This window comes from Manis pentadactyla, chromosome 2 (genome assembly GCF_030020395.1).
Source record: "Manis pentadactyla isolate mManPen7 chromosome 2, mManPen7.hap1, whole genome shotgun sequence".
Classification (NCBI taxonomy): domain Eukaryota; kingdom Metazoa; phylum Chordata; class Mammalia; order Pholidota; family Manidae; genus Manis; species Manis pentadactyla.
In genome coordinates this window covers 25,280,311-25,352,399 of record NC_080020.1, presented here as the reverse complement: position 1 = coordinate 25,352,399, position 72,089 = coordinate 25,280,311, and positions in this window count along the sequence as shown.

The following is a 72,089-nucleotide window of genomic DNA, read 5'->3' as shown; positions in this document are numbered from 1 at the left end:
GTATTATAGGACTAAGCCTGCTTATTGCATAAATAATCGAGAGCTGGTATCTGTCCGGAAGAACTCAAAACGAATACACTGCTACTTGACCTTATATGTAGTCCCAAGTAGTATGCCCAGCCTCAGGGAAAGCATCCGAGCAAAATAAACCTTCTAAGAACCATTTTTGAAATTACTTTACACTTCTTTTTAGGGAGAGAATGCCTTCGGTGTGAAGGTTAAGAAAAATGATAAAATACCTCTTTTTCCTTAAAAGAATCTTAAAGAAGAATGCAGCCTGTACCTCTCTGATCACTTCTGTAGCGAGAGGCAGCAGTCGCGACTGCCCTTTATGCTGAGGCGCCAGGCTCGGAATCATGGCGAAAGACCGCCTCCCACAGTCGTTGCCATGGATACAAGCTGTGCTCTTGCTCGCATCTCGGATGACAGTTACTCCCGACAATGCAAGCGCCGTGCTCTTTACGAGGCATTTTGTATGTAATGTTTACTTCAATCCTCACAATCTTTACACCGAGGAAGGAGGGTTTTACTCTCCCTATATTCCCAGTGAGGGAGTCACACACCCAGTGAGCTTAATTCGTTTCCCGAGGTGCCCTGGCTTTAAGGAACGGAAGCGTGTGATGTGAACCCAGTACTGTCTTTCGCTGAAAGCTGTGGTCTTAGCCCCTTCATGTACTTTACTCTGACTTAAAAGAAACTTTTACACTTGGTACTGTTCACACTATTCCGGCCAGAAAGCCGAGTCAAGATGACGTTATGCAGGGTTATGGAAAAAGCCATTGCATGTCCCCAGAGTCCACATGTCAAAAAAATTTTCCATACTAAATATTTTCCGTATTTCCCATCTTAAATATGAATTCTGAGAAGAGAACTTTTGCTAAGATGTCAAATGCATTCAGAAGGAACAGCAGTTGTACAAACTGCGTTTTTACACCCTAAAACACTAAGAAGGAATCGGGCAAAACCGTTTTATGCTCCCCTGCATGGGTCGCTTTTGATTAAATTTCACGGATTCAGTCAATTAAGCTTTTTTTTTAACAGGTATAATTTTGACAGAGTTAAGATTTATTCATATAGGAAAATGTTCGTTTGTCAAAAAAGGAAAAGATTATTTTGCTTTCCAGAATTGGCCTGACAAAGTCATTGTTTGCATTTTTGTTTTTGGCATTAAAAATATAATACTTTCTAAGAGCGTTCCGTGTATTGGAATCTCTTCTGACTCCAGGATTTCATAGAATGAGAAAAGGATTGTCAGGGAAATCAGAAACTTAAATTAAAAGTTTAATTCCCTGAACAGTCGAAACAATTGTGGGTGAGGAAAAGAAAGAATATTTTCCTCAATAAAGGTTTCCTTAGAAAAAGGAAATACAATTTGTATCATTTGATCCCTAACCACTTTGTCTTTCGGAAGTTATGCATAAAAAGATTTTGTTATTTTCCTCTTAATTTCTAAGGCTTACAGACTAAATGGTTTCAGAAAATAATCTTTCTTGCGATTTAAAAGTAAAAGAAGGGGAAAATGATGAATAAGAAGAGAGACATGGTGACAGAGCAAGCCTTTGATACCATTATAATCCTCCTTTCTACACTTACTAGTTTTAATCGTTAGCAGTAACTCATTCATTTCTATAAATACTAAAGTGTGAGTAGGGAAAAAGTGGTTTCTGGAAACACTTACGCCAGCATAAAGCTAGTGTATTATAGGACTAAGCCTGCTTATTGCATAAATAATCGAGAGCTGGTATCTGTCCGGAAGAACTCAAAACGAATACACTGCTACTTGACCTTATATGTAGTCCCAAGTAGTATGCCCAGCCTCAGGGAAAGCATCCGAGCAAAATAAACCTTCTAAGAACCATTTTTGAAATTACTTTACACTTCTTTTTAGGGAGAGAATGCCTTCGGTGTGAAGGTTAAGAAAAATGATAAAATACCTCTTTTTCCTTAAAAGAATCTTAAAGAAGAATGCAGCCTGTACCTCTCTGATCACTTCTGTAGCGAGAGGCAGCAGTCGCGACTGCCCTTTATGCTGAGGCGCCAGGCTCGGAATCATGGCGAAAGACCGCCTCCCACAGTCGTTGCCATGGATACAAGCTGTGCTCTTGCTCGCATCTCGGATGACAGTTACTCCCGACAATGCAAGCGCCGTGCTCTTTACGAGGCATTTTGTATGTAATGTTTACTTCAATCCTCACAATCTTTACACCGAGGAAGGAGGGTTTTACTCTCCCTATATTCCCAGTGAGGGAGTCACACACCCAGTGAGCTTAATTCGTTTCCCGAGGTGCCCTGGCTTTAAGGAACGGAAGCGTGTGATGTGAACCCAGTACTGTCTTTCGCTGAAAGCTGTGGTCTTAGCCCCTTCATGTACTTTACTCTGACTTAAAAGAAACTTTTACACTTGGTACTGTTCACACTATTCCGGCCAGAAAGCCGAGTCAAGATGACGTTATGCAGGGTTATGGAAAAAGCCATTGCATGTCCCCAGAGTCCACATGTCAAAAAAATTTTCCATACTAAATATTTTCCGTATTTCCCATCTTAAATATGAATTCTGAGAAGAGAACTTTTGCTAAGATGTCAAATGCATTCAGAAGGAACAGCAGTTGTACAAACTGCGTTTTTACACCCTAAAACACTAAGAAGGAATCGGGCAAAACCGTTTTATGCTCCCCTGCATGGGTCGCTTTTGATTAAATTTCACGGATTCAGTCAATTAAGCTTTTTTTTTAACAGGTATAATTTTGACAGAGTTAAGATTTATTCATATAGGAAAATGTTCGTTTGTCAAAAAAGGAAAAGATTATTTTGCTTTCCAGAATTGGCCTGACAAAGTCATTGTTTGCATTTTTGTTTTTGGCATTAAAAATATAATACTTTCTAAGAGCGTTCCGTGTATTGGAATCTCTTCTGACTCCAGGATTTCATAGAATGAGAAAAGGATTGTCAGGGAAATCAGAAACTTAAATTAAAAGTTTAATTCCCTGAACAGTCGAAACAATTGTGGGTGAGGAAAAGAAAGAATATTTTCCTCAATAAAGGTTTCCTTAGAAAAAGGAAATACAATTTGTATCATTTGATCCCTAACCACTTTGTCTTTCGGAAGTTATGCATAAAAAGATTTTGTTATTTTCCTCTTAATTTCTAAGGCTTACAGACTAAATGGTTTCAGAAAATAATCTTTCTTGCGATTTAAAAGTAAAAGAAGGGGAAAATGATGAATAAGAAGAGAGACATGGTGACAGAGCAAGCCTTTGATACCATTATAATCCTCCTTTCTACACTTACTAGTTTTAATCGTTAGCAGTAACTCATTCATTTCTATAAATACTAAAGTGTGAGTAGGGAAAAAGTGGTTTCTGGAAACACTTACGCCAGCATAAAGCTAGTGTATTATAGGACTAAGCCTGCTTATTGCATAAATAATCGAGAGCTGGTATCTGTCCGGAAGAACTCAAAACGAATACACTGCTACTTGACCTTATATGTAGTCCCAAGTAGTATGCCCAGCCTCAGGGAAAGCATCCGAGCAAAATAAACCTTCTAAGAACCATTTTTGAAATTACTTTACACTTCTTTTTAGGGAGAGAATGCCTTCGGTGTGAAGGTTAAGAAAAATGATAAAATACCTCTTTTTCCTTAAAAGAATCTTAAAGAAGAATGCAGCCTGTACCTCTCTGATCACTTCTGTAGCGAGAGGCAGCAGTCGCGACTGCCCTTTATGCTGAGGCGCCAGGCTCGGAATCATGGCGAAAGACCGCCTCCCACAGTCGTTGCCATGGATACAAGCTGTGCTCTTGCTCGCATCTCGGATGACAGTTACTCCCGACAATGCAAGCGCCGTGCTCTTTACGAGGCATTTTGTATGTAATGTTTACTTCAATCCTCACAATCTTTACACCGAGGAAGGAGGGTTTTACTCTCCCTATATTCCCAGTGAGGGAGTCACACACCCAGTGAGCTTAATTCGTTTCCCGAGGTGCCCTGGCTTTAAGGAACGGAAGCGTGTGATGTGAACCCAGTACTGTCTTTCGCTGAAAGCTGTGGTCTTAGCCACTTCATGTACTTTACTCTGACTTAAAAGAAACTTTTACACTTGGTACTGTTCACACTATTCCGGCCAGAAAGCCGAGTCAAGATGACGTTATGCAGGGTTATGGAAAAAGCCATTGCATGTCCCCAGAGTCCACATGTCAAAAAAATTTTCCATACTAAATATTTTCCGTATTTCCCATCTTAAATATGAATTCTGAGAAGAGAACTTTTGCTAAGATGTCAAATGCATTCAGAAGGAACAGCAGTTGTACAAACTGCGTTTTTACACCCTAAAACACTAAGAAGGAATCGGGCAAAACCGTTTTATGCTCCCCTGCATGGGTCGCTTTTGATTAAATTTCACGGATTCAGTCAATTAAGCTTTTTTTTTAACAGGTATAATTTTGACAGAGTTAAGATTTATTCGTATAGGAAAATGTTCGTTTGTCAAAAAAGGAAAAGATTATTTTGCTTTCCAGAATTGGCCTGACAAAGTCATTGTTTGCATTTTTGTTTTTGGCATTAAAAATATAATACTTTCTAAGAGCGTTCCGTGTATTGGAATCTCTTCTGACTCCAGGATTTCATAGAATGAGAAAAGGATTGTCAGGGAAATCGGAAACTTAAATTAAAAGTTTAATTCCCTGAACAGTCGAAACAATTGTGGGTGAGGAAAAGAAAGAATATTTTCCTCAATAAAGGTTTCCTTAGAAAAAGGAAATACAATTTGTATCATTTGATCCCTAACCACTTTGTCTTTCGGAAGTTATGCATAAAAAGATTTTGTTATTTTCCTCTTAATTTCTAAGGCTTACAGACTAAATGGTTTCAGAAAATAATCTTTCTTGCGATTTAAAAGTAAAAGAAGGGGAAAATGATGAATAAGAAGAGAGACATGGTGACAGAGCAAGCCTTTGATACCATTATAATCCTCCTTTCTACACTTACTAGTTTTAATCGTTAGCAGTAACTCATTCATTTCTATAAATACTAAAGTGTGAGTAGGGAAAAAGTGGTTTCTGGAAACACTTACGCCAGCATAAAGCTAGTGTATTATAGGACTAAGCCTGCTTATTGCATAAATAATCGAGAGCTGGTATCTGTCCGGAAGAACTCAAAACGAATACACTGCTACTTGACCTTATATGTAGTCCCAAGTAGTATGCCCAGCCTCAGGGAAAGCATCCGAGCAAAATAAACCTTCTAAGAACCATTTTTGAAATTACTTTACACTTCTTTTTAGGGAGAGAATGCCTTCGGTGTGAAGGTTAAGAAAAATGATAAAATACCTCTTTTTCCTTAAAAGAATCTTAAAGAAGAATGCAGCCTGTACCTCTCTGATCACTTCTGTAGCGAGAGGCAGCAGTCGCGACTGCCCTTTATGCTGAGGCGCCAGGCTCGGAATCATGGCGAAAGACCGCCTCCCACAGTCGTTGCCATGGATACAAGCTCTGCTCTTGCTCGCATCTCGGATGACAGTTACTCCCGACAATGCAAGCGCCGTGCTCTTTACGAGGCATTTTGTATGTAATGTTTACTTCAATCCTCACAATCTTTACACCGAGGAAGGAGGGTTTTACTCTCCCTATATTCCCAGTGAGGGAGTCACACACCCAGTGAGCTTAATTCGTTTCCCGAGGTGCCCTGGCTTTAAGGAACGGAAGCGTGTGATGTGAACCCAGTACTGTCTTTCGCTGAAAGCTGTGGTCTTAGCCCCTTCATGTACTTTACTCTGACTTAAAAGAAACTTTTACACTTGGTACTGTTCACACTATTCCGGCCAGAAAGCCGAGTCAAGATGACGTTATGCAGGGTTATGGAAAAAGCCATTGCATGTCCCCAGAGTCCACATGTCAAAAAAATTTTCCATACTAAATATTTTCCGTATTTCCCATCTTAAATATGAATTCTGAGAAGAGAACTTTTGCTAAGATGTCAAATGCATTCAGAAGGAACAGCAGTTGTACAAACTGCGTTTTTACACCCTAAAACACTAAGAAGGAATCGGGCAAAACCGTTTTATGCTCCCCTGCATGGGTCGCTTTTGATTAAATTTCACGGATTCAGTCAATTAAGCTTTTTTTTTAACAGGTATAATTTTGACAGAGTTAAGATTTATTCGTATAGGAAAATGTTCGTTTGTCAAAAAAGGAAAAGATTATTTTGCTTTCCAGAATTGGCCTGACAAAGTCATTGTTTGCATTTTTGTTTTTGGCATTAAAAATATAATACTTTCTAAGAGCGTTCCGTGTATTGGAATCTCTTCTGACTCCAGGATTTCATAGAATGAGAAAAGGATTGTCAGGGAAATCGGAAACTTAAATTAAAAGTTTAATTCCCTGAACAGTCGAAACAATTGTGGATGAGGAAAAGAAAGAATATTTTCCTCAATAAAGGTTTCCTTAGAAAAAGGAAATACAATTTGTATCATTTGATCCCTAACCACTTTGTCTTTCGGAAGTTATGCATAAAAAGATTTTGTTATTTTCCTCTTAATTTCTAAGGCTTACAGACTAAATGGTTTCAGAAAATAATCTTTCTTGCGATTTAAAAGTAAAAGAAGGGGAAAATGATGAATAAGAAGAGAGACATGGTGACAGAGCAAGCCTTTGATACCATTATAATCCTCCTTTCTACACTTACTAGTTTTAATCGTTAGCAGTAACTCATTCATTTCTATAAATACTAAAGTGTGAGTAGGGAAAAAGTGGTTTCTGGAAACACTTACGCCAGCATAAAGCTAGTGTATTATAGGACTAAGCCTGCTTATTGCATAAATAATCGAGAGCTGGTATCTGTCCGGAAGAACTCAAAACGAATACACTGCTACTTGACCTTATATGTAGTCCCAAGTAGTATGCCCAGCCTCAGGGAAAGCATCCGAGCAAAATAAACCTTCTAAGAACCATTTTTGAAATTACTTTACACTTCTTTTTAGGGAGAGAATGCCTTCGGTGTGAAGGTTAAGAAAAATGATAAAATACCTCTTTTTCCTTAAAAGAATCTTAAAGAAGAATGCAGCCTGTACCTCTCTGATCACTTCTGTAGCGAGAGGCAGCAGTCGCGACTGCCCTTTATGCTGAGGCGCCAGGCTCGGAATCATGGCGAAAGACCGCCTCCCACAGTCGTTGCCATGGATACAAGCTGTGCTCTTGCTCGCATCTCGGATGACAGTTACTCCCGACAATGCAAGCGCCGTGCTCTTTACGAGGCATTTTGTATGTAATGTTTACTTCAATCCTCACAATCTTTACACCGAGGAAGGAGGGTTTTACTCTCCCTATATTCCCAGTGAGGGAGTCACACACCCAGTGAGCTTAATTCGTTTCCCGAGGTGCCCTGGCTTTAAGGAACGGAAGCGTGTGATGTGAACCCAGTACTGTCTTTCGCTGAAAGCTGTGGTCTTAGCCCCTTCATGTACTTTACTCTGACTTAAAAGAAACTTTTACACTTGGTACTGTTCACACTATTCCGGCCAGAAAGCCGAGTCAAGATGACGTTATGCAGGGTTATGGAAAAAGCCATTGCATGTCCCCAGAGTCCACATGTCAGTCAATTAAGCTTTTTTTTTAACAGGTATAATTTTGACAGAGTTAAGATTTATTCATATAGGAAAATGTTCGTTTGTCAAAAAAGGAAAAGATTATTTTGCTTTCCAGAATTGGCCTGACAAAGTCATTGTTTGCATTTTTGTTTTTGGCATTAAAAATATAATACTTTCTAAGAGCGTTCCGTGTATTGGAATCTCTTCTGACTCCAGGATTTCATAGAATGAGAAAAGGATTGTCAGGGAAATCAGAAACTTAAATTAAAAGTTTAATTCCCTGAACAGTCGAAACAATTGTGGGTGAGGAAAAGAAAGAATATTTTCCTCAATAAAGGTTTCCTTAGAAAAAGGAAATACAATTTGTATCATTTGATCCCTAACCACTTTGTCTTTCGGAAGTTATGCATAAAAAGATTTTGTTATTTTCCTCTTAATTTCTAAGGCTTACAGACTAAATGGTTTCAGAAAATAATCTTTCTTGCGATTTAAAAGTAAAAGAAGGGGAAAATGATGAATAAGAAGAGAGACATGGTGACAGAGCAAGCCTTTGATACCATTATAATCCTCCTTTCTACACTTACTAGTTTTAATCGTTAGCAGTAACTCATTCATTTCTATAAATACTAAAGTGTGAGTAGGGAAAAAGTGGTTTCTGGAAACACTTACGCCAGCATAAAGCTAGTGTATTATAGGACTAAGCCTGCTTATTGCATAAATAATCGAGAGCTGGTATCTGTCCGGAAGAACTCAAAACGAATACACTGCTACTTGACCTTATATGTAGTCCCAAGTAGTATGCCCAGCCTCAGGGAAAGCATCCGAGCAAAATAAACCTTCTAAGAACCATTTTTGAAATTACTTTACACTTCTTTTTAGGGAGAGAATGCCTTCGGTGTGAAGGTTAAGAAAAATGATAAAATACCTCTTTTTCCTTAAAAGAATCTTAAAGAAGAATGCAGCCTGTACCTCTCTGATCACTTCTGTAGCGAGAGGCAGCAGTCGCGACTGCCCTTTATGCTGAGGCGCCAGGCTCGGAATCATGGCGAAAGACCGCCTCCCACAGTCGTTGCCATGGATACAAGCTGTGCTCTTGCTCGCATCTCGGATGACAGTTACTCCCGACAATGCAAGCGCCGTGCTCTTTACGAGGCATTTTGTATGTAATGTTTACTTCAATCCTCACAATCTTTACACCGAGGAAGGAGGGTTTTACTCTCCCTATATTCCCAGTGAGGGAGTCACACACCCAGTGAGCTTAATTCGTTTCCCGAGGTGCCCTGGCTTTAAGGAACGGAAGCGTGTGATGTGAACCCAGTACTGTCTTTCGCTGAAAGCTGTGGTCTTAGCTACTTCATGTACTTTACTCTGACTTAAAAGAAACTTTTACACTTGGTACTGTTCACACTATTCCGGCCAGAAAGCCGAGTCAAGATGACGTTATGCAGGGTTATGGAAAAAGCCATTGCATGTCCCCAGAGTCCACATGTCAAAAAAATTTTCCATACTAAATATTTTCCGTATTTCCCATCTTAAATATGAATTCTGAGAAGAGAACTTTTGCTAAGATGTCAAATGCATTCAGAAGGAACAGCAGTTGTACAAACTGCGTTTTTACACCCTAAAACACTAAGAAGGAATCGGGCAAAACCGTTTTATGCTCCCCTGCATGGGTCGCTTTTGATTAAATTTCACGGATTCAGTCAATTAAGCTTTTTTTTTAACAGGTATAATTTTGACAGAGTTAAGATTTATTCGTATAGGAAAATGTTCGTTTGTCAAAAAAGGAAAAGATTATTTTGCTTTCCAGAATTGGCCTGACAAAGTCATTGTTTGCATTTTTGTTTTTGGCATTAAAAATATAATACTTTCTAAGAGCGTTCCGTGTATTGGAATCTCTTCTGACTCCAGGATTTCATAGAATGAGAAAAGGATTGTCAGGGAAATCGGAAACTTAAATTAAAAGTTTAATTCCCTGAACAGTCGAAACAATTGTGGGTGAGGAAAAGAAAGAATATTTTCCTCAATAAAGGTTTCCTTAGAAAAAGGAAATACAATTTGTATCATTTGATCCCTAACCACTTTGTCTTTCGGAAGTTATGCATAAAAAGATTTTGTTATTTTCCTCTTAATTTCTAAGGCTTACAGACTAAATGGTTTCAGAAAATAATCTTTCTTGCGATTTAAAAGTAAAAGAAGGGGAAAATGATGAATAAGAAGAGAGACATGGTGACAGAGCAAGCCTTTGATACCATTATAATCCTCCTTTCTACACTTACTAGTTTTAATCGTTAGCAGTAACTCATTCATTTCTATAAATACTAAAGTGTGAGTAGGGAAAAAGTGGTTTCTGGAAACACTTACGCCAGCATAAAGCTAGTGTATTATAGGACTAAGCCTGCTTATTGCATAAATAATCGAGAGCTGGTATCTGTCCGGAAGAACTCAAAACGAATACACTGCTACTTGACCTTATATGTAGTCCCAAGTAGTATGCCCAGCCTCAGGGAAAGCATCCGAGCAAAATAAACCTTCTAAGAACCATTTTTGAAATTACTTTACACTTCTTTTTAGGGAGAGAATGCCTTCGGTGTGAAGGTTAAGAAAAATGATAAAATACCTCTTTTTCCTTAAAAGAATCTTAAAGAAGAATGCAGCCTGTACCTCTCTGATCACTTCTGTAGCGAGAGGCAGCAGTCGCGACTGCCCTTTATGCTGAGGCGCCAGGCTCGGAATCATGGCGAAAGACCGCCTCCCACAGTCGTTGCCATGGATACAAGCTCTGCTCTTGCTCGCATCTCGGATGACAGTTACTCCCGACAATGCAAGCGCCGTGCTCTTTACGAGGCATTTTGTATGTAATGTTTACTTCAATCCTCACAATCTTTACACCGAGGAAGGAGGGTTTTACTCTCCCTATATTCCCAGTGAGGGAGTCACACACCCAGTGAGCTTAATTCGTTTCCCGAGGTGCCCTGGCTTTAAGGAACGGAAGCGTGTGATGTGAACCCAGTACTGTCTTTCGCTGAAAGCTGTGGTCTTAGCCCCTTCATGTACTTTACTCTGACTTAAAAGAAACTTTTACACTTGGTACTGTTCACACTATTCCGGCCAGAAAGCCGAGTCAAGATGACGTTATGCAGGGTTATGGAAAAAGCCATTGCATGTCCCCAGAGTCCACATGTCAAAAAAATTTTCCATACTAAATATTTTCCGTATTTCCCATCTTAAATATGAATTCTGAGAAGAGAACTTTTGCTAAGATGTCAAATGCATTCAGAAGGAACAGCAGTTGTACAAACTGCGTTTTTACACCCTAAAACACTAAGAAGGAATCGGGCAAAACCGTTTTATGCTCCCCTGCATGGGTCGCTTTTGATTAAATTTCACGGATTCAGTCAATTAAGCTTTTTTTTTAACAGGTATAATTTTGACAGAGTTAAGATTTATTCGTATAGGAAAATGTTCGTTTGTCAAAAAAGGAAAAGATTATTTTGCTTTCCAGAATTGGCCTGACAAAGTCATTGTTTGCATTTTTGTTTTTGGCATTAAAAATATAATACTTTCTAAGAGCGTTCCGTGTATTGGAATCTCTTCTGACTCCAGGATTTCATAGAATGAGAAAAGGATTGTCAGGGAAATCGGAAACTTAAATTAAAAGTTTAATTCCCTGAACAGTCGAAACAATTGTGGATGAGGAAAAGAAAGAATATTTTCCTCAATAAAGGTTTCCTTAGAAAAAGGAAATACAATTTGTATCATTTGATCCCTAACCACTTTGTCTTTCGGAAGTTATGCATAAAAAGATTTTGTTATTTTCCTCTTAATTTCTAAGGCTTACAGACTAAATGGTTTCAGAAAATAATCTTCCTTGCGATTTAAAAGTAAAAGAAGGGGAAAATGATGAATAAGAAGAGAGACATGGTGACAGAGCAAGCCTTTGATACCATTATAATCCTCCTTTCTACACTTACTAGTTTTAATCGTTAGCAGTAACTCATTCATTTCTATAAATACTAAAGTGTGAGTAGGGAAAAAGTGGTTTCTGGAAACACTTACGCCAGCATAAAGCTAGTGTATTATAGGACTAAGCCTGCTTATTGCATAAATAATCGAGAGCTGGTATCTGTCCGGAAGAACTCAAAACGAATACACTGCTACTTGACCTTATATGTAGTCCCAAGTAGTATGCCCAGCCTCAGGGAAAGCATCCGAGCAAAATAAACCTTCTAAGAACCATTTTTGAAATTACTTTACACTTCTTTTTAGGGAGAGAATGCCTTCGGTGTGAAGGTTAAGAAAAATGATAAAATACCTCTTTTTCCTTAAAAGAATCTTAAAGAAGAATGCAGCCTGTACCTCTCTGATCACTTCTGTAGCGAGAGGCAGCAGTCGCGACTGCCCTTTATGCTGAGGCGCCAGGCTCGGAATCATGGCGAAAGACCGCCTCCCACAGTCGTTGCCATGGATACAAGCTGTGCTCTTGCTCGCATCTCGGATGACAGTTACTCCCGACAATGCAAGCGCCGTGCTCTTTACGAGGCATTTTGTATGTAATGTTTACTTCAATCCTCACAATCTTTACACCGAGGAAGGAGGGTTTTACTCTCCCTATATTCCCAGTGAGGGAGTCACACACCCAGTGAGCTTAATTCGTTTCCCGAGGTGCCCTGGCTTTAAGGAACGGAAGCGTGTGATGTGAACCCAGTACTGTCTTTCGCTGAAAGCTGTGGTCTTAGCCCCTTCATGTACTTTACTCTGACTTAAAAGAAACTTTTACACTTGGTACTGTTCACACTATTCCGGCCAGAAAGCCGAGTCAAGATGACGTTATGCAGGGTTATGGAAAAAGCCATTGCATGTCCCCAGAGTCCACATGTCAGTCAATTAAGCTTTTTTTTTAACAGGTATAATTTTGACAGAGTTAAGATTTATTCATATAGGAAAATGTTCGTTTGTCAAAAAAGGAAAAGATTATTTTGCTTTCCAGAATTGGCCTGACAAAGTCATTGTTTGCATTTTTGTTTTTGGCATTAAAAATATAATACTTTCTAAGAGCGTTCCGTGTATTGGAATCTCTTCTGACTCCAGGATTTCATAGAATGAGAAAAGGATTGTCAGGGAAATCAGAAACTTAAATTAAAAGTTTAATTCCCTGAACAGTCGAAACAATTGTGGGTGAGGAAAAGAAAGAATATTTTCCTCAATAAAGGTTTCCTTAGAAAAAGGAAATACAATTTGTATCATTTGATCCCTAACCACTTTGTCTTTCGGAAGTTATGCATAAAAAGATTTTGTTATTTTCCTCTTAATTTCTAAGGCTTACAGACTAAATGGTTTCAGAAAATAATCTTTCTTGCGATTTAAAAGTAAAAGAAGGGGAAAATGATGAATAAGAAGAGAGACATGGTGACAGAGCAAGCCTTTGATACCATTATAATCCTCCTTTCTACACTTACTAGTTTTAATCGTTAGCAGTAACTCATTCATTTCTATAAATACTAAAGTGTGAGTAGGGAAAAAGTGGTTTCTGGAAACACTTACGCCAGCATAAAGCTAGTGTATTATAGGACTAAGCCTGCTTATTGCATAAATAATCGAGAGCTGGTATCTGTCCGGAAGAACTCAAAACGAATACACTGCTACTTGACCTTATATGTAGTCCCAAGTAGTATGCCCAGCCTCAGGGAAAGCATCCGAGCAAAATAAACCTTCTAAGAACCATTTTTGAAATTACTTTACACTTCTTTTTAGGGAGAGAATGCCTTCGGTGTGAAGGTTAAGAAAAATGATAAAATACCTCTTTTTCCTTAAAAGAATCTTAAAGAAGAATGCAGCCTGTACCTCTCTGATCACTTCTGTAGCGAGAGGCAGCAGTCGCGACTGCCCTTTATGCTGAGGCGCCAGGCTCGGAATCATGGCGAAAGACCGCCTCCCACAGTCGTTGCCATGGATACAAGCTGTGCTCTTGCTCGCATCTCGGATGACAGTTACTCCCGACAATGCAAGCGCCGTGCTCTTTACGAGGCATTTTGTATGTAATGTTTACTTCAATCCTCACAATCTTTACACCGAGGAAGGAGGGTTTTACTCTCCCTATATTCCCAGTGAGGGAGTCACACACCCAGTGAGCTTAATTCGTTTCCCGAGGTGCCCTGGCTTTAAGGAACGGAAGCGTGTGATGTGAACCCAGTACTGTCTTTCGCTGAAAGCTGTGGTCTTAGCCACTTCATGTACTTTACTCTGACTTAAAAGAAACTTTTACACTTGGTACTGTTCACACTATTCCGGCCAGAAAGCCGAGTCAAGATGACGTTATGCAGGGTTATGGAAAAAGCCATTGCATGTCCCCAGAGTCCACATGTCAAAAAAATTTTCCATACTAAATATTTTCCGTATTTCCCATCTTAAATATGAATTCTGAGAAGAGAACTTTTGCTAAGATGTCAAATGCATTCAGAAGGAACAGCAGTTGTACAAACTGCGTTTTTACACCCTAAAACACTAAGAAGGAATCGGGCAAAACCGTTTTATGCTCCCCTGCATGGGTCGCTTTTGATTAAATTTCACGGATTCAGTCAATTAAGCTTTTTTTTTAACAGGTATAATTTTGACAGAGTTAAGATTTATTCGTATAGGAAAATGTTCGTTTGTCAAAAAAGGAAAAGATTATTTTGCTTTCCAGAATTGGCCTGACAAAGTCATTGTTTGCATTTTTGTTTTTGGCATTAAAAATATAATACTTTCTAAGAGCGTTCCGTGTATTGGAATCTCTTCTGACTCCAGGATTTCATAGAATGAGAAAAGGATTGTCAGGGAAATCGGAAACTTAAATTAAAAGTTTAATTCCCTGAACAGTCGAAACAATTGTGGGTGAGGAAAAGAAAGAATATTTTCCTCAATAAAGGTTTCCTTAGAAAAAGGAAATACAATTTGTATCATTTGATCCCTAACCACTTTGTCTTTCGGAAGTTATGCATAAAAAGATTTTGTTATTTTCCTCTTAATTTCTAAGGCTTACAGACTAAATGGTTTCAGAAAATAATCTTTCTTGCGATTTAAAAGTAAAAGAAGGGGAAAATGATGAATAAGAAGAGAGACATGGTGACAGAGCAAGCCTTTGATACCATTATAATCCTCCTTTCTACACTTACTAGTTTTAATCGTTAGCAGTAACTCATTCATTTCTATAAATACTAAAGTGTGAGTAGGGAAAAAGTGGTTTCTGGAAACACTTACGCCAGCATAAAGCTAGTGTATTATAGGACTAAGCCTGCTTATTGCATAAATAATCGAGAGCTGGTATCTGTCCGGAAGAACTCAAAACGAATACACTGCTACTTGACCTTATATGTAGTCCCAAGTAGTATGCCCAGCCTCAGGGAAAGCATCCGAGCAAAATAAACCTTCTAAGAACCATTTTTGAAATTACTTTACACTTCTTTTTAGGGAGAGAATGCCTTCGGTGTGAAGGTTAAGAAAAATGATAAAATACCTCTTTTTCCTTAAAAGAATCTTAAAGAAGAATGCAGCCTGTACCTCTCTGATCACTTCTGTAGCGAGAGGCAGCAGTCGCGACTGCCCTTTATGCTGAGGCGCCAGGCTCGGAATCATGGCGAAAGACCGCCTCCCACAGTCGTTGCCATGGATACAAGCTCTGCTCTTGCTCGCATCTCGGATGACAGTTACTCCCGACAATGCAAGCGCCGTGCTCTTTACGAGGCATTTTGTATGTAATGTTTACTTCAATCCTCACAATCTTTACACCGAGGAAGGAGGGTTTTACTCTCCCTATATTCCCAGTGAGGGAGTCACACACCCAGTGAGCTTAATTCGTTTCCCGAGGTGCCCTGGCTTTAAGGAACGGAAGCGTGTGATGTGAACCCAGTACTGTCTTTCGCTGAAAGCTGTGGTCTTAGCCCCTTCATGTACTTTACTCTGACTTAAAAGAAACTTTTACACTTGGTACTGTTCACACTATTCCGGCCAGAAAGCCGAGTCAAGATGACGTTATGCAGGGTTATGGAAAAAGCCATTGCATGTCCCCAGAGTCCACATGTCAAAAAAATTTTCCATACTAAATATTTTCCGTATTTCCCATCTTAAATATGAATTCTGAGAAGAGAACTTTTGCTAAGATGTCAAATGCATTCAGAAGGAACAGCAGTTGTACAAACTGCGTTTTTACACCCTAAAACACTAAGAAGGAATCGGGCAAAACCGTTTTATGCTCCCCTGCATGGGTCGCTTTTGATTAAATTTCACGGATTCAGTCAATTAAGCTTTTTTTTTAACAGGTATAATTTTGACAGAGTTAAGATTTATTCATATAGGAAAATGTTCGTTTGTCAAAAAAGGAAAAGATTATTTTGCTTTCCAGAATTGGCCTGACAAAGTCATTGTTTGCATTTTTGTTTTTGGCATTAAAAATATAATACTTTCTAAGAGCGTTCCGTGTATTGGAATCTCTTCTGACTCCAGGATTTCATAGAATGAGAAAAGGATTGTCAGGGAAATCGGAAACTTAAATTAAAAGTTTAATTCCCTGAACAGTCGAAACAATTGTGGGTGAGGAAAAGAAAGAATATTTTCCTCAATAAAGGTTTCCTTAGAAAAAGGAAATACAATTTGTATCATTTGATCCCTAACCACTTTGTCTTTCGGAAGTTATGCATAAAAAGATTTTGTTATTTTCCTCTTAATTTCTAAGGCTTACAGACTAAATGGTTTCAGAAAATAATCTTTCTTGCGATTTAAAAGTAAAAGAAGGGGAAAATGATGAATAAGAAGAGAGACATGGTGACAGAGCAAGCCTTTGATACCATTATAATCCTCCTTTCTACACTTACTAGTTTTAATCGTTAGCAGTAACTCATTCATTTCTATAAATACTAAAGTGTGAGTAGGGAAAAAGTGGTTTCTGGAAACACTTACGCCAGCATAAAGCTAGTGTATTATAGGACTAAGCCTGCTTATTGCATAAATAATCGAGAGCTGGTATCTGTCCGGAAGAACTCAAAACGAATACACTGCTACTTGACCTTATATGTAGTCCCAAGTAGTATGCCCAGCCTCAGGGAAAGCATCCGAGCAAAATAAACCTTCTAAGAACCATTTTTGAAATTACTTTACACTTCTTTTTAGGGAGAGAATGCCTTCGGTGTGAAGGTTAAGAAAAATGATAAAATACCTCTTTTTCCTTAAAAGAATCTTAAAGAAGAATGCAGCCTGTACCTCTCTGATCACTTCTGTAGCGAGAGGCAGCAGTCGCGACTGCCCTTTATGCTGAGGCGCCAGGCTCGGAATCATGGCGAAAGACCGCCTCCCACAGTCGTTGCCATGGATACAAGCTCTGCTCTTGCTCGCATCTCGGATGACAGTTACTCCCGACAATGCAAGCGCCGTGCTCTTTACGAGGCATTTTGTATGTAATGTTTACTTCAATCCTCACAATCTTTACACCGAGGAAGGAGGGTTTTACTCTCCCTATATTCCCAGTGAGGGAGTCACACACCCAGTGAGCTTAATTCGTTTCCCGAGGTGCCCTGGCTTTAAGGAACGGAAGCGTGTGATGTGAACCCAGTACTGTCTTTCGCTGAAAGCTGTGGTCTTAGCCCCTTCATGTACTTTACTCTGACTTAAAAGAAACTTTTACACTTGGTACTGTTCACACTATTCCGGCCAGAAAGCCGAGTCAAGATGACGTTATGCAGGGTTATGGAAAAAGCCATTGCATGTCCCCAGAGTCCACATGTCAAAAAAATTTTCCATACTAAATATTTTCCGTATTTCCCATCTTAAATATGAATTCTGAGAAGAGAACTTTTGCTAAGATGTCAAATGCATTCAGAAGGAACAGCAGTTGTACAAACTGCGTTTTTACACCCTAAAACACTAAGAAGGAATCGGGCAAAACCGTTTTATGCTCCCCTGCATGGGTCGCTTTTGATTAAATTTCACGGATTCAGTCAATTAAGCTTTTTTTTTAACAGGTATAATTTTGACAGAGTTAAGATTTATTCATATAGGAAAATGTTCGTTTGTCAAAAAAGGAAAAGATTATTTTGCTTTCCAGAATTGGCCTGACAAAGTCATTGTTTGCATTTTTGTTTTTGGCATTAAAAATATAATACTTTCTAAGAGCGTTCCGTGTATTGGAATCTCTTCTGACTCCAGGATTTCATAGAATGAGAAAAGGATTGTCAGGGAAATCGGAAACTTAAATTAAAAGTTTAATTCCCTGAACAGTCGAAACAATTGTGGGTGAGGAAAAGAAAGAATATTTTCCTCAATAAAGGTTTCCTTAGAAAAAGGAAATACAATTTGTATCATTTGATCCCTAACCACTTTGTCTTTCGGAAGTTATGCATAAAAAGATTTTGTTATTTTCCTCTTAATTTCTAAGGCTTACAGACTAAATGGTTTCAGAAAATAATCTTTCTTGCGATTTAAAAGTAAAAAAAGGGGAAAATGATGAATAAGAAGAGAGACATGGTGACAGAGCAAGCCTTTGATACCATTATAATCCTCCTTTCTACACTTACTAGTTTTAATCGTTAGCAGTAACTCATTCATTTCTATAAATACTAAAGTGTGAGTAGGGAAAAAGTGGTTTCTGGAAACACTTACGCCAGCATAAAGCTAGTGTATTATAGGACTAAGCCTGCTTATTGCATAAATAATCGAGAGCTGGTATCTGTCCGGAAGAACTCAAAACGAATACACTGCTACTTGACCTTATATGTAGTCCCAAGTAGTATGCCCAGCCTCAGGGAAAGCATCCGAGCAAAATAAACCTTCTAAGAACCATTTTTGAAATTACTTTACACTTCTTTTTAGGGAGAGAATGCCTTCGGTGTGAAGGTTAAGAAAAATGATAAAATACCTCTTTTTCCTTAAAAGAATCTTAAAGAAGAATGCAGCCTGTACCTCTCTGATCACTTCTGTAGCGAGAGGCAGCAGTCGCGACTGCCCTTTATGCTGAGGCGCCAGGCTCGGAATCATGGCGAAAGACCGCCTCCCACAGTCGTTGCCATGGATACAAGCTCTGCTCTTGCTCGCATCTCGGATGACAGTTACTCCCGACAATGCAAGCGCCGTGCTCTTTACGAGGCATTTTGTATGTAATGTTTACTTCAATCCTCACAATCTTTACACCGAGGAAGGAGGGTTTTACTCTCCCTATATTCCCAGTGAGGGAGTCACACACCCAGTGAGCTTAATTCGTTTCCCGAGGTGCCCTGGCTTTAAGGAACGGAAGCGTGTGATGTGAACCCAGTACTGTCTTTCGCTGAAAGCTGTGGTCTTAGCCACTTCATGTACTTTACTCTGACTTAAAAGAAACTTTTACACTTGGTACTGTTCACACTATTCCGGCCAGAAAGCCGAGTCAAGATGACGTTATGCAGGGTTATGGAAAAAGCCATTGCATGTCCCCAGAGTCCACATGTCAAAAAAATTTTCCATACTAAATATTTTCCGTATTTCCCATCTTAAATATGAATTCTGAGAAGAGAACTTTTGCTAAGATGTCAAATGCATTCAGAAGGAACAGCAGTTGTACAAACTGCGTTTTTACACCCTAAAACACTAAGAAGGAATCGGGCAAAACCGTTTTATGCTCCCCTGCATGGGTCGCTTTTGATTAAATTTCACGGATTCAGTCAATTAAGCTTTTTTTTTAACAGGTATAATTTTGACAGAGTTAAGATTTATTCGTATAGGAAAATGTTCGTTTGTCAAAAAAGGAAAAGATTATTTTGCTTTCCAGAATTGGCCTGACAAAGTCATTGTTTGCATTTTTGTTTTTGGCATTAAAAATATAATACTTTCTAAGAGCGTTCCGTGTATTGGAATCTCTTCTGACTCCAGGATTTCATAGAATGAGAAAAGGATTGTCAGGGAAATCGGAAACTTAAATTAAAAGTTTAATTCCCTGAACAGTCGAAACAATTGTGGGTGAGGAAAAGAAAGAATATTTTCCTCAATAAAGGTTTCCTTAGAAAAAGGAAATACAATTTGTATCATTTGATCCCTAACCACTTTGTCTTTCGGAAGTTATGCATAAAAAGATTTTGTTATTTTCCTCTTAATTTCTAAGGCTTACAGACTAAATGGTTTCAGAAAATAATCTTCCTTGCGATTTAAAAGTAAAAGAAGGGGAAAATGATGAATAAGAAGAGAGACATGGTGACAGAGCAAGCCTTTGATACCATTATAATCCTCCTTTCTACACTTACTAGTTTTAATCGTTAGCAGTAACTCATTCATTTCTATAAATACTAAAGTGTGAGTAGGGAAAAAGTGGTTTCTGGAAACACTTACGCCAGCATAAAGCTAGTGTATTATAGGACTAAGCCTGCTTATTGCATAAATAATCGAGAGCTGGTATCTGTCCGGAAGAACTCAAAACGAATACACTGCTACTTGACCTTATATGTAGTCCCAAGTAGTATGCCCAGCCTCAGGGAAAGCATCCGAGCAAAATAAACCTTCTAAGAACCATTTTTGAAATTACTTTACACTTCTTTTTAGGGAGAGAATGCCTTCGGTGTGAAGGTTAAGAAAAATGATAAAATACCTCTTTTTCCTTAAAAGAATCTTAAAGAAGAATGCAGCCTGTACCTCTCTGATCACTTCTGTAGCGAGAGGCAGCAGTCGCGACTGCCCTTTATGCTGAGGCGCCAGGCTCGGAATCATGGCGAAAGACCGCCTCCCACAGTCGTTGCCATGGATACAAGCTGTGCTCTTGCTCGCATCTCGGATGACAGTTACTCCCGACAATGCAAGCGCCGTGCTCTTTACGAGGCATTTTGTATGTAATGTTTACTTCAATCCTCACAATCTTTACACCGAGGAAGGAGGGTTTTACTCTCCCTATATTCCCAGTGAGGGAGTCACACACCCAGTGAGCTTAATTCGTTTCCCGAGGTGCCCTGGCTTTAAGGAACGGAAGCGTGTGATGTGAACCCAGTACTGTCTTTCGCTGAAAGCTGTGGTCTTAGCCACTTCATGTACTTTACTCTGACTTAAAAGAAACTTTTACACTTGGTACTGTTCACACTATTCCGGCCAGAAAGCCGAGTCAAGATGACGTTATGCAGGGTTATGGAAAAAGCCATTGCATGTCCCCAGAGTCCACATGTCAAAAAAATTTTCCATACTAAATATTTTCCGTATTTCCCATCTTAAATATGAATTCTGAGAAGAGAACTTTTGCTAAGATGTCAAATGCATTCAGAAGGAACAGCAGTTGTACAAACTGCGTTTTTACACCCTAAAACACTAAGAAGGAATCGGGCAAAACCGTTTTATGCTCCCCTGCATGGGTCGCTTTTGATTAAATTTCACGGATTCAGTCAATTAAGCTTTTTTTTTAACAGGTATAATTTTGACAGAGTTAAGATTTATTCGTATAGGAAAATGTTCGTTTGTCAAAAAAGGAAAAGATTATTTTGCTTTCCAGAATTGGCCTGACAAAGTCATTGTTTGCATTTTTGTTTTTGGCATTAAAAATATAATACTTTCTAAGAGCGTTCCGTGTATTGGAATCTCTTCTGACTCCAGGATTTCATAGAATGAGAAAAGGATTGTCAGGGAAATCGGAAACTTAAATTAAAAGTTTAATTCCCTGAACAGTCGAAACAATTGTGGGTGAGGAAAAGAAAGAATATTTTCCTCAATAAAGGTTTCCTTAGAAAAAGGAAATACAATTTGTATCATTTGATCCCTAACCACTTTGTCTTTCGGAAGTTATGCATAAAAAGATTTTGTTATTTTCCTCTTAATTTCTAAGGCTTACAGACTAAATGGTTTCAGAAAATAATCTTCCTTGCGATTTAAAAGTAAAAGAAGGGGAAAATGATGAATAAGAAGAGAGACATGGTGACAGAGCAAGCCTTTGATACCATTATAATCCTCCTTTCTACACTTACTAGTTTTAATCGTTAGCAGTAACTCATTCATTTCTATAAATACTAAAGTGTGAGTAGGGAAAAAGTGGTTTCTGGAAACACTTACGCCAGCATAAAGCTAGTGTATTATAGGACTAAGCCTGCTTATTGCATAAATAATCGAGAGCTGGTATCTGTCCGGAAGAACTCAAAACGAATACACTGCTACTTGACCTTATATGTAGTCCCAAGTAGTATGCCCAGCCTCAGGGAAAGCATCCGAGCAAAATAAACCTTCTAAGAACCATTTTTGAAATTACTTTACACTTCTTTTTAGGGAGAGAATGCCTTCGGTGTGAAGGTTAAGAAAAATGATAAAATACCTCTTTTTCCTTAAAAGAATCTTAAAGAAGAATGCAGCCTGTACCTCTCTGATCACTTCTGTAGCGAGAGGCAGCAGTCGCGACTGCCCTTTATGCTGAGGCGCCAGGCTCGGAATCATGGCGAAAGACCGCCTCCCACAGTCGTTGCCATGGATACAAGCTGTGCTCTTGCTCGCATCTCGGATGACAGTTACTCCCGACAATGCAAGCGCCGTGCTCTTTACGAGGCATTTTGTATGTAATGTTTACTTCAATCCTCACAATCTTTACACCGAGGAAGGAGGGTTTTACTCTCCCTATATTCCCAGTGAGGGAGTCACACACCCAGTGAGCTTAATTCGTTTCCCGAGGTGCCCTGGCTTTAAGGAACGGAAGCGTGTGATGTGAACCCAGTACTGTCTTTCGCTGAAAGCTGTGGTCTTAGCCACTTCATGTACTTTACTCTGACTTAAAAGAAACTTTTACACTTGGTACTGTTCACACTATTCCGGCCAGAAAGCCGAGTCAAGATGACGTTATGCAGGGTTATGGAAAAAGCCATTGCATGTCCCCAGAGTCCACATGTCAAAAAAATTTTCCATACTAAATATTTTCCGTATTTCCCATCTTAAATATGAATTCTGAGAAGAGAACTTTTGCTAAGATGTCAAATGCATTCAGAAGGAACAGCAGTTGTACAAACTGCGTTTTTACACCCTAAAACACTAAGAAGGAATCGGGCAAAACCGTTTTATGCTCCCCTGCATGGGTCGCTTTTGATTAAATTTCACGGATTCAGTCAATTAAGCTTTTTTTTTAACAGGTATAATTTTGACAGAGTTAAGATTTATTCGTATAGGAAAATGTTCGTTTGTCAAAAAAGGAAAAGATTATTTTGCTTTCCAGAATTGGCCTGACAAAGTCATTGTTTGCATTTTTGTTTTTGGCATTAAAAATATAATACTTTCTAAGAGCGTTCCGTGTATTGGAATCTCTTCTGACTCCAGGATTTCATAGAATGAGAAAAGGATTGTCAGGGAAATCGGAAACTTAAATTAAAAGTTTAATTCCCTGAACAGTCGAAACAATTGTGGGTGAGGAAAAGAAAGAATATTTTCCTCAATAAAGGTTTCCTTAGAAAAAGGAAATACAATTTGTATCATTTGATCCCTAACCACTTTGTCTTTCGGAAGTTATGCATAAAAAGATTTTGTTATTTTCCTCTTAATTTCTAAGGCTTACAGACTAAATGGTTTCAGAAAATAATCTTTCTTGCGATTTAAAAGTAAAAGAAGGGGAAAATGATGAATAAGAAGAGAGACATGGTGACAGAGCAAGCCTTTGATACCATTATAATCCTCCTTTCTACACTTACTAGTTTTAATCGTTAGCAGTAACTCATTCATTTCTATAAATACTAAAGTGTGAGTAGGGAAAAAGTGGTTTCTGGAAACACTTACGCCAGCATAAAGCTAGTGTATTATAGGACTAAGCCTGCTTATTGCATAAATAATCGAGAGCTGGTATCTGTCCGGAAGAACTCAAAACGAATACACTGCTACTTGACCTTATATGTAGTCCCAAGTAGTATGCCCAGCCTCAGGGAAAGCATCCGAGCAAAATAAACCTTCTAAGAACCATTTTTGAAATTACTTTACACTTCTTTTTAGGGAGAGAATGCCTTCGGTGTGAAGGTTAAGAAAAATGATAAAATACCTCTTTTTCCTTAAAAGAATCTTAAAGAAGAATGCAGCCTGTACCTCTCTGATCACTTCTGTAGCGAGAGGCAGCAGTCGCGACTGCCCTTTATGCTGAGGCGCCAGGCTCGGAATCATGGCGAAAGACCGCCTCCCACAGTCGTTGCCATGGATACAAGCTCTGCTCTTGCTCGCATCTCGGATGACAGTTACTCCCGACAATGCAAGCGCCGTGCTCTTTACGAGGCATTTTGTATGTAATGTTTACTTCAATCCTCACAATCTTTACACCGAGGAAGGAGGGTTTTACTCTCCCTATATTCCCAGTGAGGGAGTCACACACCCAGTGAGCTTAATTCGTTTCCCGAGGTGCCCTGGCTTTAAGGAACGGAAGCGTGTGATGTGAACCCAGTACTGTCTTTCGCTGAAAGCTGTGGTCTTAGCCCCTTCATGTACTTTACTCTGACTTAAAAGAAACTTTTACACTTGGTACTGTTCACACTATTCCGGCCAGAAAGCCGAGTCAAGATGACGTTATGCAGGGTTATGGAAAAAGCCATTGCATGTCCCCAGAGTCCACATGTCAAAAAAATTTTCCATACTAAATATTTTCCGTATTTCCCATCTTAAATATGAATTCTGAGAAGAGAACTTTTGCTAAGATGTCAAATGCATTCAGAAGGAACAGCAGTTGTACAAACTGCGTTTTTACACCCTAAAACACTAAGAAGGAATCGGGCAAAACCGTTTTATGCTCCCCTGCATGGGTCGCTTTTGATTAAATTTCACGGATTCAGTCAATTAAGCTTTTTTTTTAACAGGTATAATTTTGACAGAGTTAAGATTTATTCGTATAGGAAAATGTTCGTTTGTCAAAAAAGGAAAAGATTATTTTGCTTTCCAGAATTGGCCTGACAAAGTCATTGTTTGCATTTTTGTTTTTGGCATTAAAAATATAATACTTTCTAAGAGCGTTCCGTGTATTGGAATCTCTTCTGACTCCAGGATTTCATAGAATGAGAAAAGGATTGTCAGGGAAATCGGAAACTTAAATTAAAAGTTTAATTCCCTGAACAGTCGAAACAATTGTGGATGAGGAAAAGAAAGAATATTTTCCTCAATAAAGGTTTCCTTAGAAAAAGGAAATACAATTTGTATCATTTGATCCCTAACCACTTTGTCTTTCGGAAGTTATGCATAAAAAGATTTTGTTATTTTCCTCTTAATTTCTAAGGCTTACAGACTAAATGGTTTCAGAAAATAATCTTCCTTGCGATTTAAAAGTAAAAGAAGGGGAAAATGATGAATAAGAAGAGAGACATGGTGACAGAGCAAGCCTTTGATACCATTATAATCCTCCTTTCTACACTTACTAGTTTTAATCGTTAGCAGTAACTCATTCATTTCTATAAATACTAAAGTGTGAGTAGGGAAAAAGTGGTTTCTGGAAACACTTACGCCAGCATAAAGCTAGTGTATTATAGGACTAAGCCTGCTTATTGCATAAATAATCGAGAGCTGGTATCTGTCCGGAAGAACTCAAAACGAATACACTGCTACTTGACCTTATATGTAGTCCCAAGTAGTATGCCCAGCCTCAGGGAAAGCATCCGAGCAAAATAAACCTTCTAAGAACCATTTTTGAAATTACTTTACACTTCTTTTTAGGGAGAGAATGCCTTCGGTGTGAAGGTTAAGAAAAATGATAAAATACCTCTTTTTCCTTAAAAGAATCTTAAAGAAGAATGCAGCCTGTACCTCTCTGATCACTTCTGTAGCGAGAGGCAGCAGTCGCGACTGCCCTTTATGCTGAGGCGCCAGGCTCGGAATCATGGCGAAAGACCGCCTCCCACAGTCGTTGCCATGGATACAAGCTGTGCTCTTGCTCGCATCTCGGATGACAGTTACTCCCGACAATGCAAGCGCCGTGCTCTTTACGAGGCATTTTGTATGTAATGTTTACTTCAATCCTCACAATCTTTACACCGAGGAAGGAGGGTTTTACTCTCCCTATATTCCCAGTGAGGGAGTCACACACCCAGTGAGCTTAATTCGTTTCCCGAGGTGCCCTGGCTTTAAGGAACGGAAGCGTGTGATGTGAACCCAGTACTGTCTTTCGCTGAAAGCTGTGGTCTTAGCCCCTTCATGTACTTTACTCTGACTTAAAAGAAACTTTTACACTTGGTACTGTTCACACTATTCCGGCCAGAAAGCCGAGTCAAGATGACGTTATGCAGGGTTATGGAAAAAGCCATTGCATGTCCCCAGAGTCCACATGTCAGTCAATTAAGCTTTTTTTTTAACAGGTATAATTTTGACAGAGTTAAGATTTATTCATATAGGAAAATGTTCGTTTGTCAAAAAAGGAAAAGATTATTTTGCTTTCCAGAATTGGCCTGACAAAGTCATTGTTTGCATTTTTGTTTTTGGCATTAAAAATATAATACTTTCTAAGAGCGTTCCGTGTATTGGAATCTCTTCTGACTCCAGGATTTCATAGAATGAGAAAAGGATTGTCAGGGAAATCAGAAACTTAAATTAAAAGTTTAATTCCCTGAACAGTCGAAACAATTGTGGGTGAGGAAAAGAAAGAATATTTTCCTCAATAAAGGTTTCCTTAGAAAAAGGAAATACAATTTGTATCATTTGATCCCTAACCACTTTGTCTTTCGGAAGTTATGCATAAAAAGATTTTGTTATTTTCCTCTTAATTTCTAAGGCTTACAGACTAAATGGTTTCAGAAAATAATCTTTCTTGCGATTTAAAAGTAAAAGAAGGGGAAAATGATGAATAAGAAGAGAGACATGGTGACAGAGCAAGCCTTTGATACCATTATAATCCTCCTTTCTACACTTACTAGTTTTAATCGTTAGCAGTAACTCATTCATTTCTATAAATACTAAAGTGTGAGTAGGGAAAAAGTGGTTTCTGGAAACACTTACGCCAGCATAAAGCTAGTGTATTATAGGACTAAGCCTGCTTATTGCATAAATAATCGAGAGCTGGTATCTGTCCGGAAGAACTCAAAACGAATACACTGCTACTTGACCTTATATGTAGTCCCAAGTAGTATGCCCAGCCTCAGGGAAAGCATCCGAGCAAAATAAACCTTCTAAGAACCATTTTTGAAATTACTTTACACTTCTTTTTAGGGAGAGAATGCCTTCGGTGTGAAGGTTAAGAAAAATGATAAAATACCTCTTTTTCCTTAAAAGAATCTTAAAGAAGAATGCAGCCTGTACCTCTCTGATCACTTCTGTAGCGAGAGGCAGCAGTCGCGACTGCCCTTTATGCTGAGGCGCCAGGCTCGGAATCATGGCGAAAGACCGCCTCCCACAGTCGTTGCCATGGATACAAGCTGTGCTCTTGCTCGCATCTCGGATGACAGTTACTCCCGACAATGCAAGCGCCGTGCTCTTTACGAGGCATTTTGTATGTAATGTTTACTTCAATCCTCACAATCTTTACACCGAGGAAGGAGGGTTTTACTCTCCCTATATTCCCAGTGAGGGAGTCACACACCCAGTGAGCTTAATTCGTTTCCCGAGGTGCCCTGGCTTTAAGGAACGGAAGCGTGTGATGTGAACCCAGTACTGTCTTTCGCTGAAAGCTGTGGTCTTAGCCACTTCATGTACTTTACTCTGACTTAAAAGAAACTTTTACACTTGGTACTGTTCACACTATTCCGGCCAGAAAGCCGAGTCAAGATGACGTTATGCAGGGTTATGGAAAAAGCCATTGCATGTCCCCAGAGTCCACATGTCAAAAAAATTTTCCATACTAAATATTTTCCGTATTTCCCATCTTAAATATGAATTCTGAGAAGAGAACTTTTGCTAAGATGTCAAATGCATTCAGAAGGAACAGCAGTTGTACAAACTGCGTTTTTACACCCTAAAACACTAAGAAGGAATCGGGCAAAACCGTTTTATGCTCCCCTGCATGGGTCGCTTTTGATTAAATTTCACGGATTCAGTCAATTAAGCTTTTTTTTTAACAGGTATAATTTTGACAGAGTTAAGATTTATTCGTATAGGAAAATGTTCGTTTGTCAAAAAAGGAAAAGATTATTTTGCTTTCCAGAATTGGCCTGACAAAGTCATTGTTTGCATTTTTGTTTTTGGCATTAAAAATATAATACTTTCTAAGAGCGTTCCGTGTATTGGAATCTCTTCTGACTCCAGGATTTCATAGAATGAGAAAAGGATTGTCAGGGAAATCGGAAACTTAAATTAAAAGTTTAATTCCCTGAACAGTCGAAACAATTGTGGGTGAGGAAAAGAAAGAATATTTTCCTCAATAAAGGTTTCCTTAGAAAAAGGAAATACAATTTGTATCATTTGATCCCTAACCACTTTGTCTTTCGGAAGTTATGCATAAAAAGATTTTGTTATTTTCCTCTTAATTTCTAAGGCTTACAGACTAAATGGTTTCAGAAAATAATCTTTCTTGCGATTTAAAAGTAAAAGAAGGGGAAAATGATGAATAAGAAGAGAGACATGGTGACAGAGCAAGCCTTTGATACCATTATAATCCTCCTTTCTACACTTACTAGTTTTAATCGTTAGCAGTAACTCATTCATTTCTATAAATACTAAAGTGTGAGTAGGGAAAAAGTGGTTTCTGGAAACACTTACGCCAGCATAAAGCTAGTGTATTATAGGACTAAGCCTGCTTATTGCATAAATAATCGAGAGCTGGTATCTGTCCGGAAGAACTCAAAACGAATACACTGCTACTTGACCTTATATGTAGTCCCAAGTAGTATGCCCAGCCTCAGGGAAAGCATCCGAGCAAAATAAACCTTCTAAGAACCATTTTTGAAATTACTTTACACTTCTTTTTAGGGAGAGAATGCCTTCGGTGTGAAGGTTAAGAAAAATGATAAAATACCTCTTTTTCCTTAAAAGAATCTTAAAGAAGAATGCAGCCTGTACCTCTCTGATCACTTCTGTAGCGAGAGGCAGCAGTCGCGACTGCCCTTTATGCTGAGGCGCCAGGCTCGGAATCATGGCGAAAGACCGCCTCCCACAGTCGTTGCCATGGATACAAGCTCTGCTCTTGCTCGCATCTCGGATGACAGTTACTCCCGACAATGCAAGCGCCGTGCTCTTTACGAGGCATTTTGTATGTAATGTTTACTTCAATCCTCACAATCTTTACACCGAGGAAGGAGGGTTTTACTCTCCCTATATTCCCAGTGAGGGAGTCACACACCCAGTGAGCTTAATTCGTTTCCCGAGGTGCCCTGGCTTTAAGGAACGGAAGCGTGTGATGTGAACCCAGTACTGTCTTTCGCTGAAAGCTGTGGTCTTAGCCCCTTCATGTACTTTACTCTGACTTAAAAGAAACTTTTACACTTGGTACTGTTCACACTATTCCGGCCAGAAAGCCGAGTCAAGATGACGTTATGCAGGGTTATGGAAAAAGCCATTGCATGTCCCCAGAGTCCACATGTCAAAAAAATTTTCCATACTAAATATTTTCCGTATTTCCCATCTTAAATATGAATTCTGAGAAGAGAACTTTTGCTAAGATGTCAAATGCATTCAGAAGGAACAGCAGTTGTACAAACTGCGTTTTTACACCCTAAAACACTAAGAAGGAATCGGGCAAAACCGTTTTATGCTCCCCTGCATGGGTCGCTTTTGATTAAATTTCACGGATTCAGTCAATTAAGCTTTTTTTTTAACAGGTATAATTTTGACAGAGTTAAGATTTATTCGTATAGGAAAATGTTCGTTTGTCAAAAAAGGAAAAGATTATTTTGCTTTCCAGAATTGGCCTGACAAAGTCATTGTTTGCATTTTTGTTTTTGGCATTAAAAATATAATACTTTCTAAGAGCGTTCCGTGTATTGGAATCTCTTCTGACTCCAGGATTTCATAGAATGAGAAAAGGATTGTCAGGGAAATCGGAAACTTAAATTAAAAGTTTAATTCCCTGAACAGTCGAAACAATTGTGGGTGAGGAAAAGAAAGAATATTTTCCTCAATAAAGGTTTCCTTAGAAAAAGGAAATACAATTTGTATCATTTGATCCCTAACCACTTTGTCTTTCGGAAGTTATGCATAAAAAGATTTTGTTATTTTCCTCTTAATTTCTAAGGCTTACAGACTAAATGGTTTCAGAAAATAATCTTTCTTGCGATTTAAAAGTAAAAGAAGGGGAAAATGATGAATAAGAAGAGAGACATGGTGACAGAGCAAGCCTTTGATACCATTATAATCCTCCTTTCTACACTTACTAGTTTTAATCGTTAGCAGTAACTCATTCATTTCTATAAATACTAAAGTGTGAGTAGGGAAAAAGTGGTTTCTGGAAACACTTACGCCAGCATAAAGCTAGTGTATTATAGGACTAAGCCTGCTTATTGCATAAATAATCGAGAGCTGGTATCTGTCCGGAAGAACTCAAAACGAATACACTGCTACTTGACCTTATATGTAGTCCCAAGTAGTATGCCCAGCCTCAGGGAAAGCATCCGAGCAAAATAAACCTTCTAAGAACCATTTTTGAAATTACTTTACACTTCTTTTTAGGGAGAGAATGCCTTCGGTGTGAAGGTTAAGAAAAATGATAAAATACCTCTTTTTCCTTAAAAGAATCTTAAAGAAGAATGCAGCCTGTACCTCTCTGATCACTTCTGTAGCGAGAGGCAGCAGTCGCGACTGCCCTTTATGCTGAGGCGCCAGGCTCGGAATCATGGCGAAAGACCGCCTCCCACAGTCGTTGCCATGGATACAAGCTCTGCTCTTGCTCGCATCTCGGATGACAGTTACTCCCGACAATGCAAGCGCCGTGCTCTTTACGAGGCATTTTGTATGTAATGTTTACTTCAATCCTCACAATCTTTACACCGAGGAAGGAGGGTTTTACTCTCCCTATATTCCCAGTGAGGGAGTCACACACCCAGTGAGCTTAATTCGTTTCCCGAGGTGCCCTGGCTTTAAGGAACGGAAGCGTGTGATGTGAACCCAGTACTGTCTTTCGCTGAAAGCTGTGGTCTTAGCCCCTTCATGTACTTTACTCTGACTTAAAAGAAACTTTTACACTTGGTACTGTTCACACTATTCCGGCCAGAAAGCCGAGTCAAGATGACGTTATGCAGGGTTATGGAAAAAGCCATTGCATGTCCCCAGAGTCCACATGTCAAAAAAATTTTCCATACTAAATATTTTCCGTATTTCCCATCTTAAATATGAATTCTGAGAAGAGAACTTTTGCTAAGATGTCAAATGCATTCAGAAGGAACAGCAGTTGTACAAACTGCGTTTTTACACCCTAAAACACTAAGAAGGAATCGGGCAAAACCGTTTTATGCTCCCCTGCATGGGTCGCTTTTGATTAAATTTCACGGATTCAGTCAATTAAGCTTTTTTTTTAACAGGTATAATTTTGACAGAGTTAAGATTTATTCATATAGGAAAATGTTCGTTTGTCAAAAAAGGAAAAGATTATTTTGCTTTCCAGAATTGGCCTGACAAAGTCATTGTTTGCATTTTTGTTTTTGGCATTAAAAATATAATACTTTCTAAGAGCGTTCCGTGTATTGGAATCTCTTCTGACTCCAGGATTTCATAGAATGAGAAAAGGATTGTCAGGGAAATCGGAAACTTAAATTAAAAGTTTAATTCCCTGAACAGTCGAAACAATTGTGGGTGAGGAAAAGAAAGAATATTTTCCTCAATAAAGGTTTCCTTAGAAAAAGGAAATACAATTTGTATCATTTGATCCCTAACCACTTTGTCTTTCGGAAGTTATGCATAAAAAGATTTTGTTATTTTCCTCTTAATTTCTAAGGCTTACAGACTAAATGGTTTCAGAAAATAATCTTTCTTGCGATTTAAAAGTAAAAAAAGGGGAAAATGATGAATAAGAAGAGAGACATGGTGACAGAGCAAGCCTTTGATACCATTATAATCCTCCTTTCTACACTTACTAGTTTTAATCGTTAGCAGTAACTCATTCATTTCTATAAATACTAAAGTGTGAGTAGGGAAAAAGTGGTTTCTGGAAACACTTACGCCAGCATAAAGCTAGTGTATTATAGGACTAAGCCTGCTTATTGCATAAATAATCGAGAGCTGGTATCTGTCCGGAAGAACTCAAAACGAATACACTGCTACTTGACCTTATATGTAGTCCCAAGTAGTATGCCCAGCCTCAGGGAAAGCATCCGAGCAAAATAAACCTTCTAAGAACCATTTTTGAAATTACTTTACACTTCTTTTTAGGGAGAGAATGCCTTCGGTGTGAAGGTTAAGAAAAATGATAAAATACCTCTTTTTCCTTAAAAGAATCTTAAAGAAGAATGCAGCCTGTACCTCTCTGATCACTTCTGTAGCGAGAGGCAGCAGTCGCGACTGCCCTTTATGCTGAGGCGCCAGGCTCGGAATCATGGCGAAAGACCGCCTCCCACAGTCGTTGCCATGGATACAAGCTCTGCTCTTGCTCGCATCTCGGATGACAGTTACTCCCGACAATGCAAGCGCCGTGCTCTTTACGAGGCATTTTGTATGTAATGTTTACTTCAATCCTCACAATCTTTACACCGAGGAAGGAGGGTTTTACTCTCCCTATATTCCCAGTGAGGGAGTCACACACCCAGTGAGCTTAATTCGTTTCCCGAGGTGCCCTGGCTTTAAGGAACGGAAGCGTGTGATGTGAACCCAGTACTGTCTTTCGCTGAAAGCTGTGGTCTTAGCCACTTCATGTACTTTACTCTGACTTAAAAGAAACTTTTACACTTGGTACTGTTCACACTATTCCGGCCAGAAAGCCGAGTCAAGATGACGTTATGCAGGGTTATGGAAAAAGCCATTGCATGTCCCCAGAGTCCACATGTCAAAAAAATTTTCCATACTAAATATTTTCCGTATTTCCCATCTTAAATATGAATTCTGAGAAGAGAACTTTTGCTAAGATGTCAAATGCATTCAGAAGGAACAGCAGTTGTACAAACTGCGTTTTTACACCCTAAAACACTAAGAAGGAATCGGGCAAAACCGTTTTATGCTCCCCTGCATGGGTCGCTTTTGATTAAATTTCACGGATTCAGTCAATTAAGCTTTTTTTTTAACAGGTATAATTTTGACAGAGTTAAGATTTATTCGTATAGGAAAATGTTCGTTTGTCAAAAAAGGAAAAGATTATTTTGCTTTCCAGAATTGGCCTGACAAAGTCATTGTTTGCATTTTTGTTTTTGGCATTAAAAATATAATACTTTCTAAGAGCGTTCCGTGTATTGGAATCTCTTCTGACTCCAGGATTTCATAGAATGAGAAAAGGATTGTCAGGGAAATCGGAAACTTAAATTAAAAGTTTAATTCCCTGAACAGTCGAAACAATTGTGGGTGAGGAAAAGAAAGAATATTTTCCTCAATAAAGGTTTCCTTAGAAAAAGGAAATACAATTTGTATCATTTGATCCCTAACCACTTTGTCTTTCGGAAGTTATGCATAAAAAGATTTTGTTATTTTCCTCTTAATTTCTAAGGCTTACAGACTAAATGGTTTCAGAAAATAATCTTCCTTGCGATTTAAAAGTAAAAGAAGGGGAAAATGATGAATAAGAAGAGAGACATGGTGACAGAGCAAGCCTTTGATACCATTATAATCCTCCTTTCTACACTTACTAGTTTTAATCGTTAGCAGTAACTCATTCATTTCTATAAATACTAAAGTGTGAGTAGGGAAAAAGTGGTTTCTGGAAACACTTACGCCAGCATAAAGCTAGTGTATTATAGGACTAAGCCTGCTTATTGCATAAATAATCGAGAGCTGGTATCTGTCCGGAAGAACTCAAAACGAATACACTGCTACTTGACCTTATATGTAGTCCCAAGTAGTATGCCCAGCCTCAGGGAAAGCATCCGAGCAAAATAAACCTTCTAAGAACCATTTTTGAAATTACTTTACACTTCTTTTTAGGGAGAGAATGCCTTCGGTGTGAAGGTTAAGAAAAATGATAAAATACCTCTTTTTCCTTAAAAGAATCTTAAAGAAGAATGCAGCCTGTACCTCTCTGATCACTTCTGTAGCGAGAGGCAGCAGTCGCGACTGCCCTTTATGCTGAGGCGCCAGGCTCGGAATCATGGCGAAAGACCGCCTCCCACAGTCGTTGCCATGGATACAAGCTGTGCTCTTGCTCGCATCTCGGATGACAGTTACTCCCGACAATGCAAGCGCCGTGCTCTTTACGAGGCATTTTGTATGTAATGTTTACTTCAATCCTCACAATCTTTACACCGAGGAAGGAGGGTTTTACTCTCCCTATATTCCCAGTGAGGGAGTCACACACCCAGTGAGCTTAATTCGTTTCCCGAGGTGCCCTGGCTTTAAGGAACGGAAGCGTGTGATGTGAACCCAGTACTGTCTTTCGCTGAAAGCTGTGGTCTTAGCCACTTCATGTACTTTACTCTGACTTAAAAGAAACTTTTACACTTGGTACTGTTCACACTATTCCGGCCAGAAAGCCGAGTCAAGATGACGTTATGCAGGGTTATGGAAAAAGCCATTGCATGTCCCCAGAGTCCACATGTCAAAAAAATTTTCCATACTAAATATTTTCCGTATTTCCCATCTTAAATATGAATTCTGAGAAGAGAACTTTTGCTAAGATGTCAAATGCATTCAGAAGGAACAGCAGTTGTACAAACTGCGTTTTTACACCCTAAAACACTAAGAAGGAATCGGGCAAAACCGTTTTATGCTCCCCTGCATGGGTCGCTTTTGATTAAATTTCACGGATTCAGTCAATTAAGCTTTTTTTTTAACAGGTATAATTTTGACAGAGTTAAGATTTATTCGTATAGGAAAATGTTCGTTTGTCAAAAAAGGAAAAGATTATTTTGCTTTCCAGAATTGGCCTGACAAAGTCATTGTTTGCATTTTTGTTTTTGGCATTAAAAATATAATACTTTCTAAGAGCGTTCCGTGTATTGGAATCTCTTCTGACTCCAGGATTTCATAGAATGAGAAAAGGATTGTCAGGGAAATCGGAAACTTAAATTAAAAGTTTAATTCCCTGAACAGTCGAAACAATTGTGGGTGAGGAAAAGAAAGAATATTTTCCTCAATAAAGGTTTCCTTAGAAAAAGGAAATACAATTTGTATCATTTGATCCCTAACCACTTTGTCTTTCGGAAGTTATGCATAAAAAGATTTTGTTATTTTCCTCTTAATTTCTAAGGCTTACAGACTAAATGGTTTCAGAAAATAATCTTCCTTGCGATTTAAAAGTAAAAGAAGGGGAAAATGATGAATAAGAAGAGAGACATGGTGACAGAGCAAGCCTTTGATACCATTATAATCCTCCTTTCTACACTTACTAGTTTTAATCGTTAGCAGTAACTCATTCATTTCTATAAATACTAAAGTGTGAGTAGGGAAAAAGTGGTTTCTGGAAACACTTACGCCAGCATAAAGCTAGTGTATTATAGGACTAAGCCTGCTTATTGCATAAATAATCGAGAGCTGGTATCTGTCCGGAAGAACTCAAAACGAATACACTGCTACTTGACCTTATATGTAGTCCCAAGTAGTATGCCCAGCCTCAGGGAAAGCATCCGAGCAAAATAAACCTTCTAAGAACCATTTTTGAAATTACTTTACACTTCTTTTTAGGGAGAGAATGCCTTCGGTGTGAAGGTTAAGAAAAATGATAAAATACCTCTTTTTCCTTAAAAGAATCTTAAAGAAGAATGCAGCCTGTACCTCTCTGATCACTTCTGTAGCGAGAGGCAGCAGTCGCGACTGCCCTTTATGCTGAGGCGCCAGGCTCGGAATCATGGCGAAAGACCGCCTCCCACAGTCGTTGCCATGGATACAAGCTGTGCTCTTGCTCGCATCTCGGATGACAGTTACTCCCGACAATGCAAGCGCCGTGCTCTTTACGAGGCATTTTGTATGTAATGTTTACTTCAATCCTCACAATCTTTACACCGAGGAAGGAGGGTTTTACTCTCCCTATATTCCCAGTGAGGGAGTCACACACCCAGTGAGCTTAATTCGTTTCCCGAGGTGCCCTGGCTTTAAGGAACGGAAGCGTGTGATGTGAACCCAGTACTGTCTTTCGCTGAAAGCTGTGGTCTTAGCCCCTTCATGTACTTTACTCTGACTTAAAAGAAACTTTTACACTTGGTACTGTTCACACTATTCCGGCCAGAAAGCCGAGTCAAGATGACGTTATGCAGGGTTATGGAAAAAGCCATTGCATGTCCCCAGAGTCCACATGTCAAAAAAATTTTCCATACTAAATATTTTCCGTATTTCCCATCTTAAATATGAATTCTGAGAAGAGAACTTTTGCTAAGATGTCAAATGCATTCAGAAGGAACAGCAGTTGTACAAACTGCGTTTTTACACCCTAAAACACTAAGAAGGAATCGGGCAAAACCGTTTTATGCTCCCCTGCATGGGTCGCTTTTGATTAAATTTCACGGATTCAGTCAATTAACCTTTTTTTTTAACAGGTATAATTTTGACAGAGTTAAGATTTATTCATATAGGAAAATGTTCGTTTGTCAAAAAAGGAAAAGATTATTTTGCTTTCCAGAATTGGCCTGACAAAGTCATTGTTTGCATTTTTGTTTTTGGCATTAAAAATATAATACTTTCTAAGAGCGTTCCGTGTATTGGAATCTCTTCTGACTCCAGGATTTCATAGAATGAGAAAAGGATTGTCAGGGAAATCAGAAACTTAAATTAAAAGTTTAATTCCCTGAACAGTCGAAACAATTGTGGGTGAGGAAAAGAAAGAATATTTTCCTCAATAAAGGTTTCCTTAGAAAAAGGAAATACAATTTGTATCATTTGATCCCTAACCACTTTGTCTTTCGGAAGTTATGCATAAAAAGATTTTGTTATTTTCCTCTTAATTTCTAAGGCTTACAGACTAAATGGTTTCAGAAAATAATCTTTCTTGCGATTTAAAAGTAAAAGAAGGGGAAAATGATGAATAAGAAGAGAGACATGGTGACAGAGCAAGCCTTTGATACCATTATAATCCTCCTTTCTACACTTACTAGTTTTAATCGTTAGCAGTAACTCATTCATTTCTATAAATACTAAAGTGTGAGTAGGGAAAAAGTGGTTTCTGGAAACACTTACGCCAGCATAAAGCTAGTGTATTATAGGACTAAGCCTGCTTATTGCATAAATAATCGAGAGCTGGTATCTGTCCGGAAGAACTCAAAACGAATACACTGCTACTTGACCTTATATGTAGTCCCAAGTAGTATGCCCAGCCTCAGGGAAAGCATCCGAGCAAAATAAACCTTCTAAGAACCATTTTTGAAATTACTTTACACTTCTTTTTAGGGAGAGAATGCCTTCGGTGTGAAGGTTAAGAAAAATGATAAAATACCTCTTTTTCCTTAAAAGAATCTTAAAGAAGAATGCAGCCTGTACCTCTCTGATCACTTCTGTAGCGAGAGGCAGCAGTCGCGACTGCCCTTTATGCTGAGGCGCCAGGCTCGGAATCATGGCGAAAGACCGCCTCCCACAGTCGTTGCCATGGATACAAGCTGTGCTCTTGCTCGCATCTCGGATGACAGTTACTCCCGACAATGCAAGCGCCGTGCTCTTTACGAGGCATTTTGTATGTAATGTTTACTTCAATCCTCACAATCTTTACACCGAGGAAGGAGGGTTTTACTCTCCCTATATTCCCAGTGAGGGAGTCACACACCCAGTGAGCTTAATTCGTTTCCCGAGGTGCCCTGGCTTTAAGGAACGGAAGCGTGTGATGTGAACCCAGTACTGTCTTTCGCTGAAAGCTGTGGTCTTAGCCCCTTCATGTACTTTACTCTGACTTAAAAGAAACTTTTACACTTGGTACTGTTCACACTATTCCGGCCAGAAAGCCGAGTCAAGATGACGTTATGCAGGGTTATGGAAAAAGCCATTGCATGTCCCCAGAGTCCACATGTCAAAAAAATTTTCCATACTAAATATTTTCCGTATTTCCCATCTTAAATATGAATTCTGAGAAGAGAACTTTTGCTAAGATGTCAAATGCATTCAGAAGGAACAGCAGTTGTACAAACTGCGTTTTTACACCCTAAAACACTAAGAAGGAATCGGGCAAAACCGTTTTATGCTCCCCTGCATGGGTCGCTTTTGATTAAATTTCACGGATTCAGTCAATTAAGCTTTTTTTTTAACAGGTATAATTTTGACAGAGTTAAGATTTATTCATATAGGAAAATGTTCGTTTGTCAAAAAAGGAAAAGATTATTTTGCTTTCCAGAATTGGCCTGACAAAGTCATTGTTTGCATTTTTGTTTTTGGCATTAAAAATATAATACTTTCTAAGAGCGTTCCGTGTATTGGAATCTCTTCTGACTCCAGGATTTCATAGAATGAGAAAAGGATTGTCAGGGAAATCGGAAACTTAAATTAAAAGTTTAATTCCCTGAACAGTCGAAACAATTGTGGGTGAGGAAAAGAAAGAATATTTTCCTCAATAAAGGTTTCCTTAGAAAAAGGAAATACAATTTGTATCATTTGATCCCTAACCACTTTGTCTTTCGGAAGTTATGCATAAAAAGATTTTGTTATTTTCCTCTTAATTTCTAAGGCTTACAGACTAAATGGTTTCAGAAAATAATCTTTCTTGCGATTTAAAAGTAAAAGAAGGGGAAAATGATGAATAAGAAGAGAGACATGGTGACAGAGCAAGCCTTTGATACCATTATAATCCTCCTTTCTACACTTACTAGTTTTAATCGTTAGCAGTAACTCATTCATTTCTATAAATACTAAAGTGTGAGTAGGGAAAAAGTGGTTTCTGGAAACACTTACGCCAGCATAAAGCTAGTGTATTATAGGACTAAGCCTGCTTATTGCATAAATAATCGAGAGCTGGTATCTGTCCGGAAGAACTCAAAACGAATACACTGCTACTTGACCTTATATGTAGTCCCAAGTAGTATGCCCAGCCTCAGGGAAAGCATCCGAGCAAAATAAACCTTCTAAGAACCATTTTTGAAATTACTTTACACTTCTTTTTAGGGAGAGAATGCCTTCGGTGTGAAGGTTAAGAAAAATGATAAAATACCTCTTTTTCCTTAAAAGAATCTTAAAGAAGAATGCAGCCTGTACCTCTCTGATCACTTCTGTAGCGAGAGGCAGCAGTCGCGACTGCCCTTTATGCTGAGGCGCCAGGCTCGGAATCATGGCGAAAGACCGCCTCCCACAGTCGTTGCCATGGATACAAGCTGTGCTCTTGCTCGCATCTCGGATGACAGTTACTCCCGACAATGCAAGCGCCGTGCTCTTTACGAGGCATTTTGTATGTAATGTTTACTTCAATCCTCACAATCTTTACACCGAGGAAGGAGGGTTTTACTCTCCCTATATTCCCAGTGAGGGAGTCACACACCCAGTGAGCTTAATTCGTTTCCCGAGGTGCCCTGGCTTTAAGGAACGGAAGCGTGTGATGTGAACCCAGTACTGTCTTTCGCTGAAAGCTGTGGTCTTAGCCACTTCATGTACTTTACTCTGACTTAAAAGAAACTTTTACACTTGGTACTGTTCACACTATTCCGGCCAGAAAGCCGAGTCAAGATGACGTTATGCAGGGTTATGGAAAAAGCCATTGCATGTCCCCAGAGTCCACATGTCAAAAAAATTTTCCATACTAAATATTTTCCGTATTTCCCATCTTAAATATGAATTCTGAGAAGAGAACTTTTGCTAAGATGTCAAATGCATTCAGAAGGAACAGCAGTTGTACAAACTGCGTTTTTACACCCTAAAACACTAAGAAGGAATCGGGCAAAACCGTTTTATGCTCCCCTGCATGGGTCGCTTTTGATTAAATTTCACGGATTCAGTCAATTAAGCTTTTTTTTTAACAGGTATAATTTTGACAGAGTTAAGATTTATTCGTATAGGAAAATGTTCGTTTGTCAAAAAAGGAAAAGATTATTTTGCTTTCCAGAATTGGCCTGACAAAGTCATTGTTTGCATTTTTGTTTTTGGCATTAAAAATATAATACTTTCTAAGAGCGTTCCGTGTATTGGAATCTCTTCTGACTCCAGGATTTCATAGAATGAGAAAAGGATTGTCAGGGAAATCAGAAACTTAAATTAAAAGTTTAATTCCCTGAACAGTCGAAACAATTGTGGGTGAGGAAAAGAAAGAATATTTTCCTCAATAAAGGTTTCCTTAGAAAAAGGAAATACAATTTGTATCATTTGATCCCTAACCACTTTGTCTTTCGGAAGTTATGCATAAAAAGATTTTGTTATTTTCCTCTTAATTTCTAAGGCTTACAGACTAAATGGTTTCAGAAAATAATCTTTCTTGCGATTTAAAAGTAAAAGAAGGGGAAAATGATGAATAAGAAGAGAGACATGGTGACAGAGCAAGCCTTTGATACCATTATAATCCTCCTTTCTACACTTACTAGTTTTAATCGTTAGCAGTAACTCATTCATTTCTATAAATACTAAAGTGTGAGTAGGGAAAAAGTGGTTTCTGGAAACACTTACGCCAGCATAAAGCTAGTGTATTATAGGACTAAGCCTGCTTATTGCATAAATAATCGAGAGCTGGTATCTGTCCGGAAGAACTCAAAACGAATACACTGCTACTTGACCTTATATGTAGTCCCAAGTAGTATGCCCAGCCTCAGGGAAAGCATCCGAGCAAAATAAACCTTCTAAGAACCATTTTTGAAATTACTTTACACTTCTTTTTAGGGAGAGAATGCCTTCGGTGTGAAGGTTAAGAAAAATGATAAAATACCTCTTTTTCCTTAAAAGAATCTTAAAGAAGAATGCAGCCTGTACCTCTCTGATCACTTCTGTAGCGAGAGGCAGCAGTCGCGACTGCCCTTTATGCTGAGGCGCCAGGCTCGGAATCATGGCGAAAGACCGCCTCCCACAGTCGTTGCCATGGATACAAGCTCTGCTCTTGCTCGCATCTCGGATGACAGTTACTCCCGACAATGCAAGCGCCGTGCTCTTTACGAGGCATTTTGTATGTAATGTTTACTTCAATCCTCACAATCTTTACACCGAGGAAGGAGGGTTTTACTCTCCCTATATTCCCAGTGAGGGAGTCACACACCCAGTGAGCTTAATTCGTTTCCCGAGGTGCCCTGGCTTTAAGGAACGGAAGCGTGTGATGTGAACCCAGTACTGTCTTTCGCTGAAAGCTGTGGTCTTAGCCCCTTCATGTACTTTACTCTGACTTAAAAGAAACTTTTACACTTGGTACTGTTCACACTATTCCGGCCAGAAAGCCGAGTCAAGATGACGTTATGCAGGGTTATGGAAAAAGCCATTGCATGTCCCCAGAGTCCACATGTCAAAAAAATTTTCCATACTAAATATTTTCCGTATTTCCCATCTTAAATATGAATTCTGAGAAGAGAACTTTTGCTAAGATGTCAAATGCATTCAGAAGGAACAGCAGTTGTACAAACTGCGTTTTTACACCCTAAAACACTAAGAAGGAATCGGGCAAAACCGTTTTATGCTCCCCTGCATGGGTCGCTTTTGATTAAATTTCACGGATTCAGTCAATTAAGCTTTTTTTTTAACAGGTATAATTTTGACAGAGTTAAGATTTATTCATATAGGAAAATGTTCGTTTGTCAAAAAAGGAAAAGATTATTTTGCTTTCCAGAATTGGCCTGACAAAGTCATTGTTTGCATTTTTGTTTTTGGCATTAAAAATATAATACTTTCTAAGAGCGTTCCGTGTATTGGAATCTCTTCTGACTCCAGGATTTCATAGAATGAGAAAAGGATTGTCAGGGAAATCAGAAACTTAAATTAAAAGTTTAATTCCCTGAACAGTCGAAACAATTGTGGGTGAGGAAAAGAAAGAATATTTTCCTCAATAAAGGTTTCCTTAGAAAAAGGAAATACAATTTGTATCATTTGATCCCTAACCACTTTGTCTTTCGGAAGTTATGCATAAAAAGATTTTGTTATTTTCCTCTTAATTTCTAAGGCTTACAGACTAAATGGTTTCAGAAAATAATCTTCCTTGCGATTTAAAAGTAAAAGAAGGGGAAAATGATGAATAAGAAGAGAGACATGGTGACAGAGCAAGCCTTTGATACCATTATAATCCTCCTTTCTACACTTACTAGTTTTAATCGTTAGCAGTAACTCATTCATTTCTATAAATACTAAAGTGTGAGTAGGGAAAAAGTGGTTTCTGGAAACACTTACGCCAGCATAAAGCTAGTGTATTATAGGACTAAGCCTGCTTATTGCATAAATAATCGAGAGCTGGTATCTGTCCGGAAGAACTCAAAACGAATACACTGCTACTTGACCTTATATGTAGTCCCAAGTAGTATGCCCAGCCTCAGGGAAAGCATCCGAGCAAAATAAACCTTCTAAGAACCATTTTTGAAATTACTTTACACTTCTTTTTAGGGAGAGAATGCCTTCGGTGTGAAGGTTAAGAAAAATGATAAAATACCTCTTTTTCCTTAAAAGAATCTTAAAGAAGAATGCAGCCTGTACCTCTCTGATCACTTCTGTAGCGAGAGGCAGCAGTCGCGACTGCCCTTTATGCTGAGGCGCCAGGCTCGGAATCATGGCGAAAGACCGCCTCCCACAGTCGTTGCCATGGATACAAGCTGTGCTCTTGCTCGCATCTCGGATGACAGTTACTCCCGACAATGCAAGCGCCGTGCTCTTTACGAGGCATTTTGTATGTAATGTTTACTTCAATCCTCACAATCTTTACACCGAGGAAGGAGGGTTTTACTCTCCCTATATTCCCAGTGAGGGAGTCACACACCCAGTGAGCTTAATTCGTTTCCCGAGGTGCCCTGGCTTTAAGGAACGGAAGCGTGTGATGTGAACCCAGTACTGTCTTTCGCTGAAAGCTGTGGTCTTAGCCACTTCATGTACTTTACTCTGACTTAAAAGAAACTTTTACACTTGGTACTGTTCACACTATTCCGGCCAGAAAGCCGAGTCAAGATGACGTTATGCAGGGTTATGGAAAAAGCCATTGCATGTCCCCAGAGTCCACATGTCAAAAAAATTTTCCATACTAAATATTTTCCGTATTTCCCATCTTAAATATGAATTCTGAGAAGAGAACTTTTGCTAAGATGTCAAATGCATTCAGAAGGAACAGCAGTTGTACAAACTGCGTTTTTACACCCTAAAACACTAAGAAGGAATCGGGCAAAACCGTTTTATGCTCCCCTGCATGGGTCGCTTTTGATTAAATTTCACGGATTCAGTCAATTAAGCTTTTTTTTTAACAGGTATAATTTTGACAGAGTTAAGATTTATTCGTATAGGAAAATGTTCGTTTGTCAAAAAAGGAAAAGATTATTTTGCTTTCCAGAATTGGCCTGACAAAGTCATTGTTTGCATTTTTGTTTTTGGCATTAAAAATATAATACTTTCTAAGAGCGTTCCGTGTATTGGAATCTCTTCTGACTCCAGGATTTCATAGAATGAGAAAAGGATTGTCAGGGAAATCAGAAACTTAAATTAAAAGTTTAATTCCCTGAACAGTCGAAACAATTGTGGGTGAGGAAAAGAAAGAATATTTTCCTCAATAAAGGTTTCCTTAGAAAAAGGAAATACAATTTGTATCATTTGATCCCTAACCACTTTGTCTTTCGGAAGTTATGCATAAAAAGATTTTGTTATTTTCCTCTTAATTTCTAAGGCTTACAGACTAAATGGTTTCAGAAAATAATCTTTCTTGCGATTTAAAAGTAAAAGAAGGGGAAAATGATGAATAAGAAGAGAGACATGGTGACAGAGCAAGCCTTTGATACCATTATAATCCTCCTTTCTACACTTACTAGTTTTAATCGTTAGCAGTAACTCATTCATTTCTATAAATACTAAAGTGTGAGTAGGGAAAAAGTGGTTTCTGGAAACACTTACGCCAGCATAAAGCTAGTGTATTATAGGACTAAGCCTGCTTATTGCATAAATAATCGAGAGCTGGTATCTGTCCGGAAGAACTCAAAACGAATACACTGCTACTTGACCTTATATGTAGTCCCAAGTAGTATGCCCAGCCTCAGGGAAAGCATCCGAGCAAAATAAACCTTCTAAGAACCATTTTTGAAATTACTTTACACTTCTTTTTAGGGAGAGAATGCCTTCGGTGTGAAGGTTAAGAAAAATGATAAAATACCTCTTTTTCCTTAAAAGAATCTTAAAGAAGAATGCAGCCTGTACCTCTCTGATCACTTCTGTAGCGAGAGGCAGCAGTCGCGACTGCCCTTTATGCTGAGGCGCCAGGCTCGGAATCATGGCGAAAGACCGCCTCCCACAGTCGTTGCCATGGATACAAGCTGTGCTCTTGCTCGCATCTCGGATGACAGTTACTCCCGACAATGCAAGCGCCGTGCTCTTTACGAGGCATTTTGTATGTAATGTTTACTTCAATCCTCACAATCTTTACACCGAGGAAGGAGGGTTTTACTCTCCCTATATTCCCAGTGAGGGAGTCACACACCCAGTGAGCTTAATTCGTTTCCCGAGGTGCCCTGGCTTTAAGGAACGGAAGCGTGTGATGTGAACCCAGTACTGTCTTTCGCTGAAAGCTGTGGTCTTAGCCCCTTCATGTACTTTACTCTGACTTAAAAGAAACTTTTACACTTGGTACTGTTCACACTATTCCGGCCAGAAAGCCGAGTCAAGATGACGTTATGCAGGGTTATGGAAAAAGCCATTGCATGTCCCCAGAGTCCACATGTCAAAAAAATTTTCCATACTAAATATTTTCCGTATTTCCCATCTTAAATATGAATTCTGAGAAGAGAACTTTTGCTAAGATGTCAAATGCATTCAGAAGGAACAGCAGTTGTACAAACTGCGTTTTTACACCCTAAAACACTAAGAAGGAATCGGGCAAAACCGTTTTATGCTCCCCTGCATGGGTCGCTTTTGATTAAATTTCACGGATTCAGTCAATTAAGCTTTTTTTTTAACAGGTATAATTTTGACAGAGTTAAGATTTATTCATATAGGAAAATGTTCGTTTGTCAAAAAAGGAAAAGATTATTTTGCTTTCCAGAATTGGCCTGACAAAGTCATTGTTTGCATTTTTGTTTTTGGCATTAAAAATATAATACTTTCTAAGAGCGTTCCGTGTATTGGAATCTCTTCTGACTCCAGGATTTCATAGAATGAGAAAAGGATTGTCAGGGAAATCAGAAACTTAAATTAAAAGTTTAATTCCCTGAACAGTCGAAACAATTGTGGGTGAGGAAAAGAAAGAATATTTTCCTCAATAAAGGTTTCCTTAGAAAAAGGAAATACAATTTGTATCATTTGATCCCTAACCACTTTGTCTTTCGGAAGTTATGCATAAAAAGATTTTGTTATTTTCCTCTTAATTTCTAAGGCTTACAGACTAAATGGTTTCAGAAAATAATCTTCCTTGCGATTTAAAAGTAAAAGAAGGGGAAAATGATGAATAAGAAGAGAGACATGGTGACAGAGCAAGCCTTTGATACCATTATAATCCTCCTTTCTACACTTACTAGTTTTAATCGTTAGCAGTAACTCATTCATTTCTATAAATACTAAAGTGTGAGTAGGGAAAAAGTGGTTTCTGGAAACACTTACGCCAGCATAAAGCTAGTGTATTATAGGACTAAGCCTGCTTATTGCATAAATAATCGAGAGCTGGTATCTGTCCGGAAGAACTCAAAACGAATACACTGCTACTTGACCTTATATGTAGTCCCAAGTAGTATGCCCAGCCTCAGGGAAAGCATCCGAGCAAAATAAACCTTCTAAGAACCATTTTTGAAATTACTTTACACTTCTTTTTAGGGAGAGAATGCCTTCGGTGTGAAGGTTAAGAAAAATGATAAAATACCTCTTTTTCCTTAAAAGAATCTTAAAGAAGAATGCAGCCTGTACCTCTCTGATCACTTCTGTAGCGAGAGGCAGCAGTCGCGACTGCCCTTTATGCTGAGGCGCCAGGCTCGGAATCATGGCGAAAGACCGCCTCCCACAGTCGTTGCCATGGATACAAGCTGTGCTCTTGCTCGCATCTCGGATGACAGTTACTCCCGACAATGCAAGCGCCGTGCTCTTTACGAGGCATTTTGTATGTAATGTTTACTTCAATCCTCACAATCTTTACACCGAGGAAGGAGGGTTTTACTCTCCCTATATTCCCAGTGAGGGAGTCACACACCCAGTGAGCTTAATTCGTTTCCCGAGGTGCCCTGGCTTTAAGGAACGGAAGCGTGTGATGTGAACCCAGTACTGTCTTTCGCTGAAAGCTGTGGTCTTAGCCCCTTCATGTACTTTACTCTGACTTAAAAGAAACTTTTACACTTGGTACTGTTCACACTATTCCGGCCAGAAAGCCGAGTCAAGATGACGTTATGCAGGGTTATGGAAAAAGCCATTGCATGTCCCCAGAGTCCACATGTCAGTCAATTAAGCTTTTTTTTTAACAGGTATAATTTTGACAGAGTTAAGATTTATTCATATAGGAAAATGTTCGTTTGTCAAAAAAGGAAAAGATTATTTTGCTTTCCAGAATTGGCCTGACAAAGTCATTGTTTGCATTTTTGTTTTTGGCATTAAAAATATAATACTTTCTAAGAGCGTTCCGTGTATTGGAATCTCTTCTGACTCCAGGATTTCATAGAATGAGAAAAGGATTGTCAGGGAAATCAGAAACTTAAATTAAAAGTTTAATTCCCTGAACAGTCGAAACAATTGTGGGTGAGGAAAAGAAAGAATATTTTCCTCAATAAAGGTTTCCTTAGAAAAAGGAAATACAATTTGTATCATTTGATCCCTAACCACTTTGTCTTTCGGAAGTTATGCATAAAAAGATTTTGTTATTTTCCTCTTAATTTCTAAGGCTTACAGACTAAATGGTTTCAGAAAATAATCTTTCTTGCGATTTAAAAGTAAAAGAAGGGGAAAATGATGAATAAGAAGAGAGACATGGTGACAGAGCAAGCCTTTGATACCATTATAATCCTCCTTTCTACACTTACTAGTTTTAATCGTTAGCAGTAACTCATTCATTTCTATAAATACTAAAGTGTGAGTAGGGAAAAAGTGGTTTCTGGAAACACTTACGCCAGCATAAAGCTAGTGTATTATAGGACTAAGCCTGCTTATTGCATAAATAATCGAGAGCTGGTATCTGTCCGGAAGAACTCAAAACGAATACACTGCTACTTGACCTTATATGTAGTCCCAAGTAGTATGCCCAGCCTCAGGGAAAGCATCCGAGCAAAATAAACCTTCTAAGAACCATTTTTGAAATTACTTTACACTTCTTTTTAGGGAGAGAATGCCTTCGGTGTGAAGGTTAAGAAAAATGATAAAATACCTCTTTTTCCTTAAAAGAATCTTAAAGAAGAATGCAGCCTGTACCTCTCTGATCACTTCTGTAGCGAGAGGCAGCAGTCGCGACTGCCCTTTATGCTGAGGCGCCAGGCTCGGAATCATGGCGAAAGACCGCCTCCCACAGTCGTTGCCATGGATACAAGCTGTGCTCTTGCTCGCATCTCGGATGACAGTTACTCCCGACAATGCAAGCGCCGTGCTCTTTACGAGGCATTTTGTATGTAATGTTTACTTCAATCCTCACAATCTTTACACCGAGGAAGGAGGGTTTTACTCTCCCTATATTCCCAGTGAGGGAGTCACACACCCAGTGAGCTTAATTCGTTTCCCGAGGTGCCCTGGCTTTAAGGAACGGAAGCGTGTGATGTGAACCCAGTACTGTCTTTCGCTGAAAGCTGTGGTCTTAGCCACTTCATGTACTTTACTCTGACTTAAAAGAAACTTTTACACTTGGTACTGTTCACACTATTCCGGCCAGAAAGCCGAGTCAAGATGACGTTATGCAGGGTTATGGAAAAAGCCATTGCATGTCCCCAGAGTCCACATGTCAAAAAAATTTTCCATACTAAATATTTTCCGTATTTCCCATCTTAAATATGAATTCTGAGAAGAGAACTTTTGCTAAGATGTCAAATGCATTCAGAAGGAACAGCAGTTGTACAAACTGCGTTTTTACACCCTAAAACACTAAGAAGGAATCGGGCAAAACCGTTTTATGCTCCCCTGCATGGGTCGCTTTTGATTAAATTTCACGGATTCAGTCAATTAAGCTTTTTTTTTAACAGGTATAATTTTGACAGAGTTAAGATTTATTCATATAGGAAAATGTTCGTTTGTCAAAAAAGGAAAAGATTATTTTGCTTTCCAGAATTGGCCTGACAAAGTCATTGTTTGCATTTTTGTTTTTGGCATTAAAAATATAATACTTTCTAAGAGCGTTCCGTGTATTGGAATCTCTTCTGACTCCAGGATTTCATAGAATGAGAAAAGGATTGTCAGGGAAATCAGAAACTTAAATTAAAAGTTTAATTCCCTGAACAGTCGAAACAATTGTGGGTGAGGAAAAGAAAGAATATTTTCCTCAATAAAGGTTTCCTTAGAAAAAGGAAATACAATTTGTATCATTTGATCCCTAACCACTTTGTCTTTCGGAAGTTATGCATAAAAAGATTTTGTTATTTTCCTCTTAATTTCTAAGGCTTACAGACTAAATGGTTTCAGAAAATAATCTTCCTTGCGATTTAAAAGTAAAAGAAGGGGAAAATGATGAATAAGAAGAGAGACATGGTGACAGAGCAAGCCTTTGATACCATTATAATCCTCCTTTCTACACTTACTAGTTTTAATCGTTAGCAGTAACTCATTCATTTCTATAAATACTAAAGTGTGAGTAGGGAAAAAGTGGTTTCTGGAAACACTTACGCCAGCATAAAGCTAGTGTATTATAGGACTAAGCCTGCTTATTGCATAAATAATCGAGAGCTGGTATCTGTCCGGAAGAACTCAAAACGAATACACTGCTACTTGACCTTATATGTAGTCCCAAGTAGTATGCCCAGCCTCAGGGAAAGCATCCGAGCAAAATAAACCTTCTAAGAACCATTTTTGAAATTACTTTACACTTCTTTTTAGGGAGAGAATGCCTTCGGTGTGAAGGTTAAGAAAAATGATAAAATACCTCTTTTTCCTTAAAAGAATCTTAAAGAAGAATGCAGCCTGTACCTCTCTGATCACTTCTGTAGCGAGAGGCAGCAGTCGCGACTGCCCTTTATGCTGAGGCGCCAGGCTCGGAATCATGGCGAAAGACCGCCTCCCACAGTCGTTGCCATGGATACAAGCTGTGCTCTTGCTCGCATCTCGGATGACAGTTACTCCCGACAATGCAAGCGCCGTGCTCTTTACGAGGCATTTTGTATGTAATGTTTACTTCAATCCTCACAATCTTTACACCGAGGAAGGAGGGTTTTACTCTCCCTATATTCCCAGTGAGGGAGTCACACACCCAGTGAGCTTAATTCGTTTCCCGAGGTGCCCTGGCTTTAAGGAACGGAAGCGTGTGATGTGAACCCAGTACTGTCTTTCGCTGAAAGCTGTGGTCTTAGCCCCTTCATGTACTTTACTCTGACTTAAAAGAAACTTTTACACTTGGTACTGTTCACACTATTCCGGCCAGAAAGCCGAGTCAAGATGACGTTATGCAGGGTTATGGAAAAAGCCATTGCATGTCCCCAGAGTCCACATGTCAAAAAAATTTTCCATACTAAATATTTTCCGTATTTCCCATCTTAAATATGAATTCTGAGAAGAGAACTTTTGCTAAGATGTCAAATGCATTCAGAAGGAACAGCAGTTGTACAAACTGCGTTTTTACACCCTAAAACACTAAGAAGGAATCGGGCAAAACCGTTTTATGCTCCCCTGCATGGGTCGCTTTTGATTAAATTTCACGGATTCAGTCAATTAAGCTTTTTTTTTAACAGGTATAATTTTGACAGAGTTAAGATTTATTCATATAGGAAAATGTTCGTTTGTCAAAAAAGGAAAAGATTATTTTGCTTTCCAGAATTGGCCTGACAAAGTCATTGTTTGCATTTTTGTTTTTGGCATTAAAAATATAATACTTTCTAAGAGCGTTCCGTGTATTGGAATCTCTTCTGACTCCAGGATTTCATAGAATGAGAAAAGGATTGTCAGGGAAATCGGAAACTTAAATTAAAAGTTTAATTCCCTGAACAGTCGAAACAATTGTGGGTGAGGAAAAGAAAGAATATTTTCCTCAATAAAGGTTTCCTTAGAAAAAGGAAATACAATTTGTATCATTTGATCCCTAACCACTTTGTCTTTCGGAAGTTATGCATAAAAAGATTTTGTTATTTTCCTCTTAATTTCTAAGGCTTACAGACTAAATGGTTTCAGAAAATAATCTTTCTTGCGATTTAAAAGTAAAAGAAGGGGAAAATGATGAATAAGAAGAGAGACATGGTGACAGAGCAAGCCTTTGATACCATTATAATCCTCCTTTCTACACTTACTAGTTTTAATCGTTAGCAGTAACTCATTCATTTCTATAAATACTAAAGTGTGAGTAGGGAAAAAGTGGTTTCTGGAAACACTTACGCCAGCATAAAGCTAGTGTATTATAGGACTAAGCCTGCTTATTGCATAAATAATCGAGAGCTGGTATCTGTCCGGAAGAACTCAAAACGAATACACTGCTACTTGACCTTATATGTAGTCCCAAGTAGTATGCCCAGCCTCAGGGAAAGCATCCGAGCAAAATAAACCTTCTAAGAACCATTTTTGAAATTACTTTACACTTCTTTTTAGGGAGAGAATGCCTTCGGTGTGAAGGTTAAGAAAAATGATAAAATACCTCTTTTTCCTTAAAAGAATCTTAAAGAAGAATGCAGCCTGTACCTCTCTGATCACTTCTGTAGCGAGAGGCAGCAGTCGCGACTGCCCTTTATGCTGAGGCGCCAGGCTCGGAATCATGGCGAAAGACCGCCTCCCACAGTCGTTGCCATGGATACAAGCTCTGCTCTTGCTCGCATCTCGGATGACAGTTACTCCCGACAATGCAAGCGCCGTGCTCTTTACGAGGCATTTTGTATGTAATGTTTACTTCAATCCTCACAATCTTTACACCGAGGAAGGAGGGTTTTACTCTCCCTATATTCCCAGTGAGGGAGTCACACACCCAGTGAGCTTAATTCGTTTCCCGAGGTGCCCTGGCTTTAAGGAACGGAAGCGTGTGATGTGAACCCAGTACTGTCTTTCGCTGAAAGCTGTGGTCTTAGCCCCTTCATGTACTTTACTCTGACTTAAAAGAAACTTTTACACTTGGTACTGTTCACACTATTCCGGCCAGAAAGCCGAGTCAAGATGACGTTATGCAGGGTTATGGAAAAAGCCATTGCATGTCCCCAGAGTCCACATGTCAGTCAATTAAGCTTTTTTTTTAACAGGTATAATTTTGACAGAGTTAAGATTTATTCATATAGGAAAATGTTCGTTTGTCAAAAAAGGAAAAGATTATTTTGCTTTCCAGAATTGGCCTGACAAAGTCATTGTTTGCATTTTTGTTTTTGGCATTAAAAATATAATACTTTCTAAGAGCGTTCCGTGTATTGGAATCTCTTCTGACTCCAGGATTTCATAGAATGAGAAAAGGATTGTCAGGGAAATCAGAAACTTAAATTAAAAGTTTAATTCCCTGAACAGTCGAAACAATTGTGGGTGAGGAAAAGAAAGAATATTTTCCTCAATAAAGGTTTCCTTAGAAAAAGGAAATACAATTTGTATCATTTGATCCCTAACCACTTTGTCTTTCGGAAGTTATGCATAAAAAGATTTTGTTATTTTCCTCTTAATTTCTAAGGCTTACAGACTAAATGGTTTCAGAAAATAATCTTTCTTGCGATTTAAAAGTAAAAGAAGGGGAAAATGATGAATAAGAAGAGAGACATGGTGACAGAGCAAGCCTTTGATACCATTATAATCCTCCTTTCTACACTTACTAGTTTTAATCGTTAGCAGTAACTCATTCATTTCTATAAATACTAAAGTGTGAGTAGGGAAAAAGTGGTTTCTGGAAACACTTACGCCAGCATAAAGCTAGTGTATTATAGGACTAAGCCTGCTTATTGCATAAATAATCGAGAGCTGGTATCTGTCCGGAAGAACTCAAAACGAATACACTGCTACTTGACCTTATATGTAGTCCCAAGTAGTATGCCCAGCCTCAGGGAAAGCATCCGAGCAAAATAAACCTTCTAAGAACCATTTTTGAAATTACTTTACACTTCTTTTTAGGGAGAGAATGCCTTCGGTGTGAAGGTTAAGAAAAATGATAAAATACCTCTTTTTCCTTAAAAGAATCTTAAAGAAGAATGCAGCCTGTACCTCTCTGATCACTTCTGTAGCGAGAGGCAGCAGTCGCGACTGCCCTTTATGCTGAGGCGCCAGGCTCGGAATCATGGCGAAAGACCGCCTCCCACAGTCGTTGCCATGGATACAAGCTGTGCTCTTGCTCGCATCTCGGATGACAGTTACTCCCGACAATGCAAGCGCCGTGCTCTTTACGAGGCATTTTGTATGTAATGTTTACTTCAATCCTCACAATCTTTACACCGAGGAAGGAGGGTTTTACTCTCCCTATATTCCCAGTGAGGGAGTCACACACCCAGTGAGCTTAATTCGTTTCCCGAGGTGCCCTGGCTTTAAGGAACGGAAGCGTGTGATGTGAACCCAGTACTGTCTTTCGCTGAAAGCTGTGGTCTTAGCCCCTTCATGTACTTTACTCTGACTTAAAAGAAACTTTTACACTTGGTACTGTTCACACTATTCCGGCCAGAAAGCCGAGTCAAGATGACGTTATGCAGGGTTATGGAAAAAGCCATTGCATGTCCCCAGAGTCCACATGTCAAAAAAATTTTCCATACTAAATATTTTCCGTATTTCCCATCTTAAATATGAATTCTGAGAAGAGAACTTTTGCTAAGATGTCAAATGCATTCAGAAGGAACAGCAGTTGTACAAACTGCGTTTTTACACCCTAAAACACTAAGAAGGAATCGGGCAAAACCGTTTTATGCTCCCCTGCATGGGTCGCTTTTGATTAAATTTCACGGATTCAGTCAATTAAGCTTTTTTTTTAACAGGTATAATTTTGACAGAGTTAAGATTTATTCATATAGGAAAATGTTCGTTTGTCAAAAAAGGAAAAGATTATTTTGCTTTCCAGAATTGGCCTGACAAAGTCATTGTTTGCATTTTTGTTTTTGGCATTAAAAATATAATACTTTCTAAGAGCGTTCCGTGTATTGGAATCTCTTCTGACTCCAGGATTTCATAGAATGAGAAAAGGATTGTCAGGGAAATCAGAAACTTAAATTAAAAGTTTAATTCCCTGGACAGTCGAAACAATTGTGGGTGAGGAAAAGAAAGAATATTTTCCTCAATAAAGGTTTCCTTAGAAAAAGGAAATACAATTTGTATCATTTGATCCCTAACCACTTTGTCTTTCGGAAGTTATGCATAAAAAGATTTTGTTATTTTCCTCTTAATTTCTAAGGCTTACAGACTAAATGGTTTCAGAAAATAATCTTTCTTGCGATTTAAAAGTAAAAGAAGGGGAAAATGATGAATAAGAAGAGAGACATGGTGACAGAGCAAGCCTTTGATACCATTATAATCCTCCTTTCTACACTTACTAGTTTTAATCGTTAGCAGTAACTCATTCATTTCTATAAATACTAAAGTGTGAGTAGGGAAAAAGTGGTTTCTGGAAACACTTACGCCAGCATAAAGCTAGTGTATTATAGGACTAAGCCTGCTTATTGCATAAATAATCGAGAGCTGGTATCTGTCCGGAAGAACTCAAAACGAATACACTGCTACTTGACCTTATATGTAGTCCCAAGTAGTATGCCCAGCCTCAGGGAAAGCATCCGAGCAAAATAAACCTTCTAAGAACCATTTTTGAAATTACTTTACACTTCTTTTTAGGGAGAGAATGCCTTCGGTGTGAAGGTTAAGAAAAATGATAAAATACCTCTTTTTCCTTAAAAGAATCTTAAAGAAGAATGCAGCCTGTACCTCTCTGATCACTTCTGTAGCGAGAGGCAGCAGTCGCGACTGCCCTTTATGCTGAGGCGCCAGGCTCGGAATCATGGCGAAAGACCGCCTCCCACAGTCGTTGCCATGGATACAAGCTGTGCTCTTGCTCGCATCTCGGATGACAGTTACTCCCGACAATGCAAGCGCCGTGCTCTTTACGAGGCATTTTGTATGTAATGTTTACTTCAATCCTCACAATCTTTACACCGAGGAAGGAGGGTTTTACTCTCCCTATATTCCCAGTGAGGGAGTCACACACCCAGTGAGCTTAATTCGTTTCCCGAGGTGCCCTGGCTTTAAGGAACGGAAGCGTGTGATGTGAACCCAGTACTGTCTTTCGCTGAAAGCTGTGGTCTTAGCCCCTTCATGTACTTTACTCTGACTTAAAAGAAACTTTTACACTTGGTACTGTTCACACTATTCCGGCCAGAAAGCCGAGTCAAGATGACGTTATGCAGGGTTATGGAAAAAGCCATTGCATGTCCCCAGAGTCCACATGTCAGTCAATTAAGCTTTTTTTTTAACAGGTATAATTTTGACAGAGTTAAGATTTATTCATATAGGAAAATGTTCGTTTGTCAAAAAAGGAAAAGATTATTTTGCTTTCCAGAATTGGCCTGACAAAGTCATTGTTTGCATTTTTGTTTTTGGCATTAAAAATATAATACTTTCTAAGAGCGTTCCGTGTATTGGAATCTCTTCTGACTCCAGGATTTCATAGAATGAGAAAAGGATTGTCAGGGAAATCAGAAACTTAAATTAAAAGTTTAATTCCCTGAACAGTCGAAACAATTGTGGGTGAGGAAAAGAAAGAATATTTTCCTCAATAAAGGTTTCCTTAGAAAAAGGAAATACAATTTGTATCATTTGATCCCTAACCACTTTGTCTTTCGGAAGTTATGCATAAAAAGATTTTGTTATTTTCCTCTTAATTTCTAAGGCTTACAGACTAAATGGTTTCAGAAAATAATCTTCCTTGCGATTTAAAAGTAAAAGAAGGGGAAAATGATGAATAAGAAGAGAGACATGGTGACAGAGCAAGCCTTTGATACCATTATAATCCTCCTTTCTACACTTACTAGTTTTAATCGTTAGCAGTAACTCATTCATTTCTATAAATACTAAAGTGTGAGTAGGGAAAAAGTGGTTTCTGGAAACACTTACGCCAGCATAAAGCTAGTGTATTATAGGACTAAGCCTGCTTATTGCATAAATAATCGAGAGCTGGTATCTGTCCGGAAGAACTCAAAACGAATACACTGCTACTTGACCTTATATGTAGTCCCAAGTAGTATGCCCAGCCTCAGGGAAAGCATCCGAGCAAAATAAACCTTCTAAGAACCATTTTTGAAATTACTTTACACTTCTTTTTAGGGAGAGAATGCCTTCGGTGTGAAGGTTAAGAAAAATGATAAAATACCTCTTTTTCCTTAAAAGAATCTTAAAGAAGAATGCAGCCTGTACCTCTCTGATCACTTCTGTAGCGAGAGGCAGCAGTCGCGACTGCCCTTTATGCTGAGGCGCCAGGCTCGGAATCATGGCGAAAGACCGCCTCCCACAGTCGTTGCCATGGATACAAGCTGTGCTCTTGCTCGCATCTCGGATGACAGTTACTCCCGACAATGCAAGCGCCGTGCTCTTTACGAGGCATTTTGTATGTAATGTTTACTTCAATCCTCACAATCTTTACACCGAGGAAGGAGGGTTTTACTCTCCCTATATTCCCAGTGAGGGAGTCACACACCCAGTGAGCTTAATTCGTTTCCCGAGGTGCCCTGGCTTTAAGGAACGGAAGCGTGTGATGTGAACCCAGTACTGTCTTTCGCTGAAAGCTGTGGTCTTAGCCCCTTCATGTACTTTACTCTGACTTAAAAGAAACTTTTACACTTGGTACTGTTCACACTATTCCGGCCAGAAAGCCGAGTCAAGATGACGTTATGCAGGGTTATGGAAAAAGCCATTGCATGTCCCCAGAGTCCACATGTCAAAAAAATTTTCCATACTAAATATTTTCCGTATTTCCCATCTTAAATATGAATTCTGAGAAGAGAACTTTTGCTAAGATGTCAAATGCATTCAGAAGGAACAGCAGTTGTACAAACTGCGTTTTTACACCCTAAAACACTAAGAAGGAATCGGGCAAAACCGTTTTATGCTCCCCTGCATGGGTCGCTTTTGATTAAATTTCACGGATTCAGTCAATTAAGCTTTTTTTTTAACAGGTATAATTTTGACAGAGTTAAGATTTATTCATATAGGAAAATGTTCGTTTGTCAAAAAAGGAAAAGATTATTTTGCTTTCCAGAATTGGCCTGACAAAGTCATTGTTTGCATTTTTGTTTTTGGCATTAAAAATATAATACTTTCTAAGAGCGTTCCGTGTATTGGAATCTCTTCTGACTCCAGGATTTCATAGAATGAGAAAAGGATTGTCAGGGAAATCAGAAACTTAAATTAAAAGTTTAATTCCCTGAACAGTCGAAACAATTGTGGGTGAGGAAAAGAAAGAATATTTTCCTCAATAAAGGTTTCCTTAGAAAAAGGAAATACAATTTGTATCATTTGATCCCTAACCACTTTGTCTTTCGGAAGTTATGCATAAAAAGATTTTGTTATTTTCCTCTTAATTTCTAAGGCTTACAGACTAAATGGTTTCAGAAAATAATCTTCCTTGCGATTTAAAAGTAAAAGAAGGGGAAAATGATGAATAAGAAGAGAGACATGGTGACAGAGCAAGCCTTTGATACCATTATAATCCTCCTTTCTACACTTACTAGTTTTAATCGTTAGCAGTAACTCATTCATTTCTATAAATACTAAAGTGTGAGTAGGGAAAAAGTGGTTTCTGGAAACACTTACGCCAGCATAAAGCTAGTGTATTATAGGACTAAGCCTGCTTATTGCATAAATAATCGAGAGCTGGTATCTGTCCGGAAGAACTCAAAACGAATACACTGCTACTTGACCTTATATGTAGTCCCAAGTAGTATGCCCAGCCTCAGGGAAAGCATCCGAGCAAAATAAACCTTCTAAGAACCATTTTTGAAATTACTTTACACTTCTTTTTAGGGAGAGAATGCCTTCGGTGTGAAGGTTAAGAAAAATGATAAAATACCTCTTTTTCCTTAAAAGAATCTTAAAGAAGAATGCAGCCTGTACCTCTCTGATCACTTCTGTAGCGAGAGGCAGCAGTCGCGACTGCCCTTTATGCTGAGGCGCCAGGCTCGGAATCATGGCGAAAGACCGCCTCCCACAGTCGTTGCCATGGATACAAGCTGTGCTCTTGCTCGCATCTCGGATGACAGTTACTCCCGACAATGCAAGCGCCGTGCTCTTTACGAGGCATTTTGTATGTAATGTTTACTTCAATCCTCACAATCTTTACACCGAGGAAGGAGGGTTTTACTCTCCCTATATTCCCAGTGAGGGAGTCACACACCCAGTGAGCTTAATTCGTTTCCCGAGGTGCCCTGGCTTTAAGGAACGGAAGCGTGTGATGTGAACCCAGTACTGTCTTTCGCTGAAAGCTGTGGTCTTAGCCCCTTCATGTACTTTACTCTGACTTAAAAGAAACTTTTACACTTGGTACTGTTCACACTATTCCGGCCAGAAAGCCGAGTCAAGATGACGTTATGCAGGGTTATGGAAAAAGCCATTGCATGTCCCCAGAGTCCACATGTCAGTCAATTAAGCTTTTTTTTTAACAGGTATAATTTTGACAGAGTTAAGATTTATTCATATAGGAAAATGTTCGTTTGTCAAAAAAGGAAAAGATTATTTTGCTTTCCAGAATTGGCCTGACAAAGTCATTGTTTGCATTTTTGTTTTTGGCATTAAAAATATAATACTTTCTAAGAGCGTTCCGTGTATTGGAATCTCTTCTGACTCCAGGATTTCATAGAATGAGAAAAGGATTGTCAGGGAAATCAGAAACTTAAATTAAAAGTTTAATTCCCTGAACAGTCGAAACAATTGTGGGTGAGGAAAAGAAAGAATATTTTCCTCAATAAAGGTTTCCTTAGAAAAAGGAAATACAATTTGTATCATTTGATCCCTAACCACTTTGTCTTTCGGAAGTTATGCATAAAAAGATTTTGTTATTTTCCTCTTAATTTCTAAGGCTTACAGACTAAATGGTTTCAGAAAATAATCTTTCTTGCGATTTAAAAGTAAAAGAAGGGGAAAATGATGAATAAGAAGAGAGACATGGTGACAGAGCAAGCCTTTGATACCATTATAATCCTCCTTTCTACACTTACTAGTTTTAATCGTTAGCAGTAACTCATTCATTTCTATAAATACTAAAGTGTGAGTAGGGAAAAAGTGGTTTCTGGAAACACTTACGCCAGCATAAAGCTAGTGTATTATAGGACTAAGCCTGCTTATTGCATAAATAATCGAGAGCTGGTATCTGTCCGGAAGAACTCAAAACGAATACACTGCTACTTGACCTTATATGTAGTCCCAAGTAGTATGCCCAGCCTCAGGGAAAGCATCCGAGCAAAATAAACCTTCTAAGAACCATTTTTGAAATTACTTTACACTTCTTTTTAGGGAGAGAATGCCTTCGGTGTGAAGGTTAAGAAAAATGATAAAATACCTCTTTTTCCTTAAAAGAATCTTAAAGAAGAATGCAGCCTGTACCTCTCTGATCACTTCTGTAGCGAGAGGCAGCAGTCGCGACTGCCCTTTATGCTGAGGCGCCAGGCTCGGAATCATGGCGAAAGACCGCCTCCCACAGTCGTTGCCATGGATACAAGCTGTGCTCTTGCTCGCATCTCGGATGACAGTTACTCCCGACAATGCAAGCGCCGTGCTCTTTACGAGGCATTTTGTATGTAATGTTTACTTCAATCCTCACAATCTTTACACCGAGGAAGGAGGGTTTTACTCTCCCTATATTCCCAGTGAGGGAGTCACACACCCAGTGAGCTTAATTCGTTTCCCGAGGTGCCCTGGCTTTAAGGAACGGAAGCGTGTGATGTGAACCCAGTACTGTCTTTCGCTGAAAGCTGTGGTCTTAGCCACTTCATGTACTTTACTCTGACTTAAAAGAAACTTTTACACTTGGTACTGTTCACACTATTCCGGCCAGAAAGCCGAGTCAAGATGACGTTATGCAGGGTTATGGAAAAAGCCATTGCATGTCCCCAGAGTCCACATGTCAAAAAAATTTTCCATACTAAATATTTTCCGTATTTCCCATCTTAAATATGAATTCTGAGAAGAGAACTTTTGCTAAGATGTCAAATGCATTCAGAAGGAACAGCAGTTGTACAAACTGCGTTTTTACACCCTAAAACACTAAGAAGGAATCGGGCAAAACCGTTTTATGCTCCCCTGCATGGGTCGCTTTTGATTAAATTTCACGGATTCAGTCAATTAAGCTTTTTTTTTAACAGGTATAATTTTGACAGAGTTAAGATTTATTCATATAGGAAAATGTTCGTTTGTCAAAAAAGGAAAAGATTATTTTGCTTTCCAGAATTGGCCTGACAAAGTCATTGTTTGCATTTTTGTTTTTGGCATTAAAAATATAATACTTTCTAAGAGCGTTCCGTGTATTGGAATCTCTTCTGACTCCAGGATTTCATAGAATGAGAAAAGGATTGTCAGGGAAATCAGAAACTTAAATTAAAAGTTTAATTCCCTGAACAGTCGAAACAATTGTGGGTGAGGAAAAGAAAGAATATTTTCCTCAATAAAGGTTTCCTTAGAAAAAGGAAATACAATTTGTATCATTTGATCCCTAACCACTTTGTCTTTCGGAAGTTATGCATAAAAAGATTTTGTTATTTTCCTCTTAATTTCTAAGGCTTACAGACTAAATGGTTTCAGAAAATAATCTTTCTTGCGATTTAAAAGTAAAAGAAGGGGAAAATGATGAATAAGAAGAGAGACATGGTGACAGAGCAAGCCTTTGATACCATTATAATCCTCCTTTCTACACTTACTAGTTTTAATCGTTAGCAGTAACTCATTCATTTCTATAAATACTAAAGTGTGAGTAGGGAAAAAGTGGTTTCTGGAAACACTTACGCCAGCATAAAGCTAGTGTATTATAGGACTAAGCCTGCTTATTGCATAAATAATCGAGAGCTGGTATCTGTCCGGAAGAACTCAAAACGAATACACTGCTACTTGACCTTATATGTAGTCCCAAGTAGTATGCCCAGCCTCAGGGAAAGCATCCGAGCAAAATAAACCTTCTAAGAACCATTTTTGAAATTACTTTACACTTCTTTTTAGGGAGAGAATGCCTTCGGTGTGAAGGTTAAGAAAAATGATAAAATACCTCTTTTTCCTTAAAAGAATCTTAAAGAAGAATGCAGCCTGTACCTCTCTGATCACTTCTGTAGCGAGAGGCAGCAGTCGCGACTGCCCTTTATGCTGAGGCGCCAGGCTCGGAATCATGGCGAAAGACCGCCTCCCACAGTCGTTGCCATGGATACAAGCTGTGCTCTTGCTCGCATCTCGGATGACAGTTACTCCCGACAATGCAAGCGCCGTGCTCTTTACGAGGCATTTTGTATGTAATGTTTACTTCAATCCTCACAATCTTTACACCGAGGAAGGAGGGTTTTACTCTCCCTATATTCCCAGTGAGGGAGTCACACACCCAGTGAGCTTAATTCGTTTCCCGAGGTGCCCTGGCTTTAAGGAACGGAAGCGTGTGATGTGAACCCAGTACTGTCTTTCGCTGAAAGCTGTGGTCTTAGCCCCTTCATGTACTTTACTCTGACTTAAAAGAAACTTTTACACTTGGTACTGTTCACACTATTCCGGCCAGAAAGCCGAGTCAAGATGACGTTATGCAGGGTTATGGAAAAAGCCATTGCATGTCCCCAGAGTCCACATGTCAAAAAAATTTTCCATACTAAATATTTTCCGTATTTCCCATCTTAAATATGAATTCTGAGAAGAGAACTTTTGCTAAGATGTCAAATGCATTCAGAAGGAACAGCAGTTGTACAAACTGCGTTTTTACACCCTAAAACACTAAGAAGGAATCGGGCAAAACCGTTTTATGCTCCCCTGCATGGGTCGCTTTTGATTAAATTTCACGGATTCAGTCAATTAAGCTTTTTTTTTAACAGGTATAATTTTGACAGAGTTAAGATTTATTCATATAGGAAAATGTTCGTTTGTCAAAAAAGGAAAAGATTATTTTGCTTTCCAGAATTGGCCTGACAAAGTCATTGTTTGCATTTTTGTTTTTGGCATTAAAAATATAATACTTTCTAAGAGCGTTCCGTGTATTGGAATCTCTTCTGACTCCAGGATTTCATAGAATGAGAAAAGGATTGTCAGGGAAATCGGAAACTTAAATTAAAAGTTTAATTCCCTGAACAGTCGAAACAATTGTGGGTGAGGAAAAGAAAGAATATTTTCCTCAATAAAGGTTTCCTTAGAAAAAGGAAATACAATTTGTATCATTTGATCCCTAACCACTTTGTCTTTCGGAAGTTATGCATAAAAAGATTTTGTTATTTTCCTCTTAATTTCTAAGGCTTACAGACTAAATGGTTTCAGAAAATAATCTTTCTTGCGATTTAAAAGTAAAAAAAGGGGAAAATGATGAATAAGAAGAGAGACATGGTGACAGAGCAAGCCTTTGATACCATTATAATCCTCCTTTCTACACTTACTAGTTTTAATCGTTAGCAGTAACTCATTCATTTCTATAAATACTAAAGTGTGAGTAGGGAAAAAGTGGTTTCTGGAAACACTTACGCCAGCATAAAGCTAGTGTATTATAGGACTAAGCCTGCTTATTGCATAAATAATCGAGAGCTGGTATCTGTCCGGAAGAACTCAAAACGAATACACTGCTACTTGACCTTATATGTAGTCCCAAGTAGTATGCCCAGCCTCAGGGAAAGCATCCGAGCAAAATAAACCTTCTAAGAACCATTTTTGAAATTACTTTACACTTCTTTTTAGGGAGAGAATGCCTTCGGTGTGAAGGTTAAGAAAAATGATAAAATACCTCTTTTTCCTTAAAAGAATCTTAAAGAAGAATGCAGCCTGTACCTCTCTGATCACTTCTGTAGCGAGAGGCAGCAGTCGCGACTGCCCTTTATGCTGAGGCGCCAGGCTCGGAATCATGGCGAAAGACCGCCTCCCACAGTCGTTGCCATGGATACAAGCTGTGCTCTTGCTCGCATCTCGGATGACAGTTACTCCCGACAATGCAAGCGCCGTGCTCTTTACGAGGCATTTTGTATGTAATGTTTACTTCAATCCTCACAATCTTTACACCGAAGAAGGAGGGTTTTACTCTCCCTATATTCCCAGTGAGGGAGTCACACACCCAGTGAGCTTAATTCGTTTCCCGAGGTGCCCTGGCTTTAAGGAACGGAAGCGTGTGATGTGAACCCAGTACTGTCTTTCGCTGAAAGCTGTGGTCTTAGCCCCTTCATGTACTTTGACTTAAAAGAAACTTTTACACTTGGTACTGTTCACACTATTCCGGCCAGAAAGCCGAGTCAAGATGACGTTATGCAGGGTTATGGAAAAAGCCATTGCATGTCCCCAGAGTCCACATGTCAGTCAATTAAGCTTTTTTTTTAACAGGTATAATTTTGACAGAGTTAAGATTTATTCATATAGGAAAATGTTCGTTTGTCAAAAAAGGAAAAGATTATTTTGCTTTCCAGAATTGGCCTGACAAAGTCATTGTTTGCATTTTTGTTTTTGGCATTAAAAATATAATACTTTCTAAGAGCGTTCCGTGTATTGGAATCTCTTCTGACTCCAGGATTTCATAGAATGAGAAAAGGATTGTCAGGGAAATCAGAAACTTAAATTAAAAGTTTAATTCCCTGAACAGTCGAAACAATTGTGGGTGAGGAAAAGAAAGAATATTTTCCTCAATAAAGGTTTCCTTAGAAAAAGGAAATACAATTTGTATCATTTGATCCCTAACCACTTTGTCTTTCGGAAGTTATGCATAAAAAGATTTTGTTATTTTCCTCTTAATTTCTAAGGCTTACAGACTAAATGGTTTCAGAAAATAATCTTTCTTGCGATTTAAAAGTAAAAGAAGGGGAAAATGATGAATAAGAAGAGAGACATGGTGACAGAGCAAGCCTTTGATACCATTATAATCCTCCTTTCTACACTTACTAGTTTTAATCGTTAGCAGTAACTCATTCATTTCTATAAATACTAAAGTGTGAGTAGGGAAAAAGTGGTTTCTGGAAACACTTACGCCAGCATAAAGCTAGTGTATTATAGGACTAAGCCTGCTTATTGCATAAATAATCGAGAGCTGGTATCTGTCCGGAAGAACTCAAAACGAATACACTGCTACTTGACCTTATATGTAGTCCCAAGTAGTATGCCCAGCCTCAGGGAAAGCATCCGAGCAAAATAAACCTTCTAAGAACCATTTTTGAAATTACTTTACACTTCTTTTTAGGGAGAGAATGCCTTCGGTGTGAAGGTTAAGAAAAATGATAAAATACCTCTTTTTCCTTAAAAGAATCTTAAAGAAGAATGCAGCCTGTACCTCTCTGATCACTTCTGTAGCGAGAGGCAGCAGTCGCGACTGCCCTTTATGCTGAGGCGCCAGGCTCGGAATCATGGCGAAAGACCGCCTCCCACAGTCGTTGCCATGGATACAAGCTGTGCTCTTGCTCGCATCTCGGATGACAGTTACTCCCGACAATGCAAGCGCCGTGCTCTTTACGAGGCATTTTGTATGTAATGTTTACTTCAATCCTCACAATCTTTACACCGAGGAAGGAGGGTTTTACTCTCCCTATATTCCCAGTGAGGGAGTCACACACCCAGTGAGCTTAATTCGTTTCCCGAGGTGCCCTGGCTTTAAGGAACGGAAGCGTGTGATGTGAACCCAGTACTGTCTTTCGCTGAAAGCTGTGGTCTTAGCCCCTTCATGTACTTTACTCTGACTTAAAAGAAACTTTTACACTTGGTACTGTTCACACTATTCCGGCCAGAAAGCCGAGTCAAGATGACGTTATGCAGGGTTATGGAAAAAGCCATTGCATGTCCCCAGAGTCCACATGTCAAAAAAATTTTCCATACTAAATATTTTCCGTATTTCCCATCTTAAATATGAATTCTGAGAAGAGAACTTTTGCTAAGATGTCAAATGCATTCAGAAGGAACAGCAGTTGTACAAACTGCGTTTTTACACCCTAAAACACTAAGAAGGAATCGGGCAAAACCGTTTTATGCTCCCCTGCATGGGTCGCTTTTGATTAAATTTCACGGATTCAGTCAATTAAGCTTTTTTTTTAACAGGTATAATTTTGACAGAGTTAAGATTTATTCATATAGGAAAATGTTCGTTTGTCAAAAAAGGAAAAGATTATTTTGCTTTCCAGAATTGGCCTGACAAAGTCATTGTTTGCATTTTTGTTTTTGGCATTAAAAATATAATACTTTCTAAGAGCGTTCCGTGTATTGGAATCTCTTCTGACTCCAGGATTTCATAGAATGAGAAAAGGATTGTCAGGGAAATCGGAAACTTAAATTAAAAGTTTAATTCCCTGAACAGTCGAAACAATTGTGGGTGAGGAAAAGAAAGAATATTTTCCTCAATAAAGGTTTCCTTAGAAAAAGGAAATACAATTTGTATCATTTGATCCCTAACCACTTTGTCTTTCGGAAGTTATGCATAAAAAGATTTTGTTATTTTCCTCTTAATTTCTAAGGCTTACAGACTAAATGGTTTCAGAAAATAATCTTTCTTGCGATTTAAAAGTAAAAAAAGGGGAAAATGATGAATAAGAAGAGAGACATGGTGACAGAGCAAGCCTTTGATACCATTATAATCCTCCTTTCTACACTTACTAGTTTTAATCGTTAGCAGTAACTCATTCATTTCTATAAATACTAAAGTGTGAGTAGGGAAAAAGTGGTTTCTGGAAACACTTACGCCAGCATAAAGCTAGTGTATTATAGGACTAAGCCTGCTTATTGCATAAATAATCGAGAGCTGGTATCTGTCCGGAAGAACTCAAAACGAATACACTGCTACTTGACCTTATATGTAGTCCCAAGTAGTATGCCCAGCCTCAGGGAAAGCATCCGAGCAAAATAAACCTTCTAAGAACCATTTTTGAAATTACTTTACACTTCTTTTTAGGGAGAGAATGCCTTCGGTGTGAAGGTTAAGAAAAATGATAAAATACCTCTTTTTCCTTAAAAGAATCTTAAAGAAGAATGCAGCCTGTACCTCTCTGATCACTTCTGTAGCGAGAGGCAGCAGTCGCGACTGCCCTTTATGCTGAGGCGCCAGGCTCGGAATCATGGCGAAAGACCGCCTCCCACAGTCGTTGCCATGGATACAAGCTCTGCTCTTGCTCGCATCTCGGATGACAGTTACTCCCGACAATGCAAGCGCCGTGCTCTTTACGAGGCATTTTGTATGTAATGTTTACTTCAATCCTCACAATCTTTACACCGAGGAAGGAGGGTTTTACTCTCCCTATATTCCCAGTGAGGGAGTCACACACCCAGTGAGCTTAATTCGTTTCCCGAGGTGCCCTGGCTTTAAGGAACGGAAGCGTGTGATGTGAACCCAGTACTGTCTTTCGCTGAAAGCTGTGGTCTTAGCCCCTTCATGTACTTTACTCTGACTTAAAAGAAACTTTTACACTTGGTACTGTTCACACTATTCCGGCCAGAAAGCCGAGTCAAGATGACGTTATGCAGGGTTATGGAAAAAGCCATTGCATGTCCCCAGAGTCCACATGTCAGTCAATTAAGCTTTTTTTTTAACAGGTATAATTTTGACAGAGTTAAGATTTATTCATATAGGAAAATGTTCGTTTGTCAAAAAAGGAAAAGATTATTTTGCTTTCCAGAATTGGCCTGACAAAGTCATTGTTTGCATTTTTGTTTTTGGCATTAAAAATATAATACTTTCTAAGAGCGTTCCGTGTATTGGAATCTCTTCTGACTCCAGGATTTCATAGAATGAGAAAAGGATTGTCAGGGAAATCAGAAACTTAAATTAAAAGTTTAATTCCCTGAACAGTCGAAACAATTGTGGGTGAGGAAAAGAAAGAATATTTTCCTCAATAAAGGTTTCCTTAGAAAAAGGAAATACAATTTGTATCATTTGATCCCTAACCACTTTGTCTTTCGGAAGTTATGCATAAAAAGATTTTGTTATTTTCCTCTTAATTTCTAAGGCTTACAGACTAAATGGTTTCAGAAAATAATCTTTCTTGCGATTTAAAAGTAAAAGAAGGGGAAAATGATGAATAAGAAGAGAGACATGGTGACAGAGCAAGCCTTTGATACCATTATAATCCTCCTTTCTACACTTACTAGTTTTAATCGTTAGCAGTAACTCATTCATTTCTATAAATACTAAAGTGTGAGTAGGGAAAAAGTGGTTTCTGGAAACACTTACGCCAGCATAAAGCTAGTGTATTATAGGACTAAGCCTGCTTATTGCATAAATAATCGAGAGCTGGTATCTGTCCGGAAGAACTCAAAACGAATACACTGCTACTTGACCTTATATGTAGTCCCAAGTAGTATGCCCAGCCTCAGGGAAAGCATCCGAGCAAAATAAACCTTCTAAGAACCATTTTTGAAATTACTTTACACTTCTTTTTAGGGAGAGAATGCCTTCGGTGTGAAGGTTAAGAAAAATGATAAAATACCTCTTTTTCCTTAAAAGAATCTTAAAGAAGAATGCAGCCTGTACCTCTCTGATCACTTCTGTAGCGAGAGGCAGCAGTCGCGACTGCCCTTTATGCTGAGGCGCCAGGCTCGGAATCATGGCGAAAGACCGCCTCCCACAGTCGTTGCCATGGATACAAGCTGTGCTCTTGCTCGCATCTCGGATGACAGTTACTCCCGACAATGCAAGCGCCGTGCTCTTTACGAGGCATTTTGTATGTAATGTTTACTTCAATCCTCACAATCTTTACACCGAGGAAGGAGGGTTTTACTCTCCCTATATTCCCAGTGAGGGAGTCACACACCCAGTGAGCTTAATTCGTTTCCCGAGGTGCCCTGGCTTTAAGGAACGGAAGCGTGTGATGTGAACCCAGTACTGTCTTTCGCTGAAAGCTGTGGTCTTAGCCCCTTCATGTACTTTACTCTGACTTAAAAGAAACTTTTACACTTGGTACTGTTCACACTATTCCGGCCAGAAAGCCGAGTCAAGATGACGTTATGCAGGGTTATGGAAAAAGCCATTGCATGTCCCCAGAGTCCACATGTCAAAAAAATTTTCCATACTAAATATTTTCCGTATTTCCCATCTTAAATATGAATTCTGAGAAGAGAACTTTTGCTAAGATGTCAAATGCATTCAGAAGGAACAGCAGTTGTACAAACTGCGTTTTTACACCCTAAAACACTAAGAAGGAATCGGGCAAAACCGTTTTATGCTCCCCTGCATGGGTCGCTTTTGATTAAATTTCACGGATTCAGTCAATTAAGCTTTTTTTTTAACAGGTATAATTTTGACAGAGTTAAGATTTATTCATATAGGAAAATGTTCGTTTGTCAAAAAAGGAAAAGATTATTTTGCTTTCCAGAATTGGCCTGACAAAGTCATTGTTTGCATTTTTGTTTTTGGCATTAAAAATATAATACTTTCTAAGAGCGTTCCGTGTATTGGAATCTCTTCTGACTCCAGGATTTCATAGAATGAGAAAAGGATTGTCAGGGAAATCGGAAACTTAAATTAAAAGTTTAATTCCCTGAACAGTCGAAACAATTGTGGGTGAGGAAAAGAAAGAATATTTTCCTCAATAAAGGTTTCCTTAGAAAAAGGAAATACAATTTGTATCATTTGATCCCTAACCACTTTGTCTTTCGGAAGTTATGCATAAAAAGATTTTGTTATTTTCCTCTTAATTTCTAAGGCTTACAGACTAAATGGTTTCAGAAAATAATCTTTCTTGCGATTTAAAAGTAAAAGAAGGGGAAAATGATGAATAAGAAGAGAGACATGGTGACAGAGCAAGCCTTTGATACCATTATAATCCTCCTTTCTACACTTACTAGTTTTAATCGTTAGCAGTAACTCATTCATTTCTATAAATACTAAAGTGTGAGTAGGGAAAAAGTGGTTTCTGGAAACACTTACGCCAGCATAAAGCTAGTGTATTATAGGACTAAGCCTGCTTATTGCATAAATAATCGAGAGCTGGTATCTGTCCGGAAGAACTCAAAACGAATACACTGCTACTTGACCTTATATGTAGTCCCAAGTAGTATGCCCAGCCTCAGGGAAAGCATCCGAGCAAAATAAACCTTCTAAGAACCATTTTTGAAATTACTTTACACTTCTTTTTAGGGAGAGAATGCCTTCGGTGTGAAGGTTAAGAAAAATGATAAAATACCTCTTTTTCCTTAAAAGAATCTTAAAGAAGAATGCAGCCTGTACCTCTCTGATCACTTCTGTAACGAGAGGCAGCAGTCGCGACTGCCCTTTATGCTGAGGCGCCAGGCTCGGAATCATGGCGAAAGACCGCCTCCCACAGTCGTTGCCATGGATACAAGCTGTGCTCTTGCTCGCATCTCGGATGACAGTTACTCCCGACAATGCAAGCGCCGTGCTCTTTACGAGGCATTTTGTATGTAATGTTTACTTCAATCCTCACAATCTTTACACCGAGGAAGGAGGGTTTTACTCTCCCTATATTCCCAGTGAGGGAGTCACACACCCAGTGAGCTTAATTCGTTTCCCGAGGTGCCCTGGCTTTAAGGAACGGAAGCGTGTGATGTGAACCCAGTACTGTCTTTCGCTGAAAGCTGTGGTCTTAGCCCCTTCATGTACTTTACTCTGACTTAAAAGAAACTTTTACACTTGGTACTGTTCACACTATTCCGGCCAGAAAGCCGAGTCAAGATGACGTTATGCAGGGTTATGGAAAAAGCCATTGCATGTCCCCAGAGTCCACATGTCAGTCAATTAAGCTTTTTTTTTAACAGGTATAATTTTGACAGAGTTAAGATTTATTCATATAGGAAAATGTTCGTTTGTCAAAAAAGGAAAAGATTATTTTGCTTTCCAGAATTGGCCTGACAAAGTCATTGTTTGCATTTTTGTTTTTGGCATTAAAAATATAATACTTTCTAAGAGCGTTCCGTGTATTGGAATCTCTTCTGACTCCAGGATTTCATAGAATGAGAAAAGGATTGTCAGGGAAATCAGAAACTTAAATTAAAAGTTTAATTCCCTGAACAGTCGAAACAATTGTGGGTGAGGAAAAGAAAGAATATTTTCCTCAATAAAGGTTTCCTTAGAAAAAGGAAATACAATTTGTATCATTTGATCCCTAACCACTTTGTCTTTCGGAAGTTATGCATAAAAAGATTTTGTTATTTTCCTCTTAATTTCTAAGGCTTACAGACTAAATGGTTTCAGAAAATAATCTTTCTTGCGATTTAAAAGTAAAAGAAGGGGAAAATGATGAATAAGAAGAGAGACATGGTGACAGAGCAAGCCTTTGATACCATTATAATCCTCCTTTCTACACTTACTAGTTTTAATCGTTAGCAGTAACTCATTCATTTCTATAAATACTAAAGTGTGAGTAGGGAAAAAGTGGTTTCTGGAAACACTTACGCCAGCATAAAGCTAGTGTATTATAGGACTAAGCCTGCTTATTGCATAAATAATCGAGAGCTGGTATCTGTCCGGAAGAACTCAAAACGAATACACTGCTACTTGACCTTATATGTAGTCCCAAGTAGTATGCCCAGCCTCAGGGAAAGCATCCGAGCAAAATAAACCTTCTAAGAACCATTTTTGAAATTACTTTACACTTCTTTTTAGGGAGAGAATGCCTTCGGTGTGAAGGTTAAGAAAAATGATAAAATACCTCTTTTTCCTTAAAAGAATCTTAAAGAAGAATGCAGCCTGTACCTCTCTGATCACTTCTGTAGCGAGAGGCAGCAGTCGCGACTGCCCTTTATGCTGAGGCGCCAGGCTCGGAATCATGGCGAAAGACCGCCTCCCACAGTCGTTGCCATGGATACAAGCTGTGCTCTTGCTCGCATCTCGGATGACAGTTACTCCCGACAATGCAAGCGCCGTGCTCTTTACGAGGCATTTTGTATGTAATGTTTACTTCAATCCTCACAATCTTTACACCGAGGAAGGAGGGTTTTACTCTCCCTATATTCCCAGTGAGGGAGTCACACACCCAGTGAGCTTAATTCGTTTCCCGAGGTGCCCTGGCTTTAAGGAACGGAAGCGTGTGATGTGAACCCAGTACTGTCTTTCGCTGAAAGCTGTGGTCTTAGCCCCTTCATGTACTTTACTCTGACTTAAAAGAAACTTTTACACTTGGTACTGTTCACACTATTCCGGCCAGAAAGCCGAGTCAAGATGACGTTATGCAGGGTTATGGAAAAAGCCATTGCATGTCCCCAGAGTCCACATGTCAAAAAAATTTTCCATACTAAATATTTTCCGTATTTCCCATCTTAAATATGAATTCTGAGAAGAGAACTTTTGCTAAGATGTCAAATGCATTCAGAAGGAACAGCAGTTGTACAAACTGCGTTTTTACACCCTAAAACACTAAGAAGGAATCGGGCAAAACCGTTTTATGCTCCCCTGCATGGGTCGCTTTTGATTAAATTTCACGGATTCAGTCAATTAAGCTTTTTTTTTAACAGGTATAATTTTGACAGAGTTAAGATTTATTCATATAGGAAAATGTTCGTTTGTCAAAAAAGGAAAAGATTATTTTGCTTTCCAGAATTGGCCTGACAAAGTCATTGTTTGCATTTTTGTTTTTGGCATTAAAAATATAATACTTTCTAAGAGCGTTCCGTGTATTGGAATCTCTTCTGACTCCAGGATTTCATAGAATGAGAAAAGGATTGTCAGGGAAATCGGAAACTTAAATTAAAAGTTTAATTCCCTGAACAGTCGAAACAATTGTGGGTGAGGAAAAGAAAGAATATTTTCCTCAATAAAGGTTTCCTTAGAAAAAGGAAATACAATTTGTATCATTTGATCCCTAACCACTTTGTCTTTCGGAAGTTATGCATAAAAAGATTTTGTTATTTTCCTCTTAATTTCTAAGGCTTACAGACTAAATGGTTTCAGAAAATAATCTTTCTTGCGATTTAAAAGTAAAAGAAGGGGAAAATGATGAATAAGAAGAGAGACATGGTGACAGAGCAAGCCTTTGATACCATTATAATCCTCCTTTCTACACTTACTAGTTTTAATCGTTAGCAGTAACTCATTCATTTCTATAAATACTAAAGTGTGAGTAGGGAAAAAGTGGTTTCTGGAAACACTTACGCCAGCATAAAGCTAGTGTATTATAGGACTAAGCCTGCTTATTGCATAAATAATCGAGAGCTGGTATCTGTCCGGAAGAACTCAAAACGAATACACTGCTACTTGACCTTATATGTAGTCCCAAGTAGTATGCCCAGCCTCAGGGAAAGCATCCGAGCAAAATAAACCTTCTAAGAACCATTTTTGAAATTACTTTACACTTCTTTTTAGGGAGAGAATGCCTTCGGTGTGAAGGTTAAGAAAAATGATAAAATACCTCTTTTTCCTTAAAAGAATCTTAAAGAAGAATGCAGCCTGTACCTCTCTGATCACTTCTGTAGCGAGAGGCAGCAGTCGCGACTGCCCTTTATGCTGAGGCGCCAGGCTCGGAATCATGGCGAAAGACCGCCTCCCACAGTCGTTGCCATGGATACAAGCTGTGCTCTTGCTCGCATCTCGGATGACAGTTACTCCCGACAATGCAAGCGCCGTGCTCTTTACGAGGCATTTTGTATGTAATGTTTACTTCAATCCTCACAATCTTTACACCGAGGAAGGAGGGTTTTACTCTCCCTATATTCCCAGTGAGGGAGTCACACACCCAGTGAGCTTAATTCGTTTCCCGAGGTGCCCTGGCTTTAAGGAACGGAAGCGTGTGATGTGAACCCAGTACTGTCTTTCGCTGAAAGCTGTGGTCTTAGCCCCTTCATGTACTTTACTCTGACTTAAAAGAAACTTTTACACTTGGTACTGTTCACACTATTCCGGCCAGAAAGCCGAGTCAAGATGACGTTATGCAGGGTTATGGAAAAAGCCATTGCATGTCCCCAGAGTCCACATGTCAGTCAATTAAGCTTTTTTTTTAACAGGTATAATTTTGACAGAGTTAAGATTTATTCATATAGGAAAATGTTCGTTTGTCAAAAAAGGAAAAGATTATTTTGCTTTCCAGAATTGGCCTGACAAAGTCATTGTTTGCATTTTTGTTTTTGGCATTAAAAATATAATACTTTCTAAGAGCGTTCCGTGTATTGGAATCTCTTCTGACTCCAGGATTTCATAGAATGAGAAAAGGATTGTCAGGGAAATCAGAAACTTAAATTAAAAGTTTAATTCCCTGAACAGTCGAAACAATTGTGGGTGAGGAAAAGAAAGAATATTTTCCTCAATAAAGGTTTCCTTAGAAAAAGGAAATACAATTTGTATCATTTGATCCCTAACCACTTTGTCTTTCGGAAGTTATGCATAAAAAGATTTTGTTATTTTCCTCTTAATTTCTAAGGCTTACAGACTAAATGGTTTCAGAAAATAATCTTTCTTGCGATTTAAAAGTAAAAGAAGGGGAAA